Raw genomic sequence first — 69,448 nt, 5'->3', positions numbered from 1 at the left:
ATTGACTTAAGGTTGCCGGAACCCGTAGCAAGCTTAACATACATCCTGTACATCTGATAAAATCTCATACATGATCATACATTTTCATAAAAACTTTAAACTTTTCATATACCAAGCTTGACCTGTGCATACACCATAACTCTATACATACAAACCCCATACTAGAGCCCTCATCAAATGCTCTAGTTGGGTTAACATTACATACATCAAGTTTGGTTCAACATATATCATCATTAACAATATTTCATAAAGATCATATACCAAAGGGATTAACCATACATTAGAGCCAAGCACAATGCTAATCCTCATTACATTACTTTACATTACATCATTTTACATATCATGTCCACTACTAGACTATTACATAACTTAGCCATAGCCATTATCCTTGCTGACTCCCTGAGCTATTTCTGACCCTGCAAACTTGGGGGTTAGGGAAAAGGGGGTGAGCTACTAAAGCCCAGTGCGCAGAACAGTAAAAACAGTTAATAAACATATGTTTTCATGATATGCATCACATCACAAACAATTCACATCACGGATGGACTTGTCACCAGAAATCCTCTACATATCCATTGCCTAGCCCACAACGGGGCTCCTCAGGACTTTTGCTTAACATAACATATCATGTCAAACTGTGCCAGGGGCGTAGTGCAGGCCACACCTGGTCTTCTCTTACATATTGTCAGGGGCGTAGTTCAGGCCACACCTGGTCTTTCCATCTCATATCATATCATATCGAGGGCTAATTGATCATCCAATATCCATCCACATCAACATCATATTATGCAATGCGTCATATTCGTGAATTCTAATGCAATACAACCTATTACATACGTGGCATTCATGATGCATGAGCATGCTTAAAAGTTTAATTGCTTTGAAATAAAAAGACTTGTGTTCTACCCACCTCTGGCTGATACTCAACTGACTCTGGAGCAGCTAACACTGCTGGCCTCTTCGGTTCCTCGGGTCTGATCCTACACAGGTGGACTCAAATGAGGGACCAAACATACTCTAACATGACTCTAAACAACTCCCCAAAAACCCCCTAAAACACCATAAACATGCATGGAAAAACAGACAAAGGAAGGCTGGGCAGGGGACTTTCGGCGGCAAGTTCGGCGGCCGAAGGTCCCTCCAGAGCCGAAAGTCAGGCACTTTCGGGAGCAGGGTTCGGCGGCTGAAAGACCTTCCAAAGCCGAAAGTCACAACCTTCGGGGGCAGGTTCGGCGGCCGAAACTCCCCTCCAGAGCCAAAAGTCCCAACTTTTGGGGGCGAGTTTAGGCGGCCAAAACTGCCTCCTCTGGCAGGTTCGACGGCCGAACCTTGTTTCGGCGGCCGAACCTGGATCCTTCTAGGTGGCAGAACCCGATTCTGCCATCCCACATCCAGCCATCCAAACTTCTTAGCACACATTCAACTATTCTAAAACATGCATAAACACTTATTCAAGTATATAGGGGCATAAAACTAGCCTATACCCCCAACAACATCACATTTAACATACATTCGTCATTAAACTAACATAAACCCTAACATTTTACATCTACTCTAAACATGCATTATATACCCTTAACCCCTTTTAAAACTTACTTAAAACATGAAAGAAGGTATGGATCTACACTTACCTCTTGAAGACCAAGGGTAGATGCGACCCAAACTTGGAGATGAAGAGGAAACAAGTTTCGAAGGTCTCCAAGCTCCAAAACTTTGATCTAAGCTTAAAATCTTCAAAACAAGGTAAAAACTTATCAAAAATTTGAAGGATTTGAGGAGAGAACACAAGATCATCAAGGGGGTGGCGGAGACTCACCTTGCCAGGAAATGGAGAGAGAAAACTTGCCCATTTTCGGACAGGAGGCCTTTTATAGGTGGCTGGCCAGACCACCTTCGGGGGCCAAAAGTGCCTCCATAACTCTACCATGTTCGGCGGCCGAACCTAGGTTTCTCCTCCAAGATATTTTTTTTCAAAACTCAATTTCTTTCTTCATTAAAACCTTAAAAACATGTAAAAATAATTTAGAAAACCTTTGTTTTCACCCTTCTAAGGGATTCCGACCTCGGGATTTCGAATTCCAACGGAGATTCCGCCGAAAAGTTAGAATTTCGATGCCGGAGCTTAGCCGGGTATTACATTCTTCCTCCCTTAAGAACATTTGTCCCTGAATGTTCAACAAACAAGCATAGCATTAAGAGAAACACAAAAAACCTAGAACACTCATTTTAGAAGAGATAGGGGTATTGCTGGAGCATGAACTCCCGGGTCTCCCAGGTACACTCTTCCATATTGTGGTGATCCCAAAGGACTTTCACCATCGGGATTTCCTTGTTCCTCAACTTTCTGATCTGCGTGTCTATGATCCGTACTGGCCGCTCAACATAGGTGAGATCTCCAAGGATCTCTACATCTAACTCATTAAGAACCTTGCCCAGATCTGACACGAACTTTCATACATGGAAACATGGAAAACCGAATGGATTCTTTCCATGGGAGTAGGTAAATCTAACTTGTACGATACATTCCCAACCTTTTGCAAGACCTCGAAGGGTCCGATGTATTGTGAAGCTAGCTTACCTTTCTTCCCACAATGAACCACCCCTTTCGTAGGAGACACCTTGAGCAACACTATATCTCCCTCCTGGAAAACTACAAGCTTTCTACGGACATCTGCTTAATACTACTGCCGGCTCACAGCAAATCTGATTCTTTCTCTGACCATCGGCCTTCTCTCTGCTGCAATATGGGATAAACTGCCAAGTGATTTCCGGCTGAGGGCATCTGTCATAGCATTTGCCTCACCCGGATGACACTGAATCTTGCAATCATAATCACTAAGCAGTTCTACCCGATTTCTCTGCCTCAGGTTCAACTCTTTTTGACTCAAGATGCACTGCAAGCTTTTATGATCTGTAAAGATCTCACATTTTACCCCATACAGGTAATGCCTCTACATCTTGAGTGCAAAGATCACAGCTGCCATTTCTAGATTATGTGTAGGGTAATTCAACTCATGCTTCTTCAGCTGTCCAGAAGCATAAGCAATCACCCTCTCATTCTGCATCAACACACAATCTAGTCCCAGTTGGGACGCATCTCAGAACACTGTGAAGTCTTCATTATTGGTGGGCAAAGCTATCTCCGATGCTGACGTCAACCTTCTCTTTGGCTTTTTCAAAGCTTTCTTCACACTATTCTGACCAAACCAACTTCTGATTCTTTTTGGTCAACCCGATCATAGGAGTAGCAACTCTGGAGAAGCTCTGGATGAACCTCCTGTAGCAATCTGCCAAACCCAAAAACTTTTAACCTCTGTAACTTTAGTGGGCCTGGGCCAGTTAGCTACAGTTTCTACTTTCTTGGGGTCCACTTCAGTTCCCTTTTCTGACATATCATGACCCAAGAAAGATATGCTCCTTAACCGGAACTCACATTTGGAGAACTAAGCATACAAGCCATATTCTCTCAGGGTCTGCAAACCATCCTCAGATGATGGGCATGCTCCTCTACGTTTCTGGAATACACTAAGATATCATCAATGAAGACAATAACAAAGTGGTCCAGAAACTGACTAAAAACTCTGTTCATGAGGTCCGTGAATGCTGTGGGGGCATTGGTTAGCCCGAAAGGCATCACTAGGAACTCATAATGCCTATATCTGGTCCTGAATGCCGTCTTTGGCACATCTTCTTCTCTGATTCTTAACTGATGATACCTGGATCTCAGATCTATCTTGGAAAAATAACCGGCTCCTGCTAGCTGATCAAATAGATCATCAATCCTAGGTAACAGATACTTGCTCTTGGTAGTGACTTTGTTCAACTGCCTGGAGTCGATACAAAGCCTTAAGGATCCATCCTTTATTCTCATAAACAACACTAGAGCACCCCAAGGTGAGGTACTTGGTCGGATGAAACCCTTATCTACCAACTCTTGCCACTGCTCTTTCAACTCCTTTAACTCTGCAGGTGCCATCTTGTAGGGAGGGGTAGAGATGGGTCTGGTCCCCATCAACACTTCAATTTCAAACTCTATCTCCCTAGCAGGTGGTAAACCTGGCAGCTCGTTTGGGAAAACATCTATGGACTCTCTGACTGTGGGCATTGAAGCTGGTTCCCTAACCTGACTGTTATGCTCTCTAACATGAGCAAGAAACCCTTGACAACCTCTCCTGAACAACCTACGAGCCTGTAGGGCTGATATCAAACCTCTAGGTATCCCTACTCTGTCCCCTCTAAAGACTACCTCTGATCCATCCTGATCTCTGAACCTGACTACCCTGTCTCTGCTATCCAAGGTAGCACCACGAGCAGAAAGCCAATCCATCCCTAGAATGACGTCAAAATCAGTCAAATCTAGAACCACTAGGTCGGCTGGAAGGCATCTACTCTCAACACACACTGAACTGAACCGGCAGATTGACTCTGCCACAGATAGATCACACTTGAGCCCACCGGCCCAAAGAGGACACCCTAACCCAGAAGCTATCAAACCCAACCTCTCTATGGCTCTCGATGCAACAAAAGAAAGAGAAGCATCAGGGTCCATTTAAAGCACACACATCAGAACATACAAGAGTGAGATTACCTGTCACCACCATGTTCGATGTGTTAGCCTCCTGCTGGGTCATGGAGAAGATCCAAGCTGGAGCTGATGGACTTTCTCCGCGGGAACCTGCTGAAGAAGGGGTTGTCCCCCTTCCTCTGCCTCTACCACTGCCCTGCGTCATGGCTGGAGCTACTGGTTGAGCTACACTGCTTGAAACTGTCTGCTGGGGTTGCATCAACAAGGTCACAGTGGGACACTCACGTGCCATGTGTCCCTCCTGTCCGCACCTGAAACATGTTGTTGTCCCCACCCTACAGACTCCCTTATGCGGCCTACCGCACCTCGTACATCCGGAGCCATCAGAACCAGAGCTCGAACCATCCCTTAATCCCAGACCAGACTTTAACCGGTTCTAGAACTTGTTCTTCTTTGATTTTCTGAGGCCTCTGCCCCACTTTTTACCCTTCGTGGTAGCCTCACTCAGAGAGGAGAGATTAACATTCCCTGTCCCCGGGGTTTTGGAACCCGAAGATTGTGCCACCTGTTGCTTAACTGTTCCTTGGATGATGGCACTAGCCTCCATCTTTCTGGCTGCATCCACTATGGTATGGAAACTCTCCCTCTCTGCTGCTAGGATCAGGGAGGAATACCTAGGGTGGAGCCTCAAGGTATACCTCCTAGCTTTCTTCTGATCTGTATCATATGCTTGCCCCACATACTGGAGCAACTCAAGGAACTTGTCGGTGTACTCATCGACACTCATGTCCTCCGTCTGCCTTAGCTGCTCAAATTCAATCACCTTTAGCTCCCTTGAACTATCCGGAAAAGCCCATCCTACAAACTCATTAGCAAACTGCTCCCAGAATAAGCTCTCCAACCTCGGGTCCACATAGTTTTTGAACCATTCTCTTGCTTTCTTGCATTTCAATGTGAACCCCACCATTTGAATGGCTCTACTGTCACTGGCTCTTAGCTCATCCGTTATCATCTTTACCGTCTTGAGGTATTCAAATGGATCATCACCCGTCTTAAACTTGGGAGCATCCAGCTTCAGGTAATCTGTCATCTTTACCTTGCTCCCAACTGATGAGCTAGGTTTGGATGTTTGGCTTTCAGGGACTATTGGTTCTACTGGTGGAGGAGGAGGTGCAGCATTCCCTGGGTTAGGGTTTGCTGGATTTTGAAAGAAGGGTGAGAGTGAAAACATAGGATACTGTGGATATGGCGGGTAAAAAGGAGGATAGGGCATAAAGGTGGGATATGGGTTATAGCTAGAGAAATCCGATGTATCTCCTATCGGATACCCTGACCCCTATGGGTAGGGTGGATACTGTGGTGGGTAAGTAAAACCCGAGGCCTGAGTGCCTCCTTGGGACTCTCCCATATCCTCTACTAACATACTCATGCCCAGACTACTATCTCTTCTCTGTTCATCCTCCTCTGATTCCCTCACATCAGCTGACATTCCACCCTGAACTGATCTCCTCCTACTCACATCAAAACACCTTCTAGGGTCCCTTGATGTTCCTTCTCTGCTTGATTTACAAGAACTTGCTCTTTGCAGAGCAGGGGGAAGGGCAACCATGCCCTCATTCTCAGGTGGAGCTCCTGTCAATCTAGCGGATCGACGCGAGCCTCGCATCCTATTTCTGAAAAATAACATACATCACATAGCATTAGCATCATATGGTTCATGTGAAAACACATGAACCAGCATCATACATAGCATATCATTAATGCACATGCATAAATCATGGCATTTCACATCATCCTCACGACATGACTCTACATCCTATCCTAGTGGACATGATTTTTCCCTATTGTGCTTGCCCTTCTATGACATATGTGAGCCCGACACTCTCTAGGTCCGACCATATGAACCTAGGGCTCTGATACCACTCTGTAATGACCTGAAAATCGGACCGCTACCGGCGCTAGAATTCAGATCGACTTAAGATCACCGAAACCCGTAGCAAGCCTAACATACATCATGTACATCTGATAAAATCCCATACATGATCATACATTTTCATAAAAACTTTAAACTTTTCATATACCAAGCTTGACCTGTGCATGCACCATAACTCTATATATACAAACCCTATACTAGAGCCCTCATCAAATGCTCTAGTTGGGTCAACATTACATACATCAAGCTTGGTTCAACATATATCATCATTAACAATATTTCATAAAGATCATATACCAAAAGGATTAACCTTACATTAGGGCCAAACACAATGCTAATCCTCATTACATTACTTTACATTACATCATTTTACATATCATGTCCACTACTAGACTATTACATAACATAGCCATAGCCATTACCCTTGCTGACTCCCTAAGCTATCTCTGACCCTGCAAACCTAGGGGTTAGGGGAAAGGGGGTGAGCTACTAAAACCCAATGAGCAGAATAGTAAAAACAGTTAATAAACATATGTTTTCATAATATGTATCACATCACAAACAATTCACATCACGAATGGACTTGTCACCAGAAACCCTCTACATATCCATTGCTCGGCCCACAACGGGGCTCCTCAGGACTTTTGCTTAACATAACATATCATGTCCAACTGTGCCAGGGGCGTAGTGCAGGCCACATCTGGTCTTCTTTTACATATAACATAACATATCATATCATATCATATCATATCATGTCCAACTGTGCCAGGGGCGTAGTGCAGGCCACACCTGGTCTTCTCTTACATATTGCCAGGGGCGTAGTTCAGGCCACACCTAGTCTTCTCTTACATATTGCCAGGGGCGTAGTTCAGGCCACACCTAGTCTTTCCATCTCATATCATATCATATCGAGGGCTAATGGATCATCCAATATCCATCCACATCAACATCATATTATGCAATGCGTCATATTCGTGAATTCTAATGCAATACAACCTATTACATACATGGCATTCATGATGCATGAGCATGCTTAAAAGTTTAATTGTTTTGAAACAAAAAGAGTTGTGTTCTATTCACCTCTGGCTGATACTCAACTAACTCTGGAGCAGCTAACACTGCTGGCCTCCTCGGTTCCTCGGGTCCGATCCTACACAGGTGAACTCAAATGAGGGACTAAACATATTCTAACATGACTCTAAACAACTCTCCAAAAATCCCTTAAAACACCATAAACATGCATGGAAAAACAGACAAAGGAAGGCTGGGCAGGGGACTTTCGGCGACAAGTTCGGCGGCCGAAGGTCCTTCCAGAGCTGAAAGTCAGGCACTTTCGGGAGTAGGGTTCGGCAGCCGAAAGACCTTTCAGAGCTGAAAGTCACAACCTTCGGGGGCAGGTTCGGCAGCCGAAACTCCCCTCCAGAGCCGAAACTCCCAACTTTCGGGGGGCAAGTTTAGGCGGCCAAAACTGCCTCCTCTGGCAGGTTCGGCGGCTGAACCTTGTTTCGGCGGTCGAACCTTATTTCGGCGGCCGAACATGGATCCTTCTGGATGGCAGAACCCGATTCTGTCATCCCACATCCAGCCATCCAAACTTCCCAGCACACATTCAACTATTCTAAAACATGCATAAACACTTATTCAAGCTTATAGGGGCATAAAACTAGCCTATACCCCAACAACATCACATTTAACATATATTTATCATTAAACTAACATAAATCCTAACATTTTACATCTACTCTAAACATGCATTATATACCTTTAACCCCTTTTAAAACTTACTTAAAACATGAAAGAAGGTATAGATCTACACTATGTAATACCCGACTCGAGTCCGGCCTCGGAATTCCTGTCGTCTGGTGGAATCTCGAGTGTCGGAACCCTCGAGAAGGGTAAGACATACGTTTTCATGTGTGTTTTCAGAGTTTTGAATGTTTTCAAGTGTGAAAGGAAATGAGTTTTGAAAGAAAAGCAATAAGGGAGAAATGCAAAGGTTCGACCGCCGAAGGTCACTTTCGGCCGCTGAACATTGCATGGTTTCGGATTCACGTTCGGCTGCCGAAGGTGGTCTGGCCAGCCACCTATTTAAGGGCCAAAGGTCGGTGGAAGGAGGATATTTCTCCTCCACTTGCAGCCAGAGGTAAGTTCCAGCCTCTCCCAAGTTGGCTTTCATGTTTTTCATGTTTTTCACCAAATCTTTCAAGGGTTTTACAAGTCTTGATGTGTTTTGAAGGTTTTGAGCAAAACTAGCAAGTTTTGAAGTTTGGAGCTTTGGAAGAGGTTTTCTTCATATCTCCACGTTAGGATCACTTGATCTCTTGTTTGGAAGAGGTAAGTCAAGATCCAGAACCTCTTTTACTGATTTTTGAAGGTTTTATGGGAGTTGTATGGATAGGATGCATGAATAGGGTTTTGGTTAAGGTTTTGCATGCTTTTGTGTTTCAGCATGTTTATGTGTTGTTTGCTATATTTCTTGAGCTTATAAGTGAGTTTTAGGCCTATTTTATGGTATGTGCTAGTTGGGAGTAGTTGAGATGCATGTTGGGTAAGTTTTGTGTTGAGTTTGCATGAAACAGAGCAGGGTTCTGCCCAGCGGGCAAAACCAGGTTCGGCCGCCGAAGGAAGGTTCGGCCGCCGAACCCCTTGTGGAGGCAGTTTCGGTTGCCAAAGCTTGCCCCCGAAACTTGGGACTTTTGTCTCTGGAGGCAAGGTTCAGCCACCGAAAGTGCCGCCGAAGGTTGAGTTTCGTCTCTGGACGAGACGTTCGGCTGCCGAAGGTGCCGCCGAACATGCATGAGTTTCGTCTCTGGAGAGGGGTTTCGGCCGCCGAACCTGCCGCCGAAAGTGCCCTGTCCAATGTTCTTTTGCATGTTTTATGTGATTGTTTGGGGAGCGTTTAGAGGGTTTTTGGGGAGTTTCTTAGAGATGATCTTGAGTTAGTTTAGTCCCTCATTTGTGTAGGAACGGACCAGAGGAATCAGGGAAGTCAGCAGTAAGCACAGGTTCAGAACCTGCAGAGATAGTACAGAGTCAGCCAGAGGTGAGTGGAACTTCTCTTTTCAGAACTAAACTATTTTGAGCATATGTCATGCATCATCAGAGTATAGTAGGGTGTTTGCATTAGTTGCACGAAGTTGACGCATTGCATATATGATGTGTATGAGGCTGTGGATAGACCAAGGCGACTCCAATAGCCCAAACTCTGTTATAAGACCTGGCCGGGCCAGGCAGCCATCTGTAGGTAAGACCTGACTAGATCAGGCAGCAGAGATAGTAAGACCTGGCTGGGCCAGGCAGGCAGAGTGGTAAGACCTGGCTGGGCCAGGCAGATTGAGGTTATAAGACCTGGCTAGGCCAGGCATCCTTTGAGTGGGATTGTTGGTGGTCATGTCTGATCCCTGAGATGATGTGATGTAGTGCATTCCATGAGATCATGTTTTCAACTTCTGGTTTATCTAGTTCTGCTTGTTGGGCTTGTATAGCTCATCCCTCTCCGTTAACCCCAGTTGTGCAGGTTCAGAGTCCAGAGGGAGTCCAGCAGGGTTTGCAAGAAGAAGAGTTATGTACTAGCTAGTATGGACATGTACATGTAAAGAGATAATGTATAGTGTGTAGCTTGTGCTTGACTTATAAGAGTTGTAATCCCTTGTTGTAGACACATGATCAGTTTATGTATGTTTCTTTTATTGTTACAGCTTGACTATGAGAAAACCAGGCTTAACATAGTGAGTTGATAGATCAGAAATAGTGCATGCACAGGTTAAGCCCTGGAGAAAAGAACAGTTTTAATGGTTTGACAGAAAATGTATGATCATGTATGGGATTTCACAGGTACACAGACAGTATAGCAGGCTTACTACGGGTCCCGGCGACCTTAAGTCGATCTGGATCCTAGTGCCGGTAGCAGTTCTATTTCCGGGCTGTTACAGATTTGTATCAGAGCCCTAGGTTCACATGGTCGGACCTATAGAGATAGAGTTGGGCTCATAGAGGGTTAGTGGGTCAAGCACAATAGGAAAACATGTCCACTAGGATAGGATGTTAGTCCTGTCTATCTGTTGATGATGTTCAATGCCATGATGCATGTGTTGTTTTCCTCTATGTGTTGCTTATGTACTCGGTTATGTGTTGTTTTCCAGAGAGAGTTAAGATGCGAGGAACTCGTCGATCCGCGAGATTGACTGGAGTCCCACCTGAAAGTGAGGGTACAGCTGCTCGTCCTCCTGCATTGCCAAGGGCAAGGACTCACAGGTCAAGCAGGGAGGGAACGTCAAGAGACCCAAGAAGGTCTTCTGACGAGAGCAGAAGAGGAATAGGCAGAGGGGGAAGATCAGAAGAAGAGAGAGTTGCTATGGAGGAGGCTCAGAGTAGAGATGTAAGTATGGGTATAGGAAGGTCAGAAGAAGGTATGGGGGAGTCTCAGGGAGGTGTACAGGCCTCGGGGTTTGGCTATCCACCCTTTCCACAGGGCCCAGGGAATCCGATGGGAGGCACGTCGGATTACTCCAGCTTTGCCCCATATCCACCCTACATGCCATATATGCCCTATCCTTCCTTTTATCCACCATATCACATTTATCCACCCCCACCTTTTCATCCAAGTTCAACATCGCCTGAAGCCAGAGAAACAGTACCTCCACCACCACCACCTGAACCAGTAGCCCCTGTTGTTGAAGCACAACCCAGTTCTTCAGGGGGAACTAAGGTGAAGATGACGGAGTACTTAAAGTTGGATGCTCCTAAATTCAATATGGGAGATGATCCCTTTGAGTATCTCAGTGCAGTCAGAATGATAACAAGTGAGTTGGGAGCAGATGAGAGCAGGGCCATTGAGATGGCAGGGTTCACATTAAAATGTAAGAAAGCCAGAGAATGGTTCAAGAACTATGTGGACCCCAGAATAGACAGTATGTCATGGGAAGAGTTTGCCAACGAATTTGCTGGGTGGGCTTTCCCTGACAGTTCCAGGGAGTTAAAGGTTGTGGAGTTTGAACAGTTGAGACAGACGGAGGAGATGAGTGTTGAGGAGTATACCGATAAGTTCTTGGAATTGTTACCATACGTGGGTCAGGCGTATGATACGGATCAGAAGAAGGCAAAGAGATATGCCACGAGGCTTCACCCCAGGTATTTCTCCTTGATTCTCCACGCGGAAAAGGAGAGTTTCCACTCCATTGTGGATGCTGCTAGAAAGATGGAGGCCAGTGCCATAAGTCAGGGAGTAGTTAAGCAGTCAAAGGCACAGTCTTCTGGTGCTAAACCAGGTTCCTCCTCGCAGAGTACGGCAAGTGCGAGCAAGAAGAGATGGGATAAATTCAGAGGAAAGAGAGGCAAGTTCTGGAACAGGATTAAGACGGGTCTGGGAATGAGTAGCGGCTCCAGCGCTGGCACAGATCTTCCAGTCTGCAATAGGTGTGGGAGACTGCACAGAGGAGCTTGTTTGTTGGGATCTTCAGCCTGCTATAGATGTGGGCATGAGGGACATTATGCACGGGAATGTCCTCAGGCGACTTTGGTTGCACCATCCCAGCAGATGACCTCAGGTAGTGTCGTACAGTCAGCAGCTTCAGCCCGTCCACCAAGCAGTGGCAGAGGTAGAGGAAGAGGGGCAGCCTCTTCATCAGGGATGGGTTCCCGAGGTGCAGGTCCGTCAGCTCCAGCACGAATTTTCACCATGACGCAACAGGAGGCAGACACGTCGAACATTGTGGTGTCAGGTACTCTCATCATTGGGTGTTCTGAGGTGTATGCTTTGATGGACCCCGGTGCTTCTCACTCTTTCATTTCTTCTAGAGCCGCAGAGAGATTGGGGTTGATTGTATCCGAGTTAGAGTGTCCTCTCTGGGTCAGTGGACCTAGATGTGACCCATCATTGGCAGAGTCAGTCTGTCAATTCAGTCCAGTGTTTATAGAGGATAGATGCCTTCCAGCTGACCTTGTGGTTCTAGAGTTGACAGATTTTGATGTCATTCTAGGGATGGATTGGTTATCTACCTATAGTGCTACCTTGCACTGCAGGGATAAGGTAGTGAGTCTCAGAGACCAGGATGGGTCAGAGTGTGTCTTCAGAGGAGACAGGAGAGGGACACCTAGGGGTTTGATCTCAGCCCTCCAGGCTCGTAAGATGTTGAGGAAAGGGTGTCAGGGGTTCCTAGCTTATGTGAGAGAGCTAGACAGTCAGGTTAGGGAACCATCCTCAGTACCAGTTGTTAGAGAATTCCCAGATGTGTTTCCTGAAGAGCTTCAAGGACTACCACCTGATAGGGAAATAGAGTTCGAGATAGAGTTGATGCCCGGTGCCAGACCGATCTCTATTCCTCCCTACAGGATGGCGCCAACAGAGTTAAGAGAGTTGAAAGAACAGTTACAGGATTTGGTAGCAAAAGGTTTCATCCGCCCGAGTACCTCCCCTTGGGGTGCTCCAGTATTATTTGTCAGAAAGAAGGATGGACCACTTAGACTTTGTGTCGACTACAGACAGTTGAATAAAGTCACTATCAAGAATAAGTATCCTCTACCCAGGATCGATGATCTATTCGACCAGCTGTCAGGAGCAGGTTGTTTTTCTAAGATAGATCTGAGATCCGGATACCACCAGTTGAAGATCAGGAAAGGAGATGTATTCAAGACTGCTTTCCGGACCAGATATGGGCATTATGAGTTCCTAGTGATGCCGTTCGGGTTGACTAATGCCCCTGCAGCATTCATGGATCTCATGAATAGGGTTTTCAGGGAGTACTTGGATCGTTTTGTGATCGTCTTTATCGATGATATCTTGGTGTACTCCAGGAATGCAGAGGAGCATGCCCAACATTTGAGGGTAGTTTTGCAAACTTTGAGAGAGCATGGCTTGTATGCCAAGTTCTCCAAGTGCGAGTTCTGGCTAAGGAGCATTGCCTTTTTGGGTCATGTAGTATCAGAGGAAGGAATAACAGTAGATCCCAAGAAGGTAGAGGCAGTAGCCAATTGGCCTATACCCACGACAGTGACAGAGATCAAGAGTTTTCTGGGTTTGGCAGGCTACTATCGGAGGTTCGTTCAGAACTTCTCGAAGATAGCTGCTCCTATGACCAGACTGACTAGGAAGAATCAGAAGTTCGTTTGGTCAGAGGATTGTGATGAGAGTTTTGAAGAGTTGAAAAGACGGTTGACTTCAGCACCGGTGTTAGCTCTGCCGATCAATGATGATGATTTCACAGTGTTCTGTGATGCATCCCGAGTGGGATTAGGTTGTGTGTTAATGCAGAATGACAGAGTGATAGCTTATGCTTCTAGACAGCTGAAGAAGCACGAGCTGAACTATCCGACACACGATCTTGAGATGGCAGCTGTTATCTTTGCACTTAAAATGTGGAGGCATTACCTCTATGGGGTAAAGTGTGAGATCTATACGGATCATAAGAGCCTGCAGCACATCTTGAGTCAGAGAAAGTTAAACTTGAGGCAGAGACGGTGGGTAGAATTGCTCAGTGATTACGATTGTACGATCCAGTATCATCCGGGTAAGGCTAATGTTGTAGCTGATGCCTTAAGCCGGAAGTCACTTGGCAGTTTATCCCACATTGCAGTAGAGAGAAGACCGGTGATGAAGGACTTTTATAGACTTATGGATGAAGGGCTACAGTTACAGTTATCTGGTACAGGTGCTTTGATTGCACAGATGAGAGTTACACCAGTGTTTCTAGAGCAAGTGGCTCTGAAACAGCACGAAGATCCTGAGTTAGTGAAGATTGCCAAGACTGTTCAGTCTGGCAACAGTGCAGAGTTCAGATTTGACAATGAGGGGATTCTTCGGCAGGGGAAGAGATTATGTGTACCAGATGATAGCAGTTTGAAGGAAGACATTCTGAGGGAAGCTCATAGTGCGAGGTATAGAGTTCACCCTGGAGCCACCAAGATGTATCAAGATCTGAGAAGGGTGTTGTAATACCCGGCTAGACTCCGGTATCGGAATTCCTACCGTCCGGTGGAATCTCGGATGTCGGAAGCCTCTAGTAGGGTAGAAACATGTTTTCATAAAATGTTTTAAGGTATTTCATGGTTTTAAGTATGAAAATTAAATGAGTTTTTGCATGAAAAGTCTTTGGAGGAAAACCCAGGTTCGGCCGCCGAAAGTCAAGTTCGGCCGCCGAACATGCATGCGTTTTGGAGGCACGTTAGGCCTCCGAAAGCATGAGTGAGGGAAGTCCAGGTTCGGCCGCCGAAACCCAAGTTCGGCCGCCGAACATGGCATGCATGCGGAGGCACTTTCGGCCCCCGAACGTGGCCTGGCCAGCCACCTATAAAAGGGTCACTTAGCCGAAATGGGCGAGCTTTCTCCCATTTTCGGCCACAGCTAGCTTCCGACCTCCCTCTCCCCAAATCTTGTGTTCTTTTTCCAAATCTCCTCCATTTTTCTTGAGTTTTCACCTCTCATTGCAAGTTTTGAGCATTTAAGACAAGTTTTGGAGCTTTGGGAACTCAGGAGCTCATTTGCTTGGATCTCCGAGTTTAGGTCGTCTCTCTCTATCATCAAGAGGTAAGAGCCGATCTTAAGCTCATTTTATGTTTAAAGTAAGTTTTATGTAAGATCTATGGGGTAGAATGCATGTTTAGCTCATAGTTAGGTTTATGGGTTTTACATGTGTTTTTGAGTAATGTGAGTTGCTTGTGTGTTGTAGTTGGGGTTTTTGATGGTTTGATACCCCTAGGAGCTTGTATGTTTGCTTGTGAATGCTTGGGAATGTTGTAGAATAGGTTTATGCATGATTGGTGAGTTTGGAGGCAAAAAAATGCATAAGGGAGCCAAGTTTCTGCCCTTTGGCAGAAACCAGGTTCGGCAGCCGAAGGAACTTTCGGCCGCCGAACATGGCTGGGGAGGTAGGCCTTTCGGCTGCCGAAGTTGTCCCCGAAAAGAGACTTTCGTCTCTGTCTGGCACTTTCGGCCGCCGAAGGTGCCGCCGAACATGCATGAGTTTCGCCTCTGTCTGGGAGTTTCGGCCGCCGAAGGTGCCGCCGAACCTGCCTGACTTTCGGCTCTGGAGGGACTTTCGGCCGCCGAACCTGCCGCCGAAAGTGCCCTGTCCAGCCATTTCTTGCATGTTTTTATGTAATTGTTTTATGATGTTTTAGGGGGTTTTTGAGGAGTATATTAGAGTTATGTTTATGTATGTTTGGTCCCTCATTGGAGTCCACCTGTGTAGGTTCGGACCCGAGGAACCGAGGACCCCAGCAGTGAGCCAGCTGCTACGGAGTTTGTCAGAGCTAGCCAGAGGTGAGTGGAATAAACCTTAAGTTTTAAAATAAATGAAATATGAATTTTGAGCATGATCCATGCATCATGAATGCCATGAGATATAGTAGGTTGTTTGCATTAGTATTCACGAATATGTTGCATTGCATTTTGATGTTGATGTGGATTGGTTATTGGATGATCCTTTAGTCCTCATATGGTATGATGATGTTACGGCATGATATGATATGGAAGTCCAGGTTGTACCCATTCTACGTCCCTGGCACGATGTAAGAGAAAGTCCAGGTTGTACCCATTCTACGTCCCTGGCACATTGGTATGTATGATATGTTATGTTAAGAGAAAGACCGGTTGTACCCATTCTACGTCCCGGCACTTTGGAATGTAGAGGACTATTGGTGACAATACCATCCGAGATGTGATTTGTTGTGATGTGTTGCATTTCATGAAAGCATGAAATTTTAATATATGATTTCACTATTCTGCTCACTGGGCTTTGTAGCTCACCCCTCTCCCCTAACCCCAGATGTGCAGGTACAGGGTAGACCAGGAGGTTAGCCAGAGCTTTGAAGTAGGTTTATGTAATAGTTAGATTGTGGACATGACAATTGTACTATGATGTAATGTAAGAGATTACAGAATGTGATGTAATGAGGTATATTGAGGTTATAGATGTGCTTGACCCTATGAGTATTGTTATCCCTTTTGATACATGATCTATAGATATGTTTATAATGCTTATGATTCAACCAAGCTTATGTATGATGAGATACCCCATTGGAGCATTTGATGAGGACTCCAGTGGAGGTTTATGTTCACGTTTATGTTTATGTACAGGTTATGCTTGGTTGATATATGTGAGAGACTACAGGTTTATGTTATGTATGATCATGTATGGGATTGAACAGGTTTACAGGTTATATGTCAGGCTTGCTACGGTTCCCGGCGGCCTTATGCCGATCTGGATCCTAGCGCCGGTAGCGGTCCGATTTTCGGGTCGTTACAGGTGTATTGGTGGCCAGCGATGAAGAGGGAAGTGGCACAGTTTGTGTCAGCCTGCGAGACATGTCAAAGGGTGAAGCTAGAACACCAGAAACCGGCTGGAATGCTTAACCCACTGCCCATTCCAGAGTGGAAATGGGAGAACATCGCTATGGATTTTGTAGTGGGGTTACCGGCTACGTCCAACAGGCTAGACTCTATATGGGTGATTGTGGACAGACTTACGAAATCTGCTCACTTCATTCCAATCAGGAGCAACTATTCTGTGGACAAGTTAGCGCAGGTCTATGTAGAAGAGATAGTCAAGCTGCATGGAGTTCCTGTGTCGATAGTATCAGATAGAGGACCGCAGTTCACCTCCAGGTTTTGGCGGAGTCTGCAAGCTGCTATGGGTACACGATTGGATTTCAGCACTGCTTTCCATCCACAGACAGACGGTCAGTCAGAGAGGACCATCCAGACCATCGAAGATATGCTGAGAATGTGTGTGTTAGACTTTGGCGGTTCTTGGAGGCAGCATCTACCTCTGATGGAGTTGGCCTACAACAACAGCCATCATGCTAGCATAGGGATGGCTCCTTATGAAGCTCTATATGAGAGAAAGTGCAGAACACCTGTTTACTGGAAAGAGGTAGGAGAGAAGGCTCTTGCAGGGCCAGAGTTAGTTGAGATTACCAGCAAGGTAGTACCTATAATCAGAGAGAGGATCAGAACAGCTGTAAGCAGGTAGAAAAGCTATGCAGACATCCGTAGGAAGCAGATAGAGTTCCAGGAGGGGGATATGGTATTGCTAAAGGTGTCTCCAATGAAGGGAGTGGTTCGCTTTGGAAAGAAGGGTAAATTGGCTCCACGGTACATAGGTCCCTTTGAGATCTTGCAGACGATCGGGCCTGTGTCGTATAAATTGGATTTACCTGCATCGATGGAACGAATTCACCCGGTATTTCATGTTTCTATGTTGAGAAAGTTTGTGTCAGATCCAGAGAAGGTTCTTAGTGAGCCTGAGGTGGAAATCTTAAGCGATCTCACCTATGTCGAGCAACCAGTGCGGATCATTGACACTCAGATTCGAAAGCTGAGAAACAAGGAGATACCAATGGTGAAAGTCCTATGGAACCACCACAACTTAGAAGAGTGCACCTGGGAGACACGGGAGTCCATGCTCCAGCAATACCCACATCGGTTTTGAGGTTAGTTAGTTAGTTTTCCCCTTTTCTATGTGTTTCTATGTTTAGTTGTTTGAGGACCATTCGGGGACGAATGTTCTTAAGGGGGGAAGAATGTAATACCCAGCTCGAGTCCGGCCTCGGAATTCCTGTCGTCTGGTGGAATCTCGGGTGTCGGAACCCTCGAGAAGGGTAAGACATATGTTTTCATGTGTGTTTTCAGAGTTTTGAATGTTTTCAAGTGTGAAAGGAAATGAGTTTTGAAAGAAAAGCAATAAGGGAGAAATGCAAAGGTTCGGCCGCCGAAGGTCACTTTCGGCCGCCGAACATTGCATGGTTTCGGATTCATGTTCGGCTGCCGAAGGTGGTCTGGCCAGCCACCTATTTAAGGGCCAAAGGTCGGTGGAAGGAGGATATTTCTCCTCCACTTGCAGCCAGAGGTAAGTTTCAGCCTCTCCCAAGTTGACTTTCATGTTTTTCATGTTTTTCACCAAATCTTTCAAGGGTTTTACAAGTCTTGATGTGTTTTGAAGGTTTTGAGCAAAACTAGCAAGTTTTGAAGTTTGGAGCTTGGGAAGAGGTTTTCTTCATATCTCCACGTTAGGATCACTTGATCTCTTGTTTGGAAGAGGTAAGTCAAGATCCAGAACCTCTTTTACTGATTTTTGAAGGTTTTATGGGAGTTGTATGGATAGGATGCATGAATAGGGTTTTGGTTGAGGTTTTGCATGCTTTTGTGTTTCAGCATGTTTATGTGTTGTTTGCTATATTTCTTGAGCTTATAAGTGAGTTTTAGGCCTATTTTATGGTATGTGCTAGTTGGGAGTAGTTGAGATGCATGTTGGGTAAGTTTTGTGTTGAGTTTGCATGAAACAGAGCAGGGTTCTGCCCAGCGGGCAAAACCAGGTTCGGCCGCCGAAGGAAGGTTCGGCCGCCGAACCCCTTGTGGAGGCAGTTTCGGTTGCCAAAGCTTTCCCCCGAAACTTGGGACTTTTGTCTCTGGAGGCAAGGTTCGGCCGCCGAAAGTGCCGCCGAAGGTTGAGTTTCGTCTCTGGACGAGACGTTCGGCTGCCGAAGGTGCCGCCGAACATGCATGAGTTTCGTCTCTGGAGAGGGGTTTCGGCCGCCGAACCTGCCGCCGAAAGTGCCCTGTCCAACGTTCTTTTGCATGTTTTATGTGATTGTTTGGGGAGCGTTTAGAGGGTTTTTGGGGAGTTTCTTAGAGATGATCTTGAGTTAGTTTAGTCCCTCATTTGTGTAGGAACGGACTAGAGGAATCAGGGAAGTCAGCAGTAAGCACAGGTTCAGAACCTGCAGAGATAGTACAGAGTCAGCCAGAGGTGAGTGGAACTTCTCTTTTCAGAACTAAACTATTTTGAGCATATGTCATGCATCATCAGAGTATAGTAGGGTGTTTGCATTAGTTGCACGAAGTTGACGCATTGCATATACGATGTGTATGAGGCTGTGGATAGACCAAGGCGACTCCAATAGCCCAAACTCTGTTATAAGACCTGGCCGGGCCAGGCAGCCATCTGTAGGTAAGACCTGACTAGATCAGGCAGCAGAGATAGTAAGACCTGGCTGGGCCAGGCAGGCAGAGTGGTAAGACCTGGCCGGGCCAGGCAGATTGAGGTTATAAGACCTGGCTAGGCCAGGCATCCTTTGAGTGGGATTGTTGGTGGTCATGTTTGATCCCTGAGATGATGTGATGTAGTGCATTCCATGAGATCATGTTTTCAACTTCTGATTTATCTAGTTCTGCTCGTTGGGCTTGTATAGCTCATCCCTCTCCCCTAACCCCAGTTGTGCAGGTTCAGAGTCCAGAGGGAGTCCAGCAGGGTTTGCAAGAAGAAGAGTTATGTACTAGCTAGTATGGACATGTACATGTAAAGAGATAATGTATAGTGTGTAGCTTGTGCTTGACTTATAAGAGTTGTAATCCCTTGTTGTAGACACATGATCAGTTTATGTATGTTTCTTTTATTGTTACAGCTTGACTATGAGAAAACCAGGCTTAACATAGTGAGTTGATAGATCAGAAATAGTGCATGCACAGGTTAAGCCCTGGAGAAAAGAACAGTTTTAATGGTTTGACAGAAAATGTATGATCATGTATGGGATTTCACAGGTACACAGACAGTATAGCAGGCTTACTACGGGTCCCAGCGACCTTAAGTCGATCTGGATCCTAGTGCCGGTAGCAGTTCGGTTTCCGGGCTGTTACACTTACCTTTTGAAAACCAAGGGTAGATGCGACCCAAACTTGGAGATGAGGAGGAAACGAGTTTCGAAGGTCTCCAAGCTCCAAAACTTTGATCTAAGCTTAAAATCTTCAAAACAAGGTAAAAACTTATCAAAAACTTGAAGGATTTGAGGAGAGAACACAAGATCATCAAGGGGGTGGCGGAGACTCACTTTGCCCGGAAATGAAGAGAGAAAACTCGCCCATTTTCGGACATGAGGCCTTTTATAGGTGGCTGGCCAGACCACCTTCGGAGGCCAAAAGTGCCTTCACAACTCTACCATGTTCGGCGGCCGAACATGAGGTTCGGCGGCCAAACCTGGGTTTCTCTTCCAAAACATTTTCTTTCAAAACTCAATTTCTTTTTTCATTAAAACCTTAAAAACATGTAAAAATAATTTAGAAAACCTTTATTTTCAGCCTTCTAAGAGATTCCGACCTTGAGATTTCGACTTTTAACGGAGATTCCGCCAGAAAGTTGAAATTCCGATACCGGAGTTTAACCTGATATTACATTTATATTATATCAAAATTTACAAAATGTTAATTTCTAAAATTATATTTTTATAATATCATATAAAAAAACTAATTTTAAACATCTTATGTTATATAATTTTAAATTATAAAAATGATTACTTTAAAATTAAATTGAATAACCATATCGTAATATTGATTATAATATTATAATCTTAATACTAATAACTTTGATAATAATTTAAAATTGTTATAAATAAAATTATAAATAGGAGTAATGTGTCGCATTCATTTTTCTTTAAGCTAATATTTGCGGGATTAATTAAATTCATATCATTATTTTATTACACAAAGTGTTAGATTCTAAATGTGAAAAAATCGTGTTAAATTTTCAAATTATTTATAAAAAAAGTGCACATTTTTAATTAAGTTAACTTTCAAGGGTGAGTTATGCAAAATTTTTTTTTTTTAACCAATTTTCTGTTTATTGCTCTATTAAAAATGGGCTTTTCTTTCCCTGTTTTTCAATTGTTTCATCTACAATTTGGTGCTTATCAATAAAATTAAATTGGGTATGTCGTAGCCAAGGGTAACATGCATTCCAACATCAATTACTCAAAGAAGTCCTAATGAGAAGGGTTGATGGATACTTGTAAGCCTTTCAGATGCTGCAGAAGTCGTTTGAAAATGCCAAGAACCAATAAGAAATAGAAGGCTAGTACTGATGAAAGCAATTGCCATTCCATTATGTCCTTTTTTTGCTTGTATAGTTCGCACTCATCATCGAGTATACTCCGGTAAATATTTACTTTATTTATAAAAATTAAATCACTCGTATAAATTTACAAAGGTCGGATATATTATATAATAAAATTAAGTTCATTATAAACATATTATAATTAAAATTAATATTATTAAGATACACAAAATTCTCCGATCTAAAATACATCATTTATGTAACAAAATTACTTTTGAGAATCAAGAGAATTTAAGTCGGAGGATTTAATTAGTTAAAATAGAATTTGAGGCGAAAAATAATGTTATTTTGGTCGAAAATTTTATCTTTTGAATTAATTTAGTGATGAAGTTAATTTTCTCTTAAAATTATAACGATTTATGTTTTTGTCTAAATATAATTTGAATTTAAATGAACAGCATATAGTGATTGAGCAAGAAATGTGGAAATTACTTATGCTAGAACTATAGCGGATGAGAATCATGACCAATATGTAGACGTGCTCTTTCACGGTTGGATGATTATATATAGGAAGTGTAGGTTTTGAATTTTTTTTTTAATTATGAATTTTTTTATTTGAACAGAGTGTCTGCAACTTTTATAAGAACCATGTTATTCTTCAAATCGATGTGGGAGTGGAATTCAACGGTCGCACTCATTTATCCTTAAAACTAAAGCAATAATCAATATTAAAAATGCCAATAACCAATAGAGGAAAGTGGAGAATTGAGAACCCATGTTTACAACTTGACATTCCCATGAAAGCAATTCCATTTTGTAGGGTACAATATTGAACATTTCTTCAATTCTTGTTATTTTGAAAATGATATTGTCTATCTGAAAATGTTTGAAGTTTAAATCTTAATAATATTCTCTTTTTGGAAAAATTTTCAACATATATTATAAAATTATTATAGAAAAAGGACAACTAGGTGAATCAACATCACACTCAAATTATTTCAAACCATAGTACTTAGGCTTTTTTATAAAAATTTAAAATTAAAATTATATTAACGATTCAATTCAAAAATCTTTTGACATTCTGATAAACGCTCGGATTTATAATTATGTAAACGCACGAAATTAAAATCATTCTAATGATTACAAAAAGTTTTTGGTAGTTGATAAATCGCTCGAAACTAAAATTCTCTAAACACTCTAGACTAAATTTGTATTTTAAATCCATATTTTACCCAACTTGAACTATCTTAGCATCAGTGACAATCCAATTAAATAATTGCAAAACCCTAAAAAAGAAAAAGAAAAAGAAAAAGAAATTGAACCCACCAAATCATGGCCGTTTATCTTTATCATGATGAATCCTTTTCTTGATATAGCTCTTCCTGTGAAAGTCAAGGAAAAGGAGCAAAAGGGAAGCATTGAAAACAGCATTGAAACACCAACCCCATATTCCAGAGCATCCCAATCCAGTGAAATGGTAATACAGCATCACACCTGAGATTCCAAAACTAAACACAAATTGCACAATCTGGCAATCAGTCACCAACCTTTTCCACTTGGGCCGCACACCCATTGCACACCATAGATAGTAGTAGTACATTATCACGTGCACAACTGAATTTGTGATCAAAGCTACAGGAAACAAAGACTGGCGAGTGGTAAGCCATAGATAACACATAATCACCACAGTTGCATGGTGGTAGACGTGGAGGAATGTCAACCTTTGGATTGAATTACTAAGAATAATCAAAAGGGTATCTAAGAATTCAAGAATTTTTGAAAGGTAGAAGATGTAGGCCCAGAAAAACAGAGGTCCAGATGGTGAAATGTGCGAAGGGAAGCAAATGATGTGATGGAGATGAGGAGTGTGGAAGATAATGGAGACGGTGCAACCAACGGCCATGATGAAGGAAAGGAGGAAAAGAGTGAGGTTGTGGAGGGCTGTGATTGGTTTGAGAAAGTGGGATCCAAGGGAATTACGGAAGGAGGAATGAGAGAGAAGATAAGTGAGAGAAAGGTAGGTGAAGATAGTGAGGAACAGGAATTGAGGAGTGGAGCCAAGGGTGTGGCCTGGAGTCCATGAGAATTGGAGGATTAAAGGGTGGTTCACTAGCCAATATTGGAGGGTAGAGAATATTGGGTTCATTTTTCTTGGAGCTGGCGGCGGCGGCGGCGGTAGGCGGAGGAGGGAGGTGGTGGGAATGGGATTCAGAGGAAAAGGGTGAGTAAGGAGTGGAGGATATTGGAAATTAAAAATGGGATTTTAAGATATGGTATGTTATCTTTTTGATGTGGAAACTGTAGATTGCGGACAAACATTTTAGGCAAAACTAGCAAAGGACTTTCAGGATGTGGGGCATTGCCCTTCCACTAATAATTGCTAAATATAATAGGAAAGTCAATGCACTTTTAAAGATTTTGTTGATTAAGCATCATATTTTTTTATATAATGATTTATTAATAATGTTGACAAATTAAATGATTAAATTCAATAAGTAAAATTTCAAAGCATGAACTCGAACATTTTGGAAGCAAAAACAACATTCCCTTTCAAGTTTGAGAAACCCGTATACACCAAAGGAAGGTGGAATAGAAACTTCAGGTCTGTTACTGAAAAAAAGAACACCTTTAATTATTTATTGAAAAAAAAAAACTGGAAAAATAACTCTATTTACAACAAAAAAAAAATTCAAAGCTTCAAAAATTTTATTAATACAAATTAGTTTATATTTAAATTCTATTAGCACTTTTTTATTATTTAATCTTGCAATTAAAAATATATTTTTCATATATAAATTGTCTTCCAAAAAAACTTGTGATACAAATATAATTTGAATCTCACTAAATTGCAATTCCTCCTAGCACTTAAAAAAGGTTCAACAACTTGATCAATTACAGTTTTATTACAAAGTTAAAAAAGAAAAATGATAACTAAAAAAGGCTAGTTAAATAAACATTTAGCATAATTTAAGACAAGAGGCTTTGCATTACCCCAGGGACGGGAAGAGTTCAAATTTCAAACTACAGGATGTTAAGAGAGATTATTTTAACTGATTAATGCACAAAACAAATATTAACCCAAAAATTAAACTAGTTTAGTCATTATCATTGTAGAGATTAAACTTGAAATTCTGTACTACAACAAACAAAATGAGCACAAGAAATCAACATATATTTTCCAAAAAATTCTTCAGCTGACAGTGGCTATGGCGTCATCATCTTAAAACTCCTTTGCAGATTTATGCACAGGAAGCTTGATGAATTTACTCCGAGCAGTTCTTAATCCTCAATTTGATGCATTGTTTTTTATTGTTTAAGAGGTTGCAAAATTGGATGATGATGGCAATTACATCAACTGAGTTATGCTTAGCTTGCAGACACTTTCTTCCGGACCACCCTCTTCCTTCTAGCCTTCGGAGCTGATGGTGCTTCGCCATCGACAGAATCGGCATTTCCTTGTTTGATGCCCAGAAGCCCTAGCCCAGAAACAAGGGTTTTCTTCGATATAAACCATTTTGAAGATGATGATGTTGTAGCAACATCCTCAGAGGGTCTGTTGTAAGCCTTCAAGAGGTTATCTGACTGAACTAGAGGATCTGCCTCTGCGCCTATCCAGGCCAGCCTTGATGTCTCTCCAACTTGCACGTTCAAAATTCTACATGGGATTCAGAGCAAAATGGTTAATGGCACACACTGATACAAAATGAAACTCGAGAGTTTCAAACAAAAACGTCATCATTGATATCAGTAGCATCACAATCACAGTTCTTATCAGAGGTCTAGAAATAGACAATTTTCATCAGAGTTTGGAAGAAACGGTCATAGGTGAGATCAGAGTCTCCACACATGATTTACACTGGAAAGTATAAAACTGGAGACTGAAGTCGTCAAAGAATTCCATGACATACAAACTTGTGCCAGGTTCTAATAAAAGAGGCATGAACTCCAAGAAATCTGATGATCATGAATAGGTTCTCAACAATAGAAGAGAAGCAACTACAGTGACAGGCCCACAAAATTTTTTTTATTTAATTTTCCTTGTCCTCCAGCAGGATGTAGGAGTGAGACAATAAATCAAATAGACAATTTCATAAATAGGTCAAAAATAATTTTGAATCAAAACCCTGAATAGTTCAAAAGACCATCTAAACAAAATGGTAAGAGCCATTCATGATGCATGACAATTATATCATGAAGTCCTAGACTAAGATTAAGTTCAGGGTCAGAAAAGTTAAGCATATTCTGAAGTAGGAAAAAAACAAACCTGAAAGCTGTGCTGAAAAATAGTGCAACTCCAATTACATCAAAATGGTTGACCACTGCTCTATCAAATCCACATAATAGCTGGTATCTCAAGTTTGCATAAAGTCCAAGAAAAGCACCATAGCCACGTGCATAGTTAGTCACAGGTGGGACTGTCACAGATAATCTGCCAAACAAGTGAAGAGAATGGCCTCAGTTATAATCAGGTTGATGTAACAAATAATAGCCTTTTCTTCTGGTCTATTTCTCTATGGAAATTGGAAAATACAAGAGTAAGTTGAATAAGAAGAAAGTGTTTCTTTTAAATTCTTACCTATCTTTCTTTTTACTGGCCAAGAAATTCGACAATTGACCTTGTATTGCCCCTGCACCTAATCCAACCACACATAACTCTGCAGCTTTATAGAAGAATGAGTGGACTCTCTTTTGCAAGTCAAATTCTCTAAGTGGGTAACTCTTTTCAAATATATTGTTTGGCAGCTTTTGTAAGGTATTTTGCAAATCAAACCGGAATGTGTTTCCATACGAACGGCAAGGAGCAAGTGTCCAAACGACAATGGCATTGCAAGCTGTTGCTGTGAGAACATTTACAAGTGCCAGATCCCATTCCTGTTTTATCCTATAATACCAGTAAGACAATTGACCATCAGTTCAGTGTCACAGGAAACAAAAAGCAATCATATCTCCACTGTCATAAGAAAGAAAACAAATACCTGTCCTTGCGATTTTTCACCTCCCACCAAACAGAGCAACCAATTGTAGCAGCCTGCTCTAAAAGAAGCCTATACAAAAAGGCAGGATCTGCAAGCATCCTGTGGAACAGAATATTGTATCATAAACAATCTGAAATCTCATCACTCTATTATTGTCAATGGAACATTGATTGCACATTCAAAAAGGGAAGTTTCATTAAGGATGTACTACACATCTGGACTAGATTTGTACAGTATTTTTCAGCAATCTCTAAATTTTGTTCTATTGGGTGCTCATAGTAACAGATTTACCAAGTTCTAAACTTCAATAATAATTTCTAATAGATGCTGAATCATGTGGCGTATTCCATTGACTCATAACTCAGGATATGAAGGGGCAAACTTCAGTTGCACAGCAAATTTGCTATGTGACAGGTAAACTTCCTCTCTTCTCCCCTACCACCAAACCAAAGTTTTGTTACCCATATTAAGGCTGAGACAAGCAGTAATTTACTAGCAAATCATCATCTTGAACACCAACCATCTGCCTCAGACTAAAAGCAAATTGAAGTCCATGAATTTCCACAATCTCATTAATAATCCCCCCCTGCCCCCAAACCCTATTTTTTCTCTCTCCTTTTCCCCAAACACACAAATAACAAATTTACCTATCTTTACATTGAGATCTTCAACCTAAACAAAATTGTCTTAAATCTTTATGTTTAAAGCTGTGGTCAATGTCACTTGCAATAACCTTGACCAAGAAATCCCTACTGATACCAATCAGCTATGTAATCTGGTTCTGCTAGAGGTTTGTATCTGTCCTCTTAAACAAGGTCTGGAACTTCTCAATATATCTTTAATGGCTTTCAAAGGTTGCCATTTTCTCGTGTGATGAAATCTGCCAATAAACTTCCTCAGGCGCATATTTTTTCATCGAGCTAATCCCATCTTCCTTCATAATTTGTTTGCATGTGATAGGTAGAGAGACATAGAGAAGAGTTTTTATCGGGTGGGGAGAAAATGAGGAAAAAAGAACACATGGCTACAATTGGGGTATAGTAACAACCTGAAGAGTAAAACAAAAGGAAATTGCTAACAAAATGCTATATTCACATTACATTTGTTACTTTAGTGCCTATTATACAAATTTAAGATTCAAGTATCCCATTAAGAAATAACACATGCTTCTATTCTCAAAAGAACACAAATTTCATTTTGGCAAACATTTCTCTGATAGAATCTTCGTCCAAAATAACTCACCCATGCTTGGTGCTCTTCGTAGGGATAAGCATTTAATATATTTACAATAGCCGAAGCTTTAAATCTTCAGGCAGTCTCCTAGCTAAAAATGAAGATGAAGTGGTGCAGTGAATTTATGGAAGACTTCATATATAGCATGCTGTAATAATGAAACCCAACAGAATAAATTACCTCCCAATAAATGCCCTAGAAATTGCTTGAGGAAGTGCTCTGGAGATCATCCTAGTAGTGGTTGGTCTGGCATTTATTGCTAGGAACTTTACCATTTGAGCTGAGCTGACCAAACCCTGAAAGCATTATTGCACTTAGACTCAGTATTTACTCGAAGAATTCTAATAGAAGGATAAAATAACAATACTACAAGCATGATATTCACCATCTCATATGCTTGTCGGAATCCAGCAGGCAAATCCATCATTGTTTTCTGCCACTCATTCAAAACAGCATCTACAAATTTTCGATCAAAAAGCTGACAACAAACAAGGATATAAATGAATACAGCATAAAAACACTTGTTGAGGAGAACATTATATTACCAAAAGGATGTGTAATAATAAGTCTATTTGATCATATATAATAATTCCAACCTCTTCAAGAAATTTCCTTCTCCTGAATAGTCCTCCCTCATCTCCCTCATCACCATCATCAAAGTCATCAAAATAATCATCATCGTCACCATCATCGTCACCTCCATCACCACCACCGTGATTAATTTTCTTTCCAATATCTCCACCACCTCCTCCAAGTGCAACCTGCAATTGTCAAAAGAAATAAGACAATTTGACAGAAATTTTTCAATCTTGGAGGGGACTAAGGGAAATCTAGCTTAGAGATGACTATTTCTGGTGACCATTTTAAATAAAAGCAGGCCCTTTAAAGCATGCAACTGGGGTCACAAAACTCAGCACTAAGAAGTATACAAGTTCATTGTATTGCTTTCAACGGAATATGACAGCTGACCAGCATAAAGAGAGCACTAATAGGTATCAAACCTAGCATTTTGACTGGTTTTTATGGCTCCTGAATATTTTTTGAAGGACAACCAAAACTTATTGCTCTGCTTGGATTGAGGGAAATGGACAGAAGAGAAAAGAAAAGAAAATTGATTTCCCTATATTCTCTTGTTTGGACATCAACGAAATAGGAGAAAGGGAGAGAAATGGAGATAAAGGACAAGAAATCATATTTCTCAACTCCTTATATTTTGTCCAAAACATTTCTTCCCAAAATGGTGGGAAATGGAGAGAAATGAGAATTAGTTGTATTAAAACACTTAAATGTTCTCATTGTTTTAAAGCCTCTATTTATTAATTTGTGAGAGCATAATAGTCAATTTTTACATTAGAGAAGTGGTATTTCCTCCTATTATAAGAATCTATTCAAAGATCCAAACAAAAGAAAGTGAATCACATTTCTGTTATTTTCTTTTCTCTACATTTCTCTTCTTTAATTTCTCCATACCAACTTCACAACTAGACATCCAAACAAAGGGACATTTTTCCCTCCAGACCACCAAAGAGAAGCAGTACAAAGGAGGCTTTAACTTGAGCATTTATCTGCAGTCAGCTTAATATTTTGCTGGCACATCTAATTAGGAAACTACTATTATATTGTTTAAAATTCGTGCAACCAATTTCAAAAGCCTCCACTGACACAAGTCAAACCTTAAAATCTCAACTCCTTCAGACACAATATCACATCCTACGCGCTATTACCTGCCCTATTGCAAAGAATCATCAGAGTTTGGCTATTAACGTTAATATCGAGTTAAGTTCATTTTTCTCCAAAAGACTCATGTTTTCACAGGTAACCAGATGAATATATAGACAATAGATATAGTGTGAAATTAAGTGTGTAATACTAATCACTGAAGAATAAAGCATTGCATTAGTTCATAAAACAACTCAACAATTGCATATTGTTAGAAAGTGAGAACTTAAGATGAAGAATTTCTCATGCTGAAGTTAATTCAATGAGAAAATTGTAAAACAAAAAAGCCAAGCTCATGAGCTTGCAATAAATAATCAAAATTTACGCAGTCCTGAAGAAACACATACACGGACAACCCCAAAACATTGTGCTTAATTGAGTTCAAAATTTGGTTCTTCGAACTTACAATTAGACAACCAAACGTTTCATTTGAAATTTCAATTAACAAATTATTGTATAAAAATGAGTAAACAACTAACCTCAGGGCTAACTTTGGACTCCTTCTGCGACAAATCGAGTTTCCCTTTCTCCAAAGTAACTGCACCAAACGCACCGTACTTCCCCTTCATAACTGGTCCAAACTCCCCTCTTGACCTCGACGCTAAACCTAAATCCCCGGGTGCAGCATCCGGGGCCAGAAAGCACCGCTCCAAAGCTGCAATGGAATCGCTACCATCGATTACAGAAGGAGACGAGCACTTAATGATAAGATTCCTCCGCAACTTACAGGTCACCAGCTGGGCAAACGGCAGCTGATGGCGCGGGCAAAGTTGGGGAATCGGAGGGAGACTCGGCTTTAACGGTAAGGTCTTGGCGGAGCTTGTGGTGGTTGGGATTTGAGCTGTGTGGAAAACAAAGTGAGACATGATTTAGAGAGGAAAGCTATTTTCTGTTTGGATACCGAGAACAACTCAATCCTTTTTTTTTTCTTTTCCTCCGATTACTATCTCGGATTTTGGTTCATTTCTCGGGAAAGCGCTTCTCTCTCTAAAGATTTGGGGCTCTGTTTTAGAAAGAGGGAGAGAGGAAGGGGATGGGTGGGGTTTTGACGGATGGATAACCGCCTACTAGGGGACAAATCACAAACCCAATCCCAACGAGTTTGGTGAGGTAACTCGGGTTGTATTGGACGATTTGACTCAGTTTGGTTTGGCTTTACCGTTTTGGGTTGGGATGGTCAACTTGCGCCATCCGGTGTCTAATAATTAATTAATTAATTATTAATTTATTTATTCGATAACTAATTACCCAGCAGCCTTTCAAACAGATTACCAGTTGGTCGGCAAATTATATCATACAAACATATAAAATTATACAATATTTTATGACAAATTAATAAGATATTTATGTAAAAATAATTTTTTTTAAAGAGGTACTTATAAATATATTTACCTCTTTTGATTCAAAAAAATATATATTTACCTCTTTATTCAATTTTCATTATTTTTTCATTTTATACATAATTATTTAAATTAAATTATGATGATTTTATATAATTTCAGCCTTCGAAAAAGCATGCATTTAATTAGGAGTGATATCATTTTAAAAAAAAATCGGAGCGATAAACGTTTAAAATTAAATTAAATTGAATAAATTAAAAATTAAAATTTTAATATTTATAAAAATTAAATTGATTTAGTCAGAAATTAAATTGAATGGAATTAATTTAATTCGATTCAATTTAATTCTATTTCATCGATTTAAATTTTAAATAATTTTTTATTTTTTATATTTTTAATTTTAATATTTTAAAATATAATTGAAATATTTTAACTTTAATATAATCTAATATCTTTATATTATTGAAAATAATATATTATTATTATTAATCTGTTCAATTTAATATTTTTAATTTTTTTTCTGATTAAAATTAAACTAGAGTTAAATAATTAAAATTTTTAAAATTAAAAATTATACCGAATCGAAATGAATAAAAAATCGAACCGAACTGAATTTTTTAAATTAATTTAGCTCAATTAATTTTTTCGATTTGAACTGAATACTACTCCCCTACATCTAACACACTTAATAATTTAATAATTTATCTGATTGATCAAATTCTTGTATTGCATTTACAGTTATACCCTTTAATGCTAACTTGCAATTACATATTTATTGACTTGTGTAATTCAAGTCATCGTCTTCAGACCAACTTAATGAATTTGGCAAGAATTTCCCTCAATTTAGATTACTCAAGGAAATTCAAATTGACATCAATTTGGGTTTCAAACACACAATTCTCACTTTTCTTTAAATAAACAATTCCTATTGATTTTTTTTTGTTTGTTTTTAAATTTTCAAGTTGCTTTTTGATCTTATTATTTTTAAACGTTAAAAACATTAATTGTGTTTAGCAATCACATAATTAAATCTCGTGTTAATTAAAGAGTGACCATAAAAATTTGTATAAAATTTACTTTTAATATTTAATTAATAGGTTTTTAAAATGATAAATTATCTTTAGTTTTTAACATTTTATTTCAACCATTATATCATAGAAAGATTAATGTATACAATTGAAATATAATTTAATAACAAAACGCTAACTATTAATCACTTTTTTTTAGTATTATAATATTAATTTATAATATTATTTTTAAAAATAAATACTATCACTTGCATCATGCAGACACTGACCCTAATGATCTAAAAGACAAATTAATACATGGACTTAACTCATTGTTATGTGAATTCCATTATAGTTATTGGTTTTTCTACATAATTTTCCAACTCAATATTAATATTTTTATTATAAAAAAATTACTATTCAAGAGTTTCTTATTTTTAAAAAATATATTAAAATATCTTAAAATTTTTAAAAAATTTATTAATTAATCATTTTATTAATTATAAACTATTAAATATTTTATGATTTAGTATCTACATTATATAATTGACTCAAAAAGATTAATGGTATGCATATATTTACATTTTAATCTAAATATTTTAATTTTAATTTAATTTACAATCTTTGCATTTTGGTGTAAATTTAGCTAATATTTAAATTCTTAAATTTGATAAATATGATAATTTAATAATTAAACTGTTATGTCATATATATTATTATTATTTTTTTAAAATTGATCAAGTAACTTAAAAAAGTCTAATGTTTATATTATTTTATATTTTAATTCAAACGTTTAATGTTTAAATAAATTGGTTTAATATTTATGTTGAATGTAATTTTAATTAATTTTTAAAATTAAAAATAAATAATTTAATTATTATAATATATAGATAATATTTTCAATAATTTAATTATGAATATTTTATAACAGATATATTATTTAATTTAAAATAACAGTATATATAAAATAATTATAAATAATATATTATTATAAAATTTTTATAATTATTAATGTAAAATAAAATCTATTTACCGTGAATTTGTTAATTAACTGTGTATTTAACGGTTAAATTACTATTATCTTTATAATTAATATATATCATTCAACAATAGTAAAATATGAGTTAATATTATTTTTATATATAAAATTAGTTTATATTTAAAAAATAATAAAATATTATATTTGATATTTTATTTGAAGTCTTAAATTTTAATTTTTAAAAGTTGAGTAAAATTACAATTAAATGCAAACTATTGAGTCAATTAATTTAAAATTTAAATATTTAAATTAAATATAAAATAATATAAATATTCGACATATTTCAGTCATTTAATAATTAATTTATATAAATAATAATAATTAATACGTGGTATACTAGTTAAACTATTAAAGTGCTTTATCACCTATTAAAATTTAAAAATTTAAAAATTAATTAAAATTACATAAAAATATAAAAATTAAGCCAATTAAATCAATATTAAAAAATTTATATTAAAATATAAATATATGCAAAAAAAATTTATTAGCTAATTTTTCGATTTTATAAAAATATATACTAATTAGTTTTTTTTTATAAAAAATATTGTAAATTTTTTCTACAATTATAAAATTAATAGTAATTTATATAATTTTAAAATTTTAAGAACATATTAATATATTTTTTAAAATTAAAAGAGGAAATTGTGTTTTCCATCTTATTATTCATTTGCAATTTATCTATTGCAAGAATCATTGCCAACCAATATCTTGATGGACGAGTTCATGCAAGTTGGCCATGCAATCCTTTCTACTTTAAGCACCAAAAGCTAATAAGCTACAAAGTTTGCATCATTTTCCAATCATCCTTAGCTTTCTCAAGAAAACGTAGGAAACTGTTTAACAAAAGCAAACTAGAGACAAAAAAGGAAAGAAAAAGAATCTCTTCCTGTTACTCTAAAGCCATTCTTTTTTCTCTCCATTCATCTTTCTCCCACAAGACTCACTTCTATAAATGGCAGAAGCCTCCATTTCCTTCTTCCTCAACACCAACACACAATTCAAACCTGAAAACTATAACTATCTTCTCCATTTTCACCTCAAACCATGTCCCTGAGTACCCACCGGCGCCCTCGTGTTACCGTCAACGGTATCCGAAGAATGAGAACTTTTCATTACTTCTGGTGCCAAACTTGCCGAAGAACCTTGAGGTTCTCCTCCATACAACACCCACATGAAAACTTCTGTCCTCATTGCTTTAATGTGCTAAATCATGAGCTTGACATATCAAGGCCAAGGCTCGTCCCTGACGTCGCCGAACTTGAACCCTTTCCAGCGTCAGGGCTGTTGGACTCGTTAGCACAAATGCTTCATCCTCAAACACGGCGAGAATATCTTGAATTTGGTAGAAGAATTCGTTGGGAATCTGAAGGTGCCAATGGCCCTTGGATTACCCTTCAGTTTCTTGAACCTCCTCGACCGGAGAGACTACCCATGGCTGCTCCGCCGCAGCAACTGGTGGTTCCTGAAGACGAGAATTTTGTTAATGCAGATAACCTGTTTGTTTCGAGGACGACTGATATTGACAGGCCAGGGCCTCCTCCTGCGCCAGCTTCAGCTATTGAAACACTGCCAACAGTGATCATTACCCAAGAGAATCTGACGAAAGACACGCATTGTCCAGTCTGCAAGGATGAATTTGAGGTTGATATGGAGGTGAAGGAGCTTCCCTGCAAGCATTTGTACCATTCTGATTGCATTGTTCCTTGGTTGAATCTACACAATTCTTGCCCAGTTTGTCGACACCCAGTGTCTGATGATCTCGAGGATTATCTCCAGCAAGAAAATGGCCAAGCCTTTGGCTTTGAAGAGGTGATGAACACCATGAATTGGGTGAGAAACCAGTTCGTTACTCTATGGCCTGTGCGTGCATTTTCAGATTGGACTCAGAGATATCTTGAGTTCTTGGATAACAGAGCTGCATCTTCTAGGGGAGGTCAGTTTGGAATTTCGTCTTGCTATTTTCTTCTTTTCTTTGTTTTTCTAATTTGTACATATGAAAAACTTTGTGCAATAGTTGAAATTCTATGCCTCCCCTGAATTATGTATCAATAACAAGTCCTCTTCATCATTTTAACAGAAGAAAAGAATCAGTTTTCTTCACAATTCGACATTTTCTTGCAGAAACTTCCTGGTGGCGTGCTTTCTTTTTTTTATGACTCTGCATTTCAATCACTCTTCCCGCTGGAGAAGCTGTACAGACTGTAGCCTTACAATTGAAACGATTCTTAACTAGGCAGGTATATCTAATTTATTCTAAAATATTCAAGATTGCAAAGATGAAAAGGTATTGAAGCTTAACAGGTATGCTTGCTAATTCAGTTTTCAGTTTTTTGTCCTTAATTTGCATTAGCTTTACTTAATCAAACTTCTCTTGAATCTCACTTAGCAGGTACTAAAATTAGATTGACCACAGTATGTTTCAGGGCTGAAACTGGATCGAAACTTCACGGTTCTGAATGAGGCCAAAACTGTTTCCTCCCCTTAAACCGGACCAGAAGGTTTTGGTCTGATTTGAACCAACATCTCCTCTTTCTGAAAAAAGAGAAAATTTAGAGCGACTCAAACTGAAACCGGCCGAACCCTGCATTCCGGTTTAGGATCCTCAGTTTCACAAACCTGAAATTGCTGGTTCCGACTCCAAACTAAACTGGACCTGAACCATACCTTGACTAGCTAAAATGACAAAATTGAAAAGGAAAAGAAAATGCTCTATATTGGTTTCTGCAGAATTCAGGATTCACTTTTCTGGAATGCAGACCGATGCTCAACTAATCCATGAAAATTAGTAAATGTAATAATTTGTTGAGAACTTGCCACTTTGGGTCCAATTCTATACAAGACCAATTTAGTTTAACAGCCAGCTTCAAATCCGAGAAATTTAGGAATGTTCATGGGTTGAGGTTTTGTTAAACAGCCAGCTTTAAATATCTTATTAATATCTCTATATATAAATTTATTAATATATTTTATTTTTTAAATAAAATTAAACAATAAAAAATAAATTATTTTAATAAAAAATATTTAAAAAATATTTTTCAGATGAAATTATTTTGGACAAATAAATGGATGGAGCCTTAATTTTTGAATTTCTTACCTTAATTATTTTATTGGACAAATAAAGATTCGCAATAAGCTTGCCAAATCCGTAATCAAAGTTTTCCATTTTTGATTTTTGCACACTGAAATGCTACCCTAGATCTCGTGATCTCTCTGCTTATAAATGTAAAGACACACACCAGAAGAGACCACCTTCTCTGATTCTTGTTCTCTAATTCAACAATGGTTTTCTCACAACAAAACTCATCTCAGGAAATCAAGAAAAGGGGAAGAAAGCCCAAGAAAGTGCCTCTCGTCGACGGCAAAGAGCCTCGGAAAGCCAATTTCATCAAGAAAATCATAGACGGTCATAAACAAACTCAAGCTAAAAGCTTCGACAGGCGAAGGCCAACTCTGATGAAGAAAGCTCGTGAGCTTCAGACATTGTGTGACGTCGATGTTTGTGTTGTCTGTTTCAGTCCTGATGGGAAGGTTGATGTCTGGCCTGAGGATCAAACTCGGGTTAAAGATTTGATCTTCAAATATAAAGCACTTGACAAGAACAAGAAGAAAGAATCTGACTATTTGGATTTCTTGGAGTCCAAGAAAGTGAAGCTTCAGAACAAGAAAGAAAAGATGATGAAATTGAAGATTGATGGATTGATTTCAGGGTTGTCCAAGAAGCTTGATTCTCTTTCAGGAGATTCTTTGATGGATTCAGTGAATGAACTAGAGGCTAAAATCAAGAACTTGAAGCTGAAAATAGAGTTGCTAAGAACAGAAGAAGAGAAAGCAAAAGCAGTTCAGGCAGACAAACAAATCATCATCAATACTCAAAGCTCTGTTCTGAACTCAACTTCTGAGATCATTCATCAGGAATTTGATCATAACTGGCCATGGAAGAACTACATGAATTCTGATACTAATACTCCTGTTGATCATGGAAGCTGCAGTAGTTTTCCTGATATTGATTCCTTGATTGAAGAAAACTTTGAACTTCTCTCAGGAGTTTTCTGTTCTGAAGATCCTGTAAATCATCTCCAAGCAGCTGTTAATGATTTTCCTTTACAGGAAAATGCTGACAAGCCACAGGAAAATTTTGGAATGGTAATGGGAGACAATCATGGTTTTCTAAGTGAAGCATTGCCAATCTCAGTGTGGGCTCCTCAACTAAGCCATTTTCAGAGTTGGAAGCAAGTCTGAGAATGCAATTTCCGGTGATCAAGTTATGCTTATACTTGTAACAGAAGCCATTATAGGCTTCAATTTTGGTAGCTCAAGTTAAAAAATTAGTATTAATCATAGTTTTTTTGGGTTATGTTATGTGTTACGGAGGATATAATAAATTTAAGCTATAATTTTGTTATGTTTTGTGTTACGGAGGATATAATAAATTATTTGTTTATTCTGATTTGATTTAGTAGTTGAATGAATGCATGATAAATCTTGTTCAAATTTCCATATTCTCAATTTATATTAAAAGAAATTATTAATTTTGTTTTTTCTTTTAGTTAAAGAGATCTAATTTGTGATAATTAACATAAATATTTGTATAGCAAAAATGGTAATTACTGCTATACCTAATCCTTGTCCAATGTGGTTTGGCACAAGTTTGATTGCTCGAATTAATTATTAATTTTATTTAATTCACACACAAAAAAAAATTATTGTCTTATTTTTGTAATTTGAGGTAAGAAATAATTCTACTTAGTTAAATTTTAATAAAATTTAATTACCATTGCCATCAATTTAATTTAACTAAGTTTAATCTATTTTTTAATTTTTAATGAAAACAATCTGATTTTAATTCTGAATGAAATCATAAGAATATCTTGTTAGTTGAATTATTTCAATTTAAAAAAAAAAAAAATCAGTTGATGCACTACTTGCTGATTTTGAAGTTATGGTAATAAATTCATTATACATAAAATTTTGAAGAAAATCGATAAATTTTAAAATTCTATTCCATTTTAAATAATATTATTAATTTAAGAACTCTTTAGAATTTTTTTTTTTTTTTTTTTTTTTTGAAAAAGAAACTCCTTAGAATATTAAATACAAATAAATAAATTTCACAGGCGAAAATTATGACCAATGAAAGAAAATCACTTTAAAGGATGAAAATATGGAATATATAGAACATAATTCAGCCTCCGACCGGCATCGGTAAAGCTGGAGGCTCAGGAATGGTCGGATTGATGGGATCATCATTATCATCTTCACCTCCTCAACCACTCTGGTGGGTCCCACTCCAGCAGCCGGGACCATCATCTGTTAATCTCATCACCACTGCCTCTTCTCTCCACTTAGGCTTTCTTCTTCACTCCTCCTTCAAGGTACCCACCAAATCTCTCTGTATTCCTCACCGTCTGTTGCTTAAATTTGATGGGTCGTGTGTCTTGGTGACTTTTAGTTTCTTCTTGCATCAATTCAATTACTGTATCTGTGGCTAAGTGTAGTTGTTTAGGGTCTCTCTTGGTCAATTTATCAAACAGTATTGCTGAATTCAAGAGTAGAAGATGCCGAAGGGGGAATTAGTAAAAGAAATGGAAGATTTTATGGATACATGTTTCTATCATGTCAATTCCTATTTTGTGTTAGAGAAGATAAGTTGACTTTAGATTAAATTCATTGAGTTGGGGTTATAAACTATTTTCTTAACTCCAATACACCATAATTCACTGTAGATGTGTGATTTCCATGTGTTTTCCCTTTCATGCTGACCATAGTATTGGTCAGAAATTAGGTCAAGCTCTGTTAGCCTTGATTCTATGTAGATGTTGCTGTTATTGGAAATCAACATTTCTTTCTGTTTCACCTTATTGTATGCAAATGTTTATTCCTTAACAATTAGAAACGAATGTGTAGCTCTACATACTGTTGCTGTAATTGGTTTAATATAATATACTTCCCTATAAAGAGGGTTTTCTTTTCATTTTATACCAACTCAGTTGATTATCTAAGCAGTTTTCTTAAATTAATATATTTTCCTGTGCAGATTAATGAATGAGCATACTATTGTAATCTAATGGAAAGAAAATGAAAAACAAAAATTGTAACTTATAGCTTTTGAGTAGGGCTAAAATTTCAATCTTTGCTAAAACTTCTTTAGCACGAAAATATTAGTTTGAAACGCTACATACATGTAATTGTTATGCCCAATTATCAATTTTCTCAGACACTATTTAATTGAAGAATTTGATAACTATAATATGCAGAAAATATATGGTCTGGAAAATGGTCTTATTGATGTTATTACATTTTCATTCTGATCTTCGTGTATGTATTTGCTCTGATATCTCTTGTTGGACAGAAACTTTCCCATCTCTGTAATGTGCCTAGACTGAAGGAATTATGGTGTGAAAAAGCCTCGCAATTCAAGGGAATAAACTTTTTTGAATTATCAAATGATTTTCTTGCATCCACGTGTTCACCTTGCTTATTTTTCTTCAATGGTGGAGAAACCGGAAGGGGGCGTGGGATTGATGGATCACTTTCAGGCACATCCAGAAGAAATTCATTTGATGGAAGGAAATGGACAAATGTTCTTCTTGCTATTAATGTCTTGTGAGTACCATGCTAACATGCACAAAAATTCTTTTTTTTTTTTTTTTTTTTTTTTTTCATTTTCAGTGCTCTGTTGCACCAGCTTCTTGGAGCTGTTTAGCGTTTTTATCTCAACTTTATTAATACTAGTTTTTTGCTTTTATCTTTTACCTCCCAATGTGTGGAATACTCCTGAAGAATACGTCTGAAAAAGCATTTTATTAGCTATCCATGCATGCAGGGTGTTTGTTGCACAAATGGCTACGCAAGGAAAGATGTTATTGTGGGGAGCTAAGGTTAGACCGTTGGACAACTAAACAAAAAGCATGTTCATGTTGAAATTTCTATAATTTGGGCTCTTTATGGTCAGTTTCATAATATTTACAGATTAATAGTCTAATTGACAAGGGACAACTTTGGAGGCTGGCCACTTCTTCCCTTTTGCATGCAAATTTTGGGCACCTCATGGTCTGTTCCTAGCATTCTGACTTCAAATTTCCCAATTCATGGTTGATTTTCCTTTTCCAATCTGAAAAGAAGATTTTACCTTTCCAGATTAATTGTTATTCTTTGAATTCTATTGGTGCTACAATTGAGAACCTTAGTGGTCCAAGGAGATTTCTTGCAATTTACTTTACCTCTGCAATTGCAAGTAACTATTCATAAACCCTTTACAATAGAAATATTGAAATGTTTACTCACTTAATGGCAACTAATTAAATTCTTCCAAGAAATTCAGGTTCAGCAACAAGCTATTGGTTCTGCAAAGCACCTGCTGTGGGTGCCTCTGGAGCAATCTTTGGATTAGTAAGTCATCCTGTATCCTGTTCTATAATGTTGTCAACTGATCCAAAGTTCCTCGAGCTAATAATTTTCCTCACAACTTACGTTTGACGTCTGGATGTTCAATTTAGGTTGGATCTCTTGCTGTGTTTATAATAAGACATAGGGGCATGATCAGAGGTGGCAAGGATGATCTACAAAACATAGCTCGAGTAATTTTGCTAAACATGGTATGATTTTAGGCTTTCAGGACTTAGTGACTCGGTGCGAATCCATTCTACTCATTTTAGCCATCAAATCAAGTCCGTTAAGACGATTTGTTAGGATTTATGTTAGATTGAAAACAGATGTATGACTTGTTTTCCGTGCAGTTTTACATGGATTTTTTCTCCATTCTATCTAGCGATTACACATGAAATGCATGGAACATTTATAACCAGTTGTAACATACATCTCTCACGCAGGTTATTGGTATCTTGTCCAGAGGCATTGATAACTGGGGACATGTAAGTATGACATACATAGAATCTCCTCTAAATTTTCTCATCTTTCTTTCAAGGGAACTTAAACTCGTTGGTGGGCCTAGCACGTAGTAAACTCTTAATTAAGCTTTAAAGAATCTTTGCTTAATATTTGACATTAGAAGCATTCATGGGAACTTGAGAGGAAGATTTTACGAAAATGACTTGAAGAGGGACAGAGAGGAAAAGGGTGGGCATGCTTGTAGGATTCTTACCCTCTAAACTCAAGTCTTTCCATTAGCTTGGGTCAGAGTAAAAAATTAATGTCCGAGATCAAATGTGTGATTATTTGTAGGGAACAAATATTATCTATTAGTTCAACGGCATTTAAGTTCCAAATCTCATCTTGCAGCTGGCTTGCTATGGTCGTGTCTGCAGGCTTGTATACAAGCTTGCATAAAGTCTTCATTTTCTCTAGTGGGAAGACGTGTGTGTTTGGAAACTCCTAATCTTCTGCTTTTGTTCTTGATTTTAATTATTTTGCTTGTTAACTAATTTTCCATTTACACCAACAATTTTAGTTAGGGGGCTTGCTTGGTGGAGTAGCTACATCTTGGCTTGTTGGACCTGCCTGGAAGTACGAGACCTTGGCAAATGATGGTCGTAAAATTTTTGTTGACAGGGCACCTATTAAATTTCTCTCTAGCAAGAGAAGGGATGATAGACACTTCAATTGAATTGTTCATTTCATTGCGGAACTCTCATCTTAGCTTTTGTTGATTGTAAATGAGAGCTGGTGACACTCCCATCTTACCACTTTTTTATTGTAATCAATAGGCATTTGTTTAGCAGTGATAAAGTCTGTCTTCAAAGAGTTAACTTACTGTCAATTAGAGTTAACAGTGCTCTAAATATGAATGGTTTGTACCTGGAGATGTATAGCATACTTGATAACCATCAATGAAGTGTATTTATTCGATTGGATGGTTAAATACTCGGTTGATGCGTTAAGCAAGTGTGCACTGAATTAGAGTGTTTACCCGATTTTAATTTTCTGTGGTTCTAAGCAGGCTTGACATAGACTACCAGTTTAAAATGATTTTTCTTCATTTCTATTAAATTTTCAATTTATCAACCATAAAATATCAAGAAGCCAAATTCAATTGAAGATGTATTCTATTTCTTTTTAAGTTTACAATTTTTTTCTTTCAACTTTGTATTGCAGATGTTACTAAAGTACCTGCATTTTTACACTTGAACATACAGGAAACAGTTCGTGAAATCTGCAATACAAAGTTGATTCTTGATTGCAGTGTCTTGGGATTGTTCCCTTTAGAAGAAACTCATGTTTCCCTATGACATCAGGAACTTAGTAGTAAGATGAAAGGCCTGCCACCTTCTTGGCTTTGACCTACAATTCATCTTCGGTTTCATTTACATTTATGTCAATTTTTTGAAGAAAACTTGTGAACTTTCCATGTATGTTTCTACCATCCTCGCCAGAAAAACTGGGTATCAAACATCTTCTAATCCTGAAATGTGCTTTTGTCAATGTGAGCAACAAAGAAGATGAAAGATCAACAATCCTGAAAATCCCAACCACCAGATCTCCTTGTAGGAAGGACGTACAGCTACAGCTGCAAAACCATGTACATATATTAATATAATGACAAAAGAGTTCAAAACTATAATCATGCCATAATTATGAAATTGCAAATTTGAAGTAAATTTTCAAGTTCCACATCAACGCCATCCAATTATATCAAAACACTCTGAATATTTTGAAAACAGCACCAAACTCATTGGTGATACATGGCCAAGTACAGTAGTTGAATTGCATAAATTTGGGTTTACACTTTATCTATAAGCATTCTTTTTTAAAATGTTTGTTTTACTGACAAACTCCAGTTTGCCCTCCATCATGGTTAACCTGCCTACAAACATGGACACCAATCGGTGCACAACTGCATGTGTGAAATACAAGTATATGGATGGCAGACACTATCTATTGCAGTTTATGCTCATGAGCTTACCATGCAATGCAAATGGATAGATATGTGCATACATGTACTTGCAATTGTCCATGCCTACCCACTCCTTTTGCACAGTGTGGATTGAGATGAGAGGCGCCACCTACTGTGGTTCGCTAAATATGCCCTTACAGTGTGTGTGGGTTTGTGACTTTGTGTGTAATATACAAGAGGCTGCACACAATCACACACAGTCGCACATGAAGACTTATCCATATGCATAAGCACTTTCAAATGTTAAATAACTATTTATTAACATTTGTATTTGCAATGACTTCCTGTAGCCTGCATCCATACTTGCCTAAATGAACTAACAGATGGAAACTCATGCAAAATAGATTGAGTATAGTTTAATAAAGCACTGATAAAAAATTCACAATTCACTTTTACAACTATTTTCATTGCCAAACAGACAATTGCTCACAAATAATTTATGCAAGGAAATAAAAAACACTCATCAAAGTACAAATATTTTTCATGGCTTTACTCATATCATGGTAAGGCAAGCAAGGAAAAAAAGTCATAAATTGGTGAACTTACATGATGGAGATGGAGCAAGCAATTGAGATGCTGAACCTTTCCTTGGCATGGAACCATAGGAAACTTGAGGCAGTGGAGACAAACTTGGGGGCAGCTGTGACGGGGGGTCCACTGAACGCAAGTAAGGACTTCGGTTAGAATGAGAAGGTGATGAGATTGAAGATATTGGAGAACCATGGTGTCCACAAGAGTGAGGAGGATCAGGTGTTACTGTAGAAGGTGCTGGAGAATTTACAGAAGGTAAAGAATGGTGCAGCCCACATTTTGGGCTTGTTGCATGTGAGTGAATGTCATCTGATGGAGGAGGAGAGGATGCTGGAACAGGTGATGGAGAAAAAGTAGGACATGGGGACATTGGAGGTTCAGCATACTCACTAAGCTCTGGAGATGGAGCTGGTGAAGGAGTTGGAGGTTTTGCGTGAAGTGTACCTTTTAAATATGATGACAAAACAACACTCTTAACTTTACCAAAAACTGAGTTATTCAGGCCAAGATTCTTTGAAGGAGAATCTGTAATCATTTGAGCCAACTGCTTCAATCTCTGTGGCAAAAGTCCTCCTAAATCTGATATAACAGAAGCCTCAACAGTGACCGGAGGATTTACTGTGGAGCCAGCAGCGTTTGTCATTTGCACAACTATGTTCTGCATAACAAGGTAAAAGAAAAGGACATGGAAATTAGACAGCCAGTATTGAGATCAACTTATTCTACAGGCTTAAATCCTATACCATATATAGGCTAGCACTTGTGCAGTTTAACTGAAGGCTAAGTATCAATGTTAGTGACAATACTATTATTCTGCACAAAAACTGGAGAAAGAATTGAAATCCATAATTAATTATCAGTTTACATTTGGTTCTGTGTATTTAGCACCCAGTAGAGCCACTCAACTTTGACTATATAGTTTATGATAATTCACAATTTCATGCAATGTCTACGTTTTTTATCAACTCCATTCTTCTCAATCAAATGATTAAGGTTTTACTATTGATAATTCTTGAGAAACTTTACTTGAATATGAATTGATATTTGGTAAGGTAATGTAAACTCACTAAAACATAAGGAAAATAAAATTTCTAAGTCACGTTCCAATTTTCAAATGATAACAGAACTCCTAACACAAGAAGTAAAACATACAATACCTCATAAGGTCTCAGTTGTAATCCAAACTTCAACTGATCCCTTAACTCTGTGAGATTATCCAGCACTTCAGCTAAGGAATTAATGAGGATAAATCTAAAAAGGGTTTGAGGCCTCTGCCAAAAGGAAGCATATGGCACTGGGATTACAGTGATCCCCCCAGGAAACTTCAAAATCTCAAACATAGAGGGCTGCCCAAAAATTGAGGTTGTCACAGTCAGATTGGAGTCCTGAAGGAACACCTCAATTAAAGATGACCTCAGCACACTCAAGGACACTTGATTTATTGGAACATTCGTTGAGTCAGAAAGAACACCAAACACAACATTAGTCCAGTTAGATGCACCAGATTGGTGCATGGATAGGATAACCACCTGTTAAGAAGATAGTTTTCAGATTCAACTTTGAACCATATTCAAGAACTCAGGTTATACATGACTGCTGAAGATTGAAGAAATACCTTTGCATTTGGCACGCCTATTTCATCATTGATATCATATTCTAATTTTCCAATGTGTGGAACAAGCTGTGAAACAGGCTTTTGTAGTCTAAAGAATGCTTGCACTGTGGCTGGAAATAAGAAATAAGTATAGAAGTTACTCTTATGAGAAAAGGAATAAATTCAGATACAGAATTTAACAGCTTGCAGCATGAATGCTCCACAAACAAATATCCATGAAAACCAGAATTTCAATACCAAAATGGATCTAATTCACATACTTGAGTTCAGTTTACATCCAACAAAAGCACAACCACTTAAACAGGCAAATTGTTGCAATAACCACCTTAAACTGAATTTGCAAGCAAAGAGTCAACTTGATGTATCTAAAAATCAAAATCTGTTTCAGTCACGATATAATCTGCCTCTCATTGCTTACTTTGTCTTAATCTTGCCATCAACGGTGAAAATTTGATACACTATCATATTCACAGAAAAAAAAGGGTAGAGCACAACCTGTATTGGACGTATCTTAATGCATAGACATCCAATTACTAAAAGACGAGAACTCCCCAAATCTAAATTAGTCAAACCTTTGAATTCTATTTCCTCTCAATAGGATTCAACAACAGGCAAACTTTTCCAGAATAGGATTCGAACCAAATCTCCCAAAGTTTTCAATTAAGGTATAATATAGCATACTTTCCTAAAAGGCTCAGATTATTAGATCAACCTATTCCTAGAACAACCAGAAAAAAATATCATCAAAACAATAGATAGCCAACAATATAAAGGCAAACAAGACACTTACCTATTTACAAAAACATTAGAAATTCCTCATCAAAGAATGAAAATGCAAAAAACTGCACATAAGAAAAGGCCAAGCTAACTTAACAAGAAGGGAAAATTACGCTGGCAACACAAGTAATAACACAATATAACAGAAGTACAGGCCCCTGAATTGAGAACATAACCACCACCTATTACAATACACAATGAAGAAAATCCAATCATAATAACAGCTATAGAACTCTTTTTTACAAAAACGGCAAAATCGCAAATACCCATTAGCTCAAAGCATAAAAAAAAAATCCTGATTATTCAAAAACCGCAAACCACAGCAAGCTACAACTGATCAATACCCCTAAAATTGAACAATCAACTTCACTGCTACAGATAAAAAAATAATGAAATAAAGGACAAGAAGCTTACCACGGAGCTTAATTTCATCTTTGGCATCAAAACCATCTAATTTTGATGTACGAGGAGGGAGGATCCAGAAGATCCCAGAGACCAAAAGAGACAAACTGAGAATCAAAACTAAAAAACATCTAAAACTGAATTCTTTATAGATTATTGATAATCCCATCGAACATCTCTCGCAGAAAAGACCCGAAGAACCTCCTTCTCTATTTCTACTCTCATGACTCTGCTGTTGCTGCAGATTTTGCTGCAATTCCTTCCCCATTGCAAGAGCATCTGGAACTCAGAACTCCCTCTCTCTCTCTCTCTCTCTACAACCTCTTCATACACACACACACTCTCTCTCTAGAAACAATTTCAAAAAACTGAGAAGATTCAGAGACAAGTGTTCATGGTGGGCATTTGGGGCTCTCTGCATAAACCAAACTTTCTGGTTTATTCTATTCCTCTTTTCACTAATCGCTATACTCTTCTTCAAGCATCTTCGCTCTCAACGTATCCTCTGCTTCTCGCCTTCCATACACCAATCACCGCTTTCTAACGTGGATACATCTGGACCTCTTATCGAAAAAGGGACCCACACGTTTTCAAAATCAACAGTTGCAAGTCGCTCATTTAATTTTTGCCAATTGTACATGACATACATAGAATTGGAATTTCTTTTTAATGAGGAATTTACCAATAGTGGTTTTTTTTAGGCTACCCAACTTTGAGAAGAAGCAAAGGTGAAAAGGAAAGTGAGAAGAGAGAGCATAAAATCAAAAATTAGAAAGAGATATCATTAGATAATGATAAATATGATAATAAAGTTAAGTGAGTGGCTAAAAAAGTTTGAAAATTCCAATTGGGTTTGGGTTGATGAGATAATAAAGTGGGAATTTTTTTTTTCTAAAGAAAAAAATTTGGTGCCCATTTGCAATTGAAATTCAAATGTGGGTGTGACTTATTTGTTCACTTGTAATGGACATTTCTTTAACTTTTAGGATTGATCAATAACATAAGGTTGTTTAATTAGTAATTATTTGTTTTAGGTTTTGCTTACTTTAGTAACTAAGAAGGAAAGAGTGTTAATGCTTGCCACGGCTTAATCGGATTGGTCAAAGCAGATTGGATTCTATTCTCATTTTCTCTCTCTATTTATTAACCCAAAAAATAAAGAGTCTTGATAATTAAGAGATTGACACATGAGCGTTGATAGATTATATTATAATACTAATATAATTTAAAATTGTTTATATATATTATATAAGTGAATTTCTTGAAAAGCATATATACCATTTTTTTTTCAGTTCATTTCAAAAATTACAATTTCATATAATTTGTTTATATAAACTTATTTTTTTTAGGGACATGTCACAATCAATTTTACACTGAACTGAAACCATGCGGCACTTAATTTGAACTTTTTAAGATAAGTCAATTAAACTCTTTATGTATTCACCGAATAAAAAAGTCAATGGTAGAACCTCCTAACCATTTTCATTAAAAAAAAAAGAAAAGCCAAAGTTATTATATAAAAATATCATGATCAGATAATTCTAACAATACAAACACATCAATAAACAATCAAGCACAAAGATTTAGTGAATGAACTACTTATTTTATTTCAGGAGTAAAATAGTCATTACATAACGATGATAATAATTCTCTCTCAACTTGCAAATAAAATCAGTGCATATTCCGCTTGTCATGTGCTAAATATGCTTGCAAACCATTTGGAACTAGAGTAGAGCATTCAGTCGGTTCGGTTTAAAATTGAATCAAATTGAATAAATCGAAAATTTGATATTTATGAAAATTGAATCGAATTGATTTTGATAAAAAATCGAATGGAATTGAATCAGTCTGATTCGGTTCGATTCGATTTGAATTTTTAATAAAATTTTTATTTTTCTATTTTATTTTTAATATTTTAAAATTTAATTGAAATATTTTAATTTTAATATGATATAATCTCTTTATATTATTAAAAATAATATATTATTATCACTATTAGTTTAATTTATTTTTTTAATTTTTTTATCAATACTAAATTGAACTGAATTGAAACGAATAAAAAATTAAATTAAAATTTTAAATTTTAAATTAATTTGATTCCGCCGATTGTTTCAATTTGAACGGAATAACAGTGGCTTCTATCCGGAACTCTTGGACTGTGTACAAACCAATTGGCAAGGAGATAGCTGATTTAGCTAGCTAATCCGCTCCTTGACTGGCTTCCCTGTTGATGTGGCGTATAACAATTTGCTTATGTTGTTTGTAATGCCACTTGATGGCTTGGAACACACTTTCTAAATCTTCAGTAACCTTCAGCTTGCCATTTATAGACTCCAAAGCTTCCATGGAATCAGTCTCGATGTGAACCTCATTTGCACGAAGGGTGTTGGCTCTCTTGACCGCTTCCAGAATGGCTTTTGCTTCGGCACTCAAGGTTGTGGTTTTTCCAAAGTTGGCTACAAATCCTTGCACCCAACTCCCCGGTAGTTTCTGACTAGGCCTCCTCCTGTTCTTTCTCTGTAGGATCTTCTCCAAGCCACAGCAACGTTAATTTCAGCTCTCCTTCCTCTGGCAGAGCTTAGGTTGTGGAAGTGATTGCCTGTGTAGCATCTATAAGAGCGTTTGGATTTGTGGCCATGGTGAACTAGATATCTATCGCTGCATCCATGATGGATAAAATGTAGGAGTCCAAATGTAATTACTTCACCTTATAAATGGGTTCAATATAGATTTTGATATTAATTATAGCAATTCAATTAAAAGGGAGGTGTGCCTTAAATCTTTATAGCATGTTAGACTTTTTATAAGGGGAATATTACTGGTTTAAAAATGAAAAAAAAATCATAAATAAAATGTAAGAGTCATAAAAAATAACATTAAGATTTTTCATTTTAATTTTTCAACTATACAAAGAAATTATTTTATTATCATTTTAACTCAAAATCACATTATATTTTTAACTAACTTTTTTTATATGATTAACCATTCTGAAAAAGAAAAGTTCTTATAATTAAAGTAATATCAAATAGACAGAAAAGAAAAAAAAAAGAAGAAAAATCGTGAACAGCAGGATTCGAACCTGCGCGGGCAGAGCCCACATGATTTCTAGTCATGCCCGATAACCACTCCGGCATGTCCACGTTCTTGTTAGCTCTATCAAAGATTATCATTACATAAGAAGATTCATTTGTTAGAAAAATAAGAGAAAGGTTATATGATATGCCGACTTCCAAGAAATTCTTGCATGGAAGTCTTCTGTGATGGTGACACTTTTCTTCCCAGTCATGCTGTTGAAATTTCACTGCAATACTAATGTCTTGACATATATACATTTTAAGTAAACAAATACTGGTTTCTTGACATAGAGCACATTGCACAGAAAATCATTCCAAAAACCATTCTATCTTTCATTTGGAGTCACATAGAGTAAACTAATTAGCTTCCAACAATCTTGTGTTCTTGATCATGGGAAGTAAATTCTGGAAGCCTCAAACCATGCTAGTCACTTGGTTTTCATTTCTTGTGGTGCTAGGCAATGAGCACAATTGGGTTGTAGCAGAAATGAAGTTCCAGTGCATTGATAGTGAGCAGGAAGCTCTTCTGATGTTTAAAGAAGGATTTACTAATCCTTCTAATCATTTCTCATCATGGGTAGCTGATGAAGATTGCTGCAAATGGATTGGAGTTGGATGCAACAACAGTACAGGCCATGTCATCACCCTTGATCTCCATAGCCCTGATTCTTCTGTGGTAGTGCAAGGTCAGTTGAGGGAATCCTTGCTTGGGTTGCCATATCTGAGTTATCTAGACTTGAGTTTCATTGATTTCAATCACATACCAATTCCTGAGTTCATTGGTTCTCTTTCTAATTTGAAGCATCTTAATTTATCTAATGCCAATTTCAAAGGGGCAGTCCCTGATCATCTTGGAAACTTGTCTAGTTTACAGTCTCTTGACTTGAGTGGTAACAGCTTTTCCCTCAAGGCCAATAATCTACACTGGCTTTCTGGTCTTTCTTCCTTGGAAGTCCTTGATTTGGGGGGTGTAGATCTTGGCAATGCAGTTAAATGGCTAGATGCAATCAATATGCTGCCTTCTCTGATTGAGCTGAGATTTTTTTCCTGTCAACTTCCAATCCTTCAACAATCTTTATCCTTTGTGAATTTTACTTCTTTGGAAGTTCTTGACCTCTCTTATAATAGCTTTTATTCTACCATACCCAATTGGTTGCTTGAAAGCAGTCACACTCTTCAATATCTTAATCTCACCAGATGCCAATTGGGAGGTTCCATTCCTGATGCTTTTGTTAACTTTACATCTCTTACGGTGCTTGATTTGTCATACAATCATCTCCAGGGTTCAATTCCACATAATTTTGGCAACATGACATCTCTTGTTGTTCTTGATCTCGCATTCAATAGTCTTGAGGGCTCAATACCTGCAACTCTGGGTCTCATTCAAGAGCTGCAACACATAAAGCATTCTTCTTTGAGAGAACTGCGACTTTCCTACAATGAGTTGAATGGTTCTTTAGAAAGAATCCTTCCACAACTTTCAGAATTAGTTGTGTTGGAAATGGCTTCAAATTCCTTGGAAGGTTTGATCACAGAGGTTCATTTACAGAATTTTAGTAGCTTGCGAGTACTTGACTTGTCTGCAAACAAGTTAATTCTGAATGTCAGTTCAACATGGATTCCAGCTTTTCAACTTGAGACTGTACATTTGGAATCCTGCCAAATGGGTCCAAGGTTTCCCCAGTGGCTCCAAAACCAAAAGAAACTTATGAAAATGGATTTATCTAATACAAGCATTTCAGACACTATACCCAATTGGTTTTGGGATCTTTCTCTATCTATGAAGCACTTGAATCTTTCTTATAATAAACTCAGAGGGAGACTGCCAGATTTATCATCAATTACAAGTCTGTTGACTCTGGATTTCAGTTACAACCTGTTTAATGGTCCCTTGCCTCATTTCCCCCTCAAAATGGAGTCATTAATACTAGCTGGGAATGCATTTTCTGGACCAATTTCTCCCATCTGTGATCTGTTGAATGAACATAATGCCCTGCGTCATCTTGACTTGTCTGAAAATGCTCTATCAGGATTGCTTCCAAATTGCTGGACTTACGGGCAAAATATGGTTTTTCTGGACTTGGGATTCAACATGTTGTCTGGCCAACTCCCTGAGTCAATAGGAGATTTAGTTCACCTCAAGGTTTTGACGTTAAGCAATAATAACTTTCATGGTGAGATGCCTTATTCCTTGAGGAACTGCACAAGTTTGTTTTTCCTGAACCTTGGGAACAATGCGCTTGTAACGACCCGGAAATCCGACCCGTTACCGGCGCTAGGATCCAGATCGGCTTAAGGCCGCCGGGACCCGTAGCAAGCCTACATACCTCCTGTAAACCTGTGGAATCCCATACATAACAACATATACATGAACTGTAAAAATTTTTCTTTTCTCTTATCCAAGCAAAACCTGTGCATGCGCAAAATCATACATAAACCCCACACTGGAGTCCTCATCAAATACTCCAATGGGGTATCATCATCATACATATCAGCTTGGATAATCATGGTCATTAGCATCATTACTCATTAAACACTCTGTACATAATGGGGATTCACACACCTCTAGGTCAAGCACTACTATAATCCTCAATACATCATCAAATCATTCATTACATTACATGGTCATAAATACTCATTACATCATGTTCATGTCCACTACTATCTATTACAACATACATGACTTAACTTCACTCTAGCCGACTTCCTGATCTATCCTGTACCTGCAACTCTGGGGATAAAGGGAGTGGGGTGAGCTACTAGAGCCCAGTGAGCAGAATAATAAAACATCAATTTAAATCATGCTTTCATGTATGCGCCATAACACAAACATTTCACAACAAGGATGAACTTGTCACCATTTAGCCCTTATCTTTCTTACTTATACATGCCGGGGGCGTAGAGCCGTAGCAGGCACACCCGGACTTCCATAATCTGTCATAGTGCCAGGGGCGTAGAGCCGTAGCAGGCACACCTGGACTCACATAGGCTATCATGACATACAAGGGCTAATGGATCATTCAACATTCATCCACATCAACAACAAAGTATGCAATGCAACATATTCGTGAATTCTAATGCAAACAACCTAATATATCTCATGGCATTCATGATGCGTGAATCATGCTAAAACATTTCATTAATTTGCTTTAAAACTTAAAGTTTATTCCACTCACCTCTGGCTAGCTCTGAAGAGACTCTGAAGCAGCTGGCTCACTGCTGGGGGTCTCGGTTCCTCGGGTCCGAACCTACACAGGTGGACTCAAATGAGGGACCAAACATACATGAATATGACTCTAAAATACTCCCCAAAAACCCCCTAAACATCCTGAAAACATCACATGAAAACATGCAAGAAATGGCTGAACAGAGCACTTTCGGCGGCAGGTTCGGCGGCCGAAAGTCCCTCTGCAGCCGAAAGTCATGCAGGTTCGGCGGCACTTTCGGCGGCCGAACCTCCCAGACAGAGACGAAACTTGAGTTTCGGGGGCAGGCTTCGGCAGCCAAAACTGCCTCCACAAGGGGGTTCGGCGGCCGAAAGTCACTTCGGCGGCCGAACCTGAGTTTCTGCCGAAGGGCAGAAACTTGGCTCCCTTGTGTCCACAGCCTCCAAAACGCCTCAAAACATGCATAAACTTGTTTCTACACATGCATACACATCATACATCACACCTAGGGGTCTCAAACTATAATATACCCCAACTACAACACTTCAAACAACACATTTCCAACATACATTGTTCAAATCACAACATAAACCCATAACAATAAGCCTAAACATGCATTCTACCCCATCAACTTGCATAAAACTTTCATAAAACATAAAAGAAGCATAGATCGAAGCTTACCTCTTGAAGATCGAGAGGAAGAACGACCCTAGCTCGGAAAATGGAGGGATTTAGCTCCAAGACTTCCAAGCTCCAAACTTGCTTAAAAACACTCAAAAACTTTTGTGGAACCTTAAAACTCAAAGAAAATGGTGGGGATTGAAGGAAAAACACAAGATTTGGGAGAGGGAGGTCGGAAGCTTGCTGTGGCTGAAAATGGGAGAAAAACTCTCCCATTTCGGCTAAGTGCCCCTTTTTATAGGTGGCTGGCCAGGCCACGTTCGGGGGCCGAAAGCGCCTCCGTATGCATGCAAGGTTCGGCGGCCGGACTTGGAGTTCGGCGGCCGAACCTGCATTTCCCTCACTCAAAATTTTCGGGCGCCTAAAGTCCCTCCGAAAGCATGCATGTTCGGCGGCCGAACTTCGGAGTTCGGCGGCCGAACCTGGGTTTTCCTCCAAAGATTTTTCATGCAAAAACTCATTTAATTTCTTACTTAAAAACATGAAATACATGAAAACATTTCATAAAATCATAGTTTTACCCTTCTAGAGGTTTCCGACATCCGAGGTCCCACCGGACGGTAGGGATTCCGATACCGGAGTCTAGCCGGGTATTACAGCGCTATCTGGAACCTTTCCAGCATGGTTGGGGGAAAGTTTAGAGAACCTGCAGATACTTCTGTTACGCCGGAATATGTTGAAAGGAAATATACCACTGGAGCTTTGCCAGTTGAAATACATTGTTCTATTAGACCTTTCTTTCAATTCACTATCAGGAAGAATTCCAAGGTGCATCAACAATTTCCTGGTACTTGCAGAGAAGGAGGCAGAACGTTCTTCCCTTTATTATGATTACGCTTCATATGCAAAAGATGAATTGCAGAAGTTGATGTGGTTAGCACCAAAAAGGCGTCATCAATCAAATTTGCTGAATGGGGATTATTTTTGGGGCATGGATCTGTCGTCGAATAATCTAATTGGAGAGATCCCAGGAGAATTGACAGAGCTAATTGGATTGTCAGTGTTGAATCTATCACGAAATCATTTGACAGGTATCATTCCTAGTGATATTGGTGCCATTAGTTTATTGGAAGCTTTGGATTTATCAAGGAATCAGCTTTCTTGTGCCATCCCAACTAGCATGTACGACTTAAACTTTCTTTCAGCACTAAATTTGTCTTATAACAAGCTATCAGGAAAAATTACTTCACAAGGTCAATTCTCAACATTTTATGCTACATCATTTGTGGGGAATCCTGATCTCTGTGGACCATTTCTTGGAAACGCTTGCATGGAAGACAAGTCATATGAAGATCCAAACTGTAAAGACAAGGAGTTAGGAGGCAATATCAAGAGCAGTGAAGTAGATGAAGGACATGGATTTGAAATACCACCATTTTATATCAGCATGGTTATTGGCTTCATTGCAGGGTTTTGGGGATTTTGGGGTCCTTTGCTATTGAGTACATCTTGGAGGCATGCCTATTTCCGCTTTGTGGGGAACATGATAGACCAGATTTATGTATGGGTAGTGGTTGCAGTGGCCAGACTACAGAGAAAGTTTCAGAGTTCACAGCCACAAAGGACCTAGGTGATGAAAGGAGACAACAAGTTAGATAGTAAAATCTTGCATCAGAGTGGATTTGTGTTTTCAAATGGAGCTACAGCTCCTCTATTGCAGACCAAGACACTGAAAAATTTTAGAAAAAATTATTATTTATTACTGAATTATTCTCAGCTTCAGTGGGTAAGTGAGGTGAAGCATCGATACGCGAAGGTTTAATTTACAGGGGATTTTGATGTTTGTTGACTCTTTTTTTATAGCCATTCCAAGCTGCAAGTGTTTGATATCCATGGATTAAAACTATTGCCTTTTACTATTGAATAAAACTTGGATGCATGCCTATTTCCGATTTGTGGGTATCATGATTGACCAGAGTTATGTTTGGGTAGTGGTTGCAGTGGCCAGACGACAGAGTAGGTGTCAGAGTTCACAACCACAAGGACCCAAGTGATAAAAATCTGGCTTAATGGGATTCGTGTTTTCAAATGGATCTACCAGCTCCTCTATTTCGGTAGAATCATTTTTATTTGTTGTACTGATAAAAGGAAAGCCAGTGATTTCTCCAGGTTTTTGTTTCTCAATCTTGTGATCTCTATTTTGAAGTATGGGTAATTGAATTTGTGTTGAGTTGAGCCAAGTTAATGTGTTCCCAATCCTTTCTATGGAATTTCTTTATTTTGCAGACTATCGTTTCCTTGTGGAAATGATTATGGTAAAGGAAGATTTGTGTAACATGACAGTGGATTGCATTCAAATGATTTAAGCAGAATCTTGGTATCTTTGTAATTTTAGTTCCTAAGGTTTGTTAATAACACAACAATGGAATAGGAATTGATACAATGGAATGGTTGTTCTATCTTGGAAAGCAAAAATGGCCTGATCTGAAAGACTATGTTTAAAGTCATCTCTGATGTGACAAGATTTTTTTGTTGTTGTTGTTTTTCATTTTTTTAAATTATTATTATTCATGTGAAGCTCCACCATTTTCCTTTTATCATCAATACGGTAATTAGACCATTTTATACGCTACCATAAACAAATAATTTATCTTAGACTTAAAGAAAATCTACTGAAGAGTAAAAGAGAAAATTAAAAAGTGTCTATTTCTTTTTCTACTTATGTTGCCCGTGGATCTTTAGAGTCAAGGATGAAGTCTTCGCATGCTTTTCTCCTATATGGTGGAAGAGTGAAGTTTCTAGGAAATTTGGAAGTAAATACTCGTCTTCATCTAAGCTGATTGCATTCCATTTGTAGACATTCTTTCGTTTGAAGTAACTATTGGATTTTGTTGATCATGGGAAGTATTCTAAAAGAACTTGTAACCATTTTCATATTCATTGCATATGTATTCATGATAAGTACTGAATACAGTTGGGATGTTGTAGCTTTGAAAGTGCAGTGCTTAGATAGTGAGCAGAAAGCCCTTCAAACCTTCAAAGAAGGTTTTCAGAGTCATTTGGATCGCTTCTCTTCCTGGGTACCAGAAGAAGATTGCTGCAAATGGAGAGGGGTGAAATGCGAAAATGAAACAGGCCATGTCATTGCTCTTGATCTCCACAGCTCAGATTCATCTGAGGCCATGCAAGGTCAGTTGAGGACATCTTTGCTTGACTTGCCATACTTGAGTTATCTAGACTTGAGCTTGAATGATTTTCGCCAAATACAAATTCCTGAGTTTATTGGTTCTCTCTCTAACTTAAAACACCTCAACTTATCCGATGCCAATTTCAAGGGAACCATTCCTGATCAGCTAGGAAATCTTTCACACTTGGTCTCCCTTGATTTGAGTGGCAATGGCTATTCTTTGAGGGCAAATGACCTTAATTGGCTTCATCATCTTTCTTCCTTAAAACTTCTTGATCTGGGTGGTGTTGATCTCAGCAACATAGTAAACTGGCTCGATGATATTAATATGCTCTCTTCACTTATTGAGTTAAGCCTATTTGCCTGTAAACTTCAAGACCTTCCTCATTCTCTGCCACGTGTGAATTTTACCTCTCTGAAGATCCTGGATCTTTCATTTAACAGACTTTATGGCAGGATACCCAATTGGCTTTTTGAAATTGAGCAGAGTCTTGTTTTCCTAAATCTAAGAAGAAATGAGTTGCATGGTTCCATTCCTGAAGCATTTGGCCACATGACTTCTTTGATTGTACTCGACCTGTCAGAGAACAATCTTGCAGGCCCTATACCAACAACTTTGGGTATGATCTTTGTAAAAAATCAACCCAAAGAATTTTCATCCTTGAGAGAGTTGTATCTTTCTCACAACCAACTGAATGGGACTTTGCAGAAAATTCTTCCAAAGCTTTCAAGATTACGAGTCTTGGATGTTTCCTGGAATTCCTTGGAGGGTGTTGTCACTGATGCTGAATTACTAAACTTCAGCAACTTGCAAGTACTAGAATTTTCTGGTAACAATTTGATATTGAATGTTAGCTCAAGCTGGGTTCCTTCATTTCAACTAGAGAGCATAGGTCTACATTCTTGCAAACTTGGGCCACAGTTTCCACAATGGATTCGATCTCAGAAGCTCATTTCAGCCATTGACATCTCAAAAAATGGAATTTCAGATGCTTTGCCAGATTGGTTTTGGAATCTCACTTCAGAGATAGGACATGTGAATCTTTCTTCCAACAACCTTACTGGAACTGTGCTGGATTTATCATCCAAAATAAAGTTGTCAACCATAGATTTGAGTTCGAATAAATTATCAGGTCCTCTTCCTCTTCTCTCTCCCAACATCGCAACAGTGGTTCTAGCTAGAAATTCATTTTCTGGATCAATCGTCCACCTTTGCGAAATGTTAAAGGTAAATAATTCTCTGAAATATCTGGATATTTCGAATAATTTTTTATCAGGACAGATTCCAGACTGTTGGACTCATGGTAAAAATTTGGTCATTTTAAATTTAGCAAGCAATGATCTGTCTGGAAAAATCCCTGAATCAATTGGGCATCTTCTACGGCTCAATTCTTTGAGATTAGATCGTAATGGTCTTTCTGGGAAGATTCCTTCATCATTGAAGAATTGCACCAGTTTGTTTGTTCTTGATCTTGGGCAGAACAGACTGTCTGGCGAAATACCAGAATGGATTGGGGAAAATCTGTTAAACCTGATGATTCTTGGCTTGAGTTCAAATGCATTTAAGGGGCATATCCCTGTGGAGGTGTGCCAATTAGAATCCCTGAAAATCCTGGACCTTTCCTCAAATTACTTGTCTGGAGAGATTCCACGTTGTGTGGATAACTTCAAGGCCATGTCCGAGTTTGTAACTGTTCGTTCTTACATGTATGATCCTTACATGTATGGCAAAATTCTTCAATTGGTGAAGATACTAGATTTTTCTTCAAATAGTTTAACTGGAGAAATTCCTCAAGAAATTACAAGCCTAGTTGGATTGTTATCCTTGAACCTGTCCAGAAATAATTTGATGGGGGCCATCCCGCCGAACATAGGTGAAATGGAATTCATGGAGTCTCTTGATTTGTCACGGAATCAACTTTCATGCAGCATTCCGACCAGCATTACAGACTTGATCTCTCTTTCACATTTAAATTTGTCACATAACAGGTTGTCTGGATCAATTCCTTCAGGAGGTAATATGCTAACATTTGATGCAGCATCATATCAAGGGAATCACAACCTCTGTGGGCCTCCCCTCGCATATAATTGCTCAGAAGATAAATCAAATGAAGATCCCAACTGTATTGACAATCAGGTTGGCAGAAAAATGGAAGCAGAAACAGGGCAAGGGTTGCATGTACCTCCATTCTACATCAGTATGGGACTTGGCTTCATTGTTGGGTTCTTGGGATTTTGGGGACCTTTGTTACTAAAGACTACCCGGAGGCAAGCTTATTTCCGCTGGTTGGGCAACATGATTGACCAGATTTACGTTTGGGTGAAGGTTACTTAGCCAGAGTTCAGAGGAAGATTCAAAGAAAAGCTGCATGAACAAGTTCTTGAGATTTAACTGAACCAGTACTACAGTTTTCTTGGGCTTTCATGGAAGTTTGATCCTTACTTTTTATATTCGATACCGAGCAATGTTCTTTTTCATGCCCTCAGTTGGTTTGTTAAACATTTACTTGTCTCTGTTACAGACAGAAACAATCTTAGTTTGGTGTTCTGTTTTATTTACTTACAGCAGGCTTGCAATGGTGTTAAGTTGGGTCAATGAATTATTTTCTGGTTAGTCATTCCTAATACCAACATTAGATTTCTGAAGTATATAATTCCATAGGCAAATTTAAATGCATGATTTCATATAGATCCCACTGCTATTTTACAATACGGATCTATATAGACCAAAGATCTAGGCTAGTTTTTTCTATAATTCCACTAAGTATCTGAATTTGTTCTGTGCTTGAAAGCTACCTTGGAAGTCTCATATTCCCTAATTGAAAATCTTAGTCTACCTTTATCAAGCTGAAATATTAAGCATAAAAATTAAATTTGAGGCTTGCACTTTAATGAATAAAAAGTTCAAGCATAGCCTTCTGAATTTTTTTTACCATTATCAGTTGGTCTTAAGATTAAGTTCATCACAAATCTAGAAGTACCTGAAACTTCAATTTTTGAAAGGCTTTTTTTTGCTTTTGTTGTTAGGATGGTGAATGCTTTATTATGAATTTCCAGTTTTAATTTGTTGACAAGTAAGTTTCACTTTCAATGAGAACAAAAATATTCTCTACTCATCATAACAAAATTTTTCTTCTGCAACATACAAAAAAAAAAAGAAGAAGAAATAGAATGAAAACAAAAAGAATAGGGGACTTTCCTATTTCATTAGCAATATCTAGATAAGCTTCTTCTTTTGGAAGAAACTCTTCAAATGCCATAACTGCAGAACCGAGACCAAAATGCATAGTCCCAAGGACATGATACTAAACCATGCTACTCTAGTATTTGTCGTCTCACTTGCATTTCTCAACTCTGCTTCTCTGCGAGCGTAACAAAGAAGAAGAAGAAAATATTCACTAAATGAAAAGTGCTTCTGAGTCGAGTGCTAAGAGATAAACCCATTAATAAATAATTATTTACCTGATTTTGAGATGCAGTAGATTCTCATGGATGGCATCCACTGCTCCTTCAAGTTTTCTCAGCTCAAGTTCAACACCCTACATAAGTATGCATTATGAATTTCAACACATGGAACAAATACAAATGTGCGGTGACATCAAAACACAAATTTAAAGAACTTTTAAGTTTTACGCAGGCAAATACATTACTCTGGCTAATTTGTTCCTGTCAAGTTTAAGCCGAAATGAATCAAACTAAATAAACTAAAAACCAAATTTTAAGTATTTGTAAAAATCGAACGGAGTTGAATTAGAAAAAAATCAATCTGAATTGAACCGGTCCTTATTTTTGTTTAATTCAGTCGATTGGATTTTTTAATGAGTTTTTTATTTTATTTTTTACTTCTTATTTTAAGTATTCTATTATTTAATTGAAGTATTTTAATATTGGTTAGAGTTTGATCTCCTTATATCATCAAAATGACATAGTGTTAGATAATTAATCAATACGGTTCGATTTTTTCGATTTTCTTATCAAAATCAAATCAAACTAAAATGATTGAATTTTTTGAAAATTAAAACCGAATCAAATCAAAGAAAAAAAATATAAAACTGAGCCGAATTTCTAAATTAAATCAGTTTAATCAATTATTTCGATTTGAACCAAATACTGCTCTACCCCTATTGTTAAGATACCACCTTCTCTAGAATAAGTTTTACTCTAACAAGAAGCTACTCTCCAAGATCAACCAAAACAAAATGCTAGGCTTCGCATCTGGTCTAAGATTTGTCAAATAAAGGTTTGGACCGCTAAAATCTATCTTGTTCCTCCCTTGTTAAAATTCATTCTCATTTGTTTGGTTAACAGCCCTCTACGACATATCAATACTAGTGAGCATCAGTGTCCTTTTCGTTTACAACGAATTTACCCAATGTTAAGAACTGAGATCAGCAGGCCTTTAACCAATATTTAGAGATTGATGACCAGCAGGCTAGCAGAAATTTTTCAGAATCACTCTGAATGTCTACCCTTGAGCAGGTCTTATCATTTTTTTTCCTATTTATCTTCTGTTTCTTGTCTTTGTATATGTGCATCCAGTTTAATGGATGACAATGAACCTTATAGTAATTACCTCAATCCTTTCTATACTTGCAACCGACTCCCAATCCTTAGCTGCTATACCAGTTTTCCAGTCAAGGTTGAGACTTACATCTGCATCTCCTTCATTATGGCCCTCCACCCAGAAACACACCAGATGGTTGCCAGCCTCTTCAGTTGTGAATGCAAATTGACCATGTGTCACATTTTCCTTATGATGAAGATTGTTCCCGTATGGTGATGTCACCTAGAGAAGAAAACAAATTAACATGAGATGTGCTAGTTAATACTTGTCCATACAAGTTGAAATGGAAGAACTGTTGCCTAAAAAAATTAATGATACAAATAATTAGCAAGAAAAAAAAAACCTTGGAGGATCACTTCATTATTCATTTTGATTATTTAGAATTTACTTGGAGGTAGTATAACCTTAGCCGACTAATTATTAAATGAGTTATTTGTCCACCATTAATAAACCACCTGAAAAGTCCCTGACACAAGTAGGATTGTCCATTCAGAAGGGACATGTTCAGGCATACCTTGTAGAGCATATATGCCCCTTATTTCATCCAGAAAAGGATTTCATTCTGTCTTCTTTAACCTCTTAACTCCCTTTGCAACTCCAAACCTAAACCATCCGAAACTTCACACCCAACTTCTTTACTACTCTCATTTACTAAGCCAAGTCATTTACTGCCCCAAATCCTTAAACCAGTCCATGTGTTGCCATCTCATTAACCTTCGGATCCCAGAGTTATCATGCAGTGTTCTGAACTAACACAATCCTCAATCTATGTCTTCGCAACATGAAAAAATGCTAAAGGTTCAACAGAAACTTGCTTCATTCCAGAGGCTAATTGAGCACACATATTTCAAGAAGTACAAGTAATGAGTGCACAAACTCCTATAGCATCAACATAATACAGGTTGCCTAATACCAAATTGACCAACGCTTCAAGTCATAAACTATTAATTCTACATTTCTTTTTAACATCTAAAATACTATTCCTCCACAGCACAAGTGCACAACCAGGCAATAGTGAATGCATAAACAAGCAGATCCCTATCACACCACAAATCAGCTCAAAAACCCAATTTCCATCCAATTCAATGTCACAAAATCATTCTCAACAAGGGTTTCTTTTTCTAGCAATGTAAAAGAAACTCAACTCAAATAAATTAAAAATGCAATTATCTGACATAATATTTGGTTCAATTCTACCTTATAAAACTATGTGGAATTCAATTGAATTCTAAATATAATTCATTTGAAATGAATTTCATTGTTTAGTATGTCACAACTTTTTTTTTTTTTTTGAACTGGAAATTGGGGAGTGTGAGAGTAGAATCTAAGACCTCTCAGATTTACTCAGATGCACTTATCACCCGAGTTAAACCTGTGAGTGCTAGTATGTCACAACTTAAAATGCAGAATTCAATTAAATTCCACATAATTCATTTTTTTATTTTCTAAACTATCTTTAAGAGTAAAATAAAAAATTCTACTATCAAAAAATTTTATATTTAATAAATTTATAATAACTAACAAAAATATAAATCCATTAAAAATATATTAATAAATTTTCATGACACGGAGGTTTACATAATAAAATAAACACTCTTATTAGTAAGAGAAAATGAACTATAAATATTAGAAAATTAGAAAAATAAAGAAAATATATTATGTAATTGTCTATATATAATAATAGTAAATAAATAGAAAATTGATTACCAATAAAGTATATAGGATAAATTATTGAGAGAAAATCATTTAGAGAGAGCATTTTAGTCCAAAAGATATTGTTGTGTAAGTTTTGTAGAATTCATTTCAAATTTCATCAAATTTGATAGTAATTGATTTTAGTTATAACTAATTCCAAGGAATTGAATTCCTAGAATTAAATTCTAATTTTTATTCAAACCAAACCCACAAACATATAATTCCATTGAATTCCACACAAATTTAGGAATTTGAATTGAATCAAGCATATCCTGACTTTTCAGACGTCAATTATACCGAGAGAAACATTATAAAAATTGAATCAAATAAAGAAACAGGAAAAGATTTGGACCTTGATAGAGATGGTTGGAAGGTGATAGTTCTCCTCGGAAACGACAACGTAATCAGCTAATACGACAACATTGGAGTGGAGTTCCTCGGAAACGCACTTTGTCCCCGTTGCCGGCAGATTTAACCATATTCCCTCACTTACTCGAACAGTTCCCCAAATCCAAAGAGTTAACAAAAATTGCAGCAGCACCTCCCTGCGAACGTTAGCGCCCATCCCCATTTCTAAAGACTGTCTCTTTTTCAAAATGTATCTGCGGAAATTCTTGTGGGATTTGAAGTTGCGAAGCTGGAGAAAGTTAGTCTTTGCCTAATTATTTTTTTGCTAGTATTTCTTAGAAAAATTTTTATTTTTGAGATGATTGTTTAATTATCAAATGCTCATGCCTTGATTTTCCTTTAAAAAAAAATAGATTTTTTTTAAAATTAAATTATAATTAATTTTTTTTATATTTAATGCTTAATTTAAAAATATAAAATTTAATTAATAATGAATTTAATATAAATTTGATTATATATTAAGTTTTTTGAAAATTATGATTATATATTAATCATTATATATAATTAATTAAAATGTATACTATAAATAATTAACCTTGTGTAGCTTAACTCTTTAACTATTGAGAAATCTCTATTGAATATAATAATTAAATTTATTTTATTTTTATTTTGGAGTGCATTAGCACTTATATTTTGTTCGTTCGGTTGATTCACTTTAACACAGAATCAAATCGAATAAATTAAAAATTAAAATTTTAGTATTTATAAAAATTAAATTGAATTGATTTTAATTAAAAATTGAATCGAATTGAATTAAAAAATTTCAATTCGATTCGATCGATTTAAATTTTTTAAATTTTTTTTATTTTTTACATAATATTTTAAAATTTAATTAAAATATTTTATCTAATTTATTTATATTATTAAAAATAATATACTATTATTATTAATCGGTTCAGTTCAATTTTTAAAATTTTTCTAATTAAAACCAAATTAAATCGAAATAATTAAAATTTTTAAAATTAAAAGTTAAATTAAATCAAATTAAAATAAATAAAAAAATTAAAATTAAAATTTTAAATTAATTTTATTCGATTAACTTTTTTAATTTAAACCGAGCACTACTTACATTAACACAACGGTTTATTTATTCATTTTTATCATATAAATAAAGTTATTTATTTTAGTTGGTTTACTTATGCGTCACTTTCTCATTGGTTAATAAGTAGCATATGCTCCAAAGGGCAATTATAGCACTAATCTACATATTTTATATATTAAATTTATATTATACCTAATATATTAAAAATAGTTAGAGATTAAATAATTTAATATTTAAAATTTATTGACTCAATTAATTTTTAATTTATATCAACAAATTTATAAAAAAATATAGCGCTCTATCTAAATTATAAAGATTTTCATATAGATGCTCTTTTATTTATTTTTAAATGATTAATTAATATTCTTAATTAAACGCAATTTAGAAGTTAATTTGACTTGGCTATAATTTTCATTTGAGTTTATTTTTAAAAAAATTATTAATTAATCTTTATAATATAAAAAAAAATTGCTAAATTATTAAATTTTTAAAAATATCGCTACTTAGTCTTTACTTGAAGACATTAAAAACAAACCAATGAGATGAAAATACCCTTAAAACTTTATACTAATAACTTAATTAGTCTAAACAATAAAAAAAATCATAAATCTTCAATCTTTCTCTCTCTCTCCCAACATGTCCCGCCCCACTCTACTCCACCTCACCCAGTCTCCCTCTTTTCTCTTCCTTTATTCTCTCTCTGTATTTCTCCATAAATGTTTCAACCACCGCCATCCTTCTCCTTTTTCCCTTTTTCTCTTCTATCGTTGTTTCCTTGAGAAGTGAGAGGCTATCCACACTGCTATTTCATCTGTCGTCCCTCTCATTTTTCCATTTTTCTCTTCTCTCGCCACTCAATATTGTCTAATGTACTATAGTATGTGGTCTTGTGGTAGTCAATATTACACTTTAACGTTATCCAACACGGTCGCTAATTTCTTTTGCAGTGATGGGCTCCTGACTTGAACTAGCTGGTTCATACCTCCGGCGCTCCGGCTCTGTTACTTTGAAGAAATTAGAGTACTTAAAGTAAGTCTACGCTCTGAATACATTAGCATGGAATAACATTATAGACCCGTCGCCCAATAGGAATTGTACTCCACGGCGGCCCACTTTGTGGGTTCTAGGTTACTCGGCTTTCCGTTCATTCTGCATCGTCAAAAATGGTTCACTTAGCGCTATCGATTTCGTGGCATGATTTAATGAAGCAGTCGCGCTATCTTAGGCCTGGAGGTCCCAGTTCCGAACCTGTCGACTGTCGGCAGACTGCGAAGATCTTCGCATGCCGGTAGGAGAACAGACTGATAAAGGTCGGGCCCTACAATAGTAGATAATTTTTCAATTCTAATTTATAAATATTTGTTGGTTTAAAATATAAAAATTTTAATTTATATATATTTGAGATTTGATCATTTAAAATGCAACGTATAAAGTTTGATCGAATTATTGAAAGAATGTATATATAGAAACTTTAATTATATTATTTAAAGAATTTTTATATAGAAATTTTGATGGTCTATTGCATGTATTCATACATAAACTTTTGATTATGTGAAATATTTTTGGCTGCTACGTAAATAACGAGAGAATAATAGAGATATAATAAATTAAGGATTTCATTAAGATTTAAGACTTTTAAACATTAAAAGAATGATATTTTAGGAATAAAACTTTTTTCTCTCTTCCATTCTCATCATATAATAGTATTATGTAGAAAAATTAATAATAAAAACTAACTAATCAAGTTATTAAAATATGAAAGATATTTTAATATAATTTTAAAAATGTATGAATTAAATAGTAAATTTTTTTATATTTTATAAATTAAATAATAATTTCTAAAAAAATTTAAACTTTTATAGAAGCAAATTTTCTAAAAAAAAATATTTTCTTTTAATCTCTTTGAATTCTTAAAAAATTAAAATAAAATACCAACTAAATAAATTAAATATATTAATTTAATGTTTCTAAGTTAACTTTTTTTAAAAAATTTATCGAAGAGTTCCTGACTTAACTTATTACAATTAAATGAATTTTTAATATAAATGAGTGCTCAACAAAGATTTAAAAAAACAGTGCCTAGATGGAAGTTGAATCAGCCGTGGCTATTTAATTAATTAAATTGAATCGAATTAAATTTTTTATTAAAAACATATTCATATTTTTTATTAAGATTTAAAAATATCATTTTAAATTTTGTTTATAAGAGTAATTTGAAAAAAAATTATTTTTGTTATTTTAGTGTCTTATAATTAAATTTTGTAAAAAATAATTTAATTCAATTTTTAATATCTTCTAACTATTATTTTTAAGAAACATTTTTCTCAACATTAGCTTTAACCATAATACCAAACTCTAATTTAGATTTTAATTAACTCATAGAATGTTAATGAAGTCAAATTGAATTTTTTTTTTTTAAAAAAAAAACTTAGTCGAAACTGAAACATGTTCATTCACTTACTAAATTAACTGAAATAAAATAAAAAATAAAATTTATATTATTAATTAATTAAATATAAATAAATATATAATCTTTTTTACTTATTAAAATAGTAAATATAGCATATTTTAGTAAAAGAATAATTATAAATAATATTCTATTAAAATCATAATTAATAAAATTTAATTATTTTGACAATCACACGTTTAGTCTAATAATAAATATATCTGATTAAATATAAGAGATTTCAATTTTTACGTTTTTAATTAACATTTTAAAACAATTATTTTGATTAATTCAATCATTAAATAAATGTAATTAAATTGATAACAGAAAATTGAATATCACTTAAATTTTATTTTTGATAAATATATATACGTATATATTAATATAAATACATCTTATTAATAATTTATACTTTAAAATTTACTAATTACATAAAATATTTTAGAATATTTATATAAAAATTTTATATTATATAAATGAGTTTGACAAATGAGTAATAAAAACTTAAAATTGAAATTGGATATTAATTATTTAATTAGCTATTATGCAGTGATGGTGATAGACGAGTATTATTCGATTTAAATCAAAAAAATTGATCGAACTGAATTAATTTAAAATTTTAATTTAATTTTTATTTATTTTAATTCAATTTGATTTTTAATTTTAAAATTTTGAATTATATTAATTCAATTTGATTTTAATAAAAAAATCAAATCAATTAGAAATAATAGTATATTATTTTGAATGAAACAGAGAAATTATATTATATTAAAATTAAAATATTTTAATTAAATTTTAAAATATTAAAAATAAAATATAAAAAATAAAAAATTTAAACATATTAAATCAAATTGAATTATCCTAGATTTAATTTTTTATTAAAATTAATTCAATTTAATTTTTATAAATATTAAAATTTTAATTATTAATTTATTTCATTTAATTTAATTTTAAATCAAATTAAATAAATATTTAAGTCACCGTTTAATATTAATTGTTATTTGTTTTCACTTGAAAATTTCATTTTTTGAAAAAATAAATATAATGAATTTTTTTAAAAAGAAAATGGTAATTATTCCCAAAACTAGCATGGATAGTTTGAATCATGGCTTGATAGCATGCAATGCATAATTCAAAAAGACAAACAAAATTGATGAATAATTTGACAATGTGAGCAAGGCATGGGCCCCACTTTCCACTAGCAAGATTCCCTTCCTATGATAAGATTACTCATCCATATCTCTATCACCGACCTGTCTTCCACACCCTTCCTTTTCTATTTATTTTTTCTACAGAAATTATTCCTGTAATTCTCCAACGGTCAAATTTCCCATCAAACCACAAAGGAAATAAAAATAAAAATAATTAATAATTAATAATTAAATATTAATAATATAAAAATTGAATATAGTCTCTTTTTACAATAATTTATTCAAGAGCAAGACGCACAGTAGCTAGATCTGCAATTGATTTCAGTCATTCACCATGGAAGCTCTCCTCTCCCAATTCACCTTTCTCTCAGATCAAGCCTTGCAAGACAAGAACTTCGATCCTTCAACAATGGAGGATCTAATGAAGCTGTTTGAGATAGAAGCATACAGATCATGGGCATCGATAGAGCTTGAGCAAGAAAACGAAGTGAAAGAAACCCAAGTAGCTCTGCAAAATGCTGAGAGCTATCTTGATTCTGTAATGGAAGAAGCTATGGAGGAATTTCGTCGATTCGAAGAAGAAATGGAAAGAATGGCGAAGCAAGAACTTGAAAGCTTAGAAGAGACAGCTGAGAATGCAAGAAAAATGGGGAATTTAATGGAAAAAGCTGCAAGTATTGCTTCTAAGAGATATATTGAAGCTGCTGTTAATTCTGCTACTGCTTCTATGAAATCTGCTTGGAAGGGACTCTCTTCTAACAAGGTTCATCCTTCCTGAGATCTCTCTCTCTCTTTTTTCTTTTGGCGAATTTTTAATTTCTGTTTAATTTCTTTGTCTGATTATGGAAGAGCCTCTGGATTCTTGAGGGTTCTTTTTCATTTGTAGTAGTTGTTCTTAATTTGAGTTTGTTGATGAAGTAATTAATTTGGGAAAGTAAATTCTTGAAGTTATCTTTGTGAATTGGGGATTTTAATTATTCCAGGTGATTAAGAAGTAATTATGCAAGAAAATTGAAAATGAAACCAATTATGATTATCATTTTGATTTTTGGATGGATTTTCTTTTTTTCTTTTTCTGAGATAACATTTATGATTTACCCTGTGTTTGGGTTGGCAGATGGTTTGATCATGTGTTTTTCTGAAGGTTGTCTAGAAGGCCTTTTATTTGTAGCTTGTATTTTTTGACTCTGTTCGGTGGTAGTGTTTGCAGTTCTATTGGCGTATTCTCTTTTTATTTTTTGTATTTTTTCAGATATATACTTTTAAGGTGAGGGTTTATCTGGAGTTAGAGTTCATCGAGTGAAACTTTGTTAAGGGCTCCGAGAATTTATGCACGTCTCAAATGAAGGGATCTTAGAGTTGTCACTATTTCATTTTGAATAAGAAATCTAAGTAAGGAGTTAAGTAAGGAGTATAGAGTTGTTGAGTTTTTATGGAGTTTGATTTTAAATTTATTTAAAATGTATAATGAATTTTAATTGAAAGCTAAATAATTTTAAATAAATAAATATATCTATTAGTCCCTAAATTTATAAATATGAAGACAGAAACAGGAAAGTGGCAGGCAGATTACTGTTTAAGCACAGTTAAAAGTCAAAAAGTAAAGGTTTGGTGGAGACAAATTATTCATAAACAGTAAAAGTTTGGTACTCTTCTAATCACATGAAAACAGTAAATATTCAAAATTTTTTTTTTAAATAGAGAGTCTTTTCACTTGTGAAGGCACACAATCATATTACCTTCTTGTAATATTTCTCTCATCCTTCTCCCTACTCTCTCTGTAATCCTTTCTTCTCTATCATCCTTCTCCCTACTCTCTCTGTAATCCTTTCTTCTCTAAAAACCCTTCAGAAGTTCTGTAAATATTCTCAAGTTTTATTAATACAGTAAGTTTCTTAAATTTTATATACATTGTAAGTCCGTGTTGACGGCACCTTTCTCTTCTCCCTCCACAATCAGACTTAATTCTGGAGATCCCAGGTTAAGGTTGCAGGAACCCTAAACCATTTAAAATTTTATGTTAATTACTTTTATTATTTGGCTATGATCTTGGGAGCCAAATTTGGCTATGATATTGGAAGCCACTAATTTTAAATCCTTTGTGTTTTAATAATTTTTGTGATTTTGTTTTGTAGTAAACTATCCTTAAACTAAAAATCCATCCTTGTTATTTGTTGTGTAGTAAACTATCCATCACATTTAAACGATCCTTGTTATTTGTTGGTATAGAGCCAAGTTTTATAGAGAAAAATCCATTTTGAAATTTTGTGAATGAGTTTTGAGTATGCCAACTGAATCCGGGTTGAGTCAATGTTAGGCGTTTTTAG

At 36.8% G+C, this 69,448-nt stretch overlaps 9 protein-coding genes and 1 non-coding gene across 15 annotated transcripts; 5 read left to right on the top strand and 5 right to left on the bottom strand.

The window, feature by feature from the left end:
- Positions 1-22,495: 22,495 nt before the first annotated feature.
- Positions 22,496-23,625, bottom strand: LOC110625129 (elongation of fatty acids protein 3-like). Its single transcript, XM_021770673.2, has one exon. It carries the CDS (start codon positions 23,421-23,423, stop codon positions 22,608-22,610), a length of 816 nt encoding a protein of 271 aa, XP_021626365.1. The 5' UTR covers positions 23,424-23,625; the 3' UTR covers positions 22,496-22,607.
- A 725-nt stretch (positions 23,626-24,350) lies between these two features.
- LOC110624876 (protein RETICULATA-RELATED 1, chloroplastic) lies at positions 24,351-30,239 on the bottom strand. The gene is made up of 8 exons (XM_021770297.2): positions 29,685-30,239; positions 28,083-28,247; positions 27,872-27,964; positions 27,667-27,782; positions 26,254-26,352; positions 25,854-26,159; positions 25,542-25,706; positions 24,351-24,932 (listed from the first exon to the last, which is right to left on the bottom strand). The coding sequence occupies exons 1-8, from the start codon at positions 30,069-30,071 to the stop codon at positions 24,644-24,646; spliced, it is 1,620 nt and encodes a 539-aa protein (XP_021625989.1). The 5' UTR covers positions 30,072-30,239; the 3' UTR covers positions 24,351-24,643.
- A 3,228-nt stretch (positions 30,240-33,467) lies between these two features.
- Positions 33,468-36,858, top strand: LOC110625301 (agamous-like MADS-box protein AGL81). 3 transcript variants are annotated; one of them, XR_006352277.1, is made up of 3 exons: positions 33,468-34,524; positions 34,713-34,892; positions 35,901-36,030. XR_006352277.1 is itself a non-coding variant. In XM_021770914.2 (2 exons), the coding sequence occupies exons 1-2, from the start codon at positions 33,636-33,638 to the stop codon at positions 34,745-34,747; spliced, it is 924 nt and encodes a 307-aa protein (XP_021626606.1). In that variant the 5' UTR covers positions 33,468-33,635; the 3' UTR covers positions 34,748-35,738. The 3 variants fall into 3 exon arrangements, 2 of the variants coding, with proteins under 2 accessions (XP_021626606.1, XP_043816742.1); XM_021770914.2 differs by lacking the exon at positions 35,901-36,030 and having other exon boundaries at positions 34,713-35,738; XM_043960807.1 differs by lacking the exon at positions 33,468-34,524 and having other exon boundaries at positions 34,762-34,892; positions 34,981-36,858.
- Positions 36,859-37,735: 877 nt separating this feature from the next.
- On the top strand, positions 37,736-41,409 carry LOC110624691 (RHOMBOID-like protein 10, chloroplastic). 3 transcript variants are annotated; one of them, XM_021769936.2, is made up of 10 exons: positions 37,736-37,963; positions 38,941-39,194; positions 39,415-39,469; positions 39,561-39,641; positions 39,729-39,825; positions 39,913-39,980; positions 40,088-40,186; positions 40,421-40,462; positions 40,830-40,904; positions 40,999-41,141. In XM_021769936.2, exons 1-9 carry the CDS (start codon positions 37,814-37,816, stop codon positions 40,875-40,877), a joined length of 894 nt encoding a protein of 297 aa, XP_021625628.1. In that variant the 5' UTR covers positions 37,736-37,813; the 3' UTR covers positions 40,878-40,904; positions 40,999-41,141. The 3 variants fall into 3 exon arrangements, with proteins under 3 accessions (XP_021625628.1, XP_021625627.1, XP_021625626.1); XM_021769935.2 differs by having other exon boundaries at positions 40,830-41,142; XM_021769934.2 differs by lacking the exon at positions 40,830-40,904 and having other exon boundaries at positions 37,738-37,963; positions 40,999-41,409.
- A 166-nt stretch (positions 41,410-41,575) lies between these two features.
- LOC110624690 lies at positions 41,576-46,269 on the bottom strand. Its single transcript, XM_021769933.2, has 5 exons — positions 45,779-46,269; positions 44,588-44,697; positions 44,130-44,501; positions 42,988-43,630; positions 41,576-42,054 (listed from the first exon to the last, which is right to left on the bottom strand). Exons 1-5 carry the CDS (start codon positions 46,032-46,034, stop codon positions 41,966-41,968), a joined length of 1,470 nt encoding a protein of 489 aa, XP_021625625.1. The 5' UTR covers positions 46,035-46,269; the 3' UTR covers positions 41,576-41,965.
- Positions 46,270-48,824: 2,555 nt separating this feature from the next.
- On the bottom strand, positions 48,825-48,906 carry TRNAS-AGA. The gene has a single exon. It is a non-coding gene; the product is annotated as a tRNA-Ser (tRNA).
- A 220-nt stretch (positions 48,907-49,126) lies between these two features.
- Positions 49,127-54,342, top strand: LOC110624331 (receptor-like protein EIX2). Its single transcript, XM_043960537.1, has 2 exons — positions 49,127-51,076; positions 53,287-54,342. Exons 1-2 carry the CDS (start codon positions 49,232-49,234, stop codon positions 54,256-54,258), a joined length of 2,817 nt encoding a protein of 938 aa, XP_043816472.1. The 5' UTR covers positions 49,127-49,231; the 3' UTR covers positions 54,259-54,342.
- Positions 54,343-55,525: 1,183 nt separating this feature from the next.
- Positions 55,526-58,150, top strand: LOC110624330 (receptor-like protein EIX2). Its single transcript, XM_021769428.1, has one exon. It carries the CDS (start codon positions 55,526-55,528, stop codon positions 58,148-58,150), a length of 2,625 nt encoding a protein of 874 aa, XP_021625120.1.
- Positions 58,151-58,987: 837 nt separating this feature from the next.
- On the bottom strand, positions 58,988-62,773 carry LOC110625107 (transmembrane emp24 domain-containing protein p24delta3). Of its 2 annotated transcripts, none has more exons than XM_021770644.2 (4): positions 62,427-62,773; positions 60,467-60,601; positions 59,278-59,354; positions 58,988-59,177 (listed from the first exon to the last, which is right to left on the bottom strand). In XM_021770644.2, exons 1-4 carry the CDS (start codon positions 62,643-62,645, stop codon positions 59,033-59,035), a joined length of 576 nt encoding a protein of 191 aa, XP_021626336.1. In that variant the 5' UTR covers positions 62,646-62,773; the 3' UTR covers positions 58,988-59,032. The 2 variants fall into 2 exon arrangements, with proteins under 2 accessions (XP_021626336.1, XP_021626335.1); XM_021770643.2 differs by having other exon boundaries at positions 60,389-60,601; positions 62,427-62,771.
- A 4,619-nt stretch (positions 62,774-67,392) lies between these two features.
- On the top strand, positions 67,393-68,157 carry LOC110624406. Its single transcript, XM_021769522.2, has one exon. The coding sequence runs from the start codon at positions 67,456-67,458 to the stop codon at positions 67,897-67,899; it is 444 nt and encodes a 147-aa protein (XP_021625214.1). The 5' UTR covers positions 67,393-67,455; the 3' UTR covers positions 67,900-68,157.
- Positions 68,158-69,448: the final 1,291 nt, after the last annotated feature.

This window comes from Manihot esculenta, chromosome 10, assembly GCF_001659605.2.
Source record: "Manihot esculenta cultivar AM560-2 chromosome 10, M.esculenta_v8, whole genome shotgun sequence".
Taxonomy (NCBI): domain Eukaryota; kingdom Viridiplantae; phylum Streptophyta; class Magnoliopsida; order Malpighiales; family Euphorbiaceae; genus Manihot; species Manihot esculenta.
This window is presented reverse-complemented; position numbering and strand designations above follow the sequence as displayed.

Bases quoted from the DNA above. Each gene is read 5' to 3' on its own strand.
- LOC110625129 (XM_021770673.2), bottom strand. From the start codon at position 23,423: ATGAACCCAATATTCTCTACCCTCCAATATTGGCTAGTGAACCACCCT.
- LOC110624876 (XM_021770297.2), bottom strand. From the start codon at position 30,071: ATGTCTCACTTTGTTTTCCACACAGCTCAAATCCCAACCACCACAAGC. The intron at 25,707-25,853 runs GTAAGAATTTAA...CTTGTTTGGCAG, and splicing joins GCCAGTAAAAAGAAAGATAG to ATTATCTGTGACAGTCCCAC. The intron at 24,933-25,541 runs GTTTGTTTTTTT...AATCCCATGTAG, and splicing joins TTTTTCAGCACAGCTTTCAG to AATTTTGAACGTGCAAGTTG.
- LOC110625301 (XM_043960807.1), top strand. From the start codon at position 35,871: ATGGTTTTCTCACAACAAAACTCATCTCAGGAAATCAAGAAAAGGGGA.
- LOC110624691 (XM_021769934.2), top strand. From the start codon at position 37,814: ATGGTCGGATTGATGGGATCATCATTATCATCTTCACCTCCTCAACCA. The intron at 39,470-39,560 runs GTTAGACCGTTG...TAATATTTACAG, and splicing joins TGTTATTGTGGGGAGCTAAG to ATTAATAGTCTAATTGACAA. The intron at 40,463-40,998 runs GTAAGTATGACA...CAACAATTTTAG, and splicing joins GCATTGATAACTGGGGACAT to TTAGGGGGCTTGCTTGGTGG.
- LOC110624690 (XM_021769933.2), bottom strand. From the start codon at position 46,034: ATGGGGAAGGAATTGCAGCAAAATCTGCAGCAACAGCAGAGTCATGAG. The intron at 44,698-45,778 runs GTAAGCTTCTTG...TCTTATTTCCAG, and splicing joins AGATGAAATTAAGCTCCGTG to CCACAGTGCAAGCATTCTTT. The intron at 42,055-42,987 runs GTAAGTTCACCA...ATGGTTTTGCAG, and splicing joins GCTTGCTCCATCTCCATCAT to CTGTAGCTGTACGTCCTTCC.
- LOC110624331 (XM_043960537.1), top strand. From the start codon at position 49,232: ATGGGAAGTAAATTCTGGAAGCCTCAAACCATGCTAGTCACTTGGTTT. The intron at 51,077-53,286 runs GCGCTTGTAACG...CCGGGTATTACA, and splicing joins TCCTGAACCTTGGGAACAAT to GCGCTATCTGGAACCTTTCC.
- LOC110624330 (XM_021769428.1), top strand. From the start codon at position 55,526: ATGGGAAGTATTCTAAAAGAACTTGTAACCATTTTCATATTCATTGCA.
- LOC110625107 (XM_021770643.2), bottom strand. From the start codon at position 62,645: ATGGGGATGGGCGCTAACGTTCGCAGGGAGGTGCTGCTGCAATTTTTG. The intron at 60,602-62,426 runs GTCCAAATCTTT...TTTCTTCTCTAG, and splicing joins TTCCAACCATCTCTATCAAG to GTGACATCACCATACGGGAA. The intron at 59,355-60,388 runs GTAATTACTATA...ATACTTATGTAG, and splicing joins CAAGTATAGAAAGGATTGAG to GGTGTTGAACTTGAGCTGAG.
- LOC110624406 (XM_021769522.2), top strand. From the start codon at position 67,456: ATGGAAGCTCTCCTCTCCCAATTCACCTTTCTCTCAGATCAAGCCTTG.